Source organism: Cetorhinus maximus, chromosome 2, assembly GCF_964194155.1.
Source record: "Cetorhinus maximus chromosome 2, sCetMax3.hap1.1, whole genome shotgun sequence".
Classification (NCBI taxonomy): domain Eukaryota; kingdom Metazoa; phylum Chordata; class Chondrichthyes; order Lamniformes; family Cetorhinidae; genus Cetorhinus; species Cetorhinus maximus.
The window spans coordinates 60,370,322-60,442,410 of NC_135880.1; positions in this window are offsets into that span (position 1 = coordinate 60,370,322).

Consider the following 72,089-nt stretch of genomic DNA (forward strand, 5'->3'; position numbering starts at 1 on the left):
GATAGTATTTTTGAAATTTAAATACAGCTTTCTTATCATAATGTCTGAAACAGCACAGGAAAATATACAAAGCATAATGCCTTTATCTGTCTTCAGTTGTCTGCCTGAAAATCTCACACAGAATTTAATAAATCTTGTTTTGATATCGTGCCAGAATGCACCAAGCCTACCCTTGGTTTAGTTTAATAGGGTCAAAATATTTCCACATTGGGAACGTACACATTAATCATACGTCCAATGGATTTTCAAAATTGGAAGAGACAAGGCCAAGCAAAATTTTAAATTAATTGGGCCTACCCCAGCATTCAGGGTCACCTTGTGTCAGTTGTCCCACATTTTCCAGGTCATGGAGTTCCTATTTATCGTACAGCTGGCACGAAGAGAGATAGACGCTTTGGGCAAAGAAAGGTGAAAGAACTCCACTCCAAAAGTGTGAATTTTCCTACAGGCAATAACAACAATTGCTGCTGCAGATTGTCGCCAGACACCAACCACTTAAATAATGCATGCTCTGCTGAGGACTCAGTTTGGTGCATTTTCTAATAGAGTAGTCAGGCAATTTTGTAAACACCCTGTCGTTTACCATAAATTCACTGGGCTGGTTCTGACTTTTGAGTAATTAGTGCTGCTGCTGCTCACAATTATTAATGCTAGGTGAGAAACTGTCTCCAAAATAACCTCTATTTTAACGTGGAAAGTTGCCTGTAATTTAGCTGTCACTTTAATAAAGATCTAGAATTTACAGCAATGTGTTCAATGATCTCTGAAGAATTTGGTTCTTATATTTAAATTCTTTTGCCTTGAAGAGACTACTTTTTCATCAGAAAGACAGCTATTTGAAGAGAATGGATTTTGTCGAGGGCAAAAGGTTAATGTAAATACAAAGTTTGTCGTATAGCTCTCAAATGATTTCTTCAGTGTTTTGTGCAAGACTGAACACGCCCGTGTAGTAACTCAAATTTACCAATAGCCAAAAACCCAACAACATAAGATAATTTCTGTACCACCATGCCAAATAAAAAGAACATCTTTACCAATTGTTGAACTGCTTATTTGACAATTGACAAATGGTTTGAATTGACTAATATTATGACATACAAACACGAAAGAAACATTCATTTGATCTTGATTTGTTTTGCTCTTTTGTCTCTCAGATCGAAGATCTAGTGACAAATATTTCTATCAAATATGCACTTTTCATCAATGATAAGTGTCAGAACACAATATGACCAATCAGGCAGAAGAAACTATGGAACCCTGGGCTACAGGTTTACAGTTGTTAATACGTCTCACAGTGACTAAATTGTACTTTTCTCCTAACAGAAATAAATTGAAATGGAGAGTGAGGTGAAAAGAGCATTGTCTTAAGTTTGAAAAACACAGATAATTTTGAAATGTCAGTCAACATCTAAAAGAGAAAGGCAATTGATATTTCAGATAGAACCCTTCATCATGTGGCCAATAATGTAATGCCAGGCATCTTGCACAATCAAGAGCTGAGGCCCAATACTGCTGCCTGCCCACTTGGCTCAGTATAGTCTACTGTAAAGAGTGAAAATCACAAAGTTTATTACACTATCAATATATTTAAATTGAGAGCCAACCAATAATGTGACTGGAGTACCTGAATTCCCGTTTCCAACTGGTGCTGAAGAGGATGATCATTTTTGTGTGTTGACCTTTGTTCTTTACTAATATAAGGATTAAATGGCAAACTGGATTGATTGAGCTGAATGATTGTCAATACCATGCAACTTGCCTTTAACCAGCATCTCAGTTTCAAAAGGCAAAAGTACTCTGCCACTAGTGTTATCCACCCTTCCACCATTGAAAGAAAGACATTGGGCAGAATTTTCCATTCTGGGACTAAGTCCCGTGGCGAGGGTGGGAACCGGGAGTGTTTCCTGCATCAGAGGCCAGTGGGAATTCACACCACATTTTGCAATGCCCCCCTCATTAATTATGCAGTCAGGATGTTTTTCACTGCAGGGCGGGTTGGATGGCATGCACTCCGCTGTCATATCGGGTGCCATATTTAAAAGGCACCCAGACATCAAATTACCCACAGTCGAAGGAGGAGATGGCCTGCCGATCACGGACCTCCAGCCACCAGGTTCAGTGATGCATCCTTGGAAGTTCTCTTCAATGCAGTGGATGCCAGGAAGGGTGCCTTCTACCCAGAGGATGGAAGGAGGAGGCCAATTGAGCCATCACACCAATCCTGCATGGGAGCAAGTCACCAGGGAGGTCAGTGCCCAGGGGCTCCACCAAAGGACTGCCCTGTAATGCTGCAAATGTAGGAATGACCTAATTCGCTCCGCCAGGGTAAGCGAACCCTTGACTGTTCACACTCACCTCAGTGAGTGGTGCAGGGGACATGTGCCTCAGTGGCAAGGGCACCATCCATAGCTCAGATGCTGTCTTAGTGGGGGTTGGTGAGAGATTGGGCGATGTGCAAGAAGTATCTGGCGCACGCTGAGCCTCTGCCTTGTACACGCTCATCTGCCCCAATGCCCTATCATTGAAAGTACTACATGTTGGGGTTCCCCTTCAGTTGTCCAGTTGAGCTAACCTGCATCTCCGCCCGCCCCCAATGACCCAACTCTCATGCAGCATCTCAAGATCTCCACCACGAGGCTCTGCACAGTTTCGAGCAGCTATGATTGTTGTTATCTTCCATGTGCAGTCAAATACACCCCCACCCTCCCATAACCATTCCCCACCCAGGTGTAACTTTCGCCCTTTCCACCGTTACCCTTCAACCCTCCCCCATCATCTTTCAGGTAAATGTTGATGTCCCCTACCTTCCCGAGGAGCTCACTCCCATGACAGTAGCTCTGCCTGCCATTCTGCTGACCCCCAAAATCCCCCTCCAAAAACCCCCAGTGCCCCTTCACTCGCCATCGCCAAACTTTCACCCTCCTACCCTACCGGCTCCCACTGCCCCCTTTAGCCCTCACTGTCCCTTCCTATCACCAATTCCCTGTGTACGCCTCCCAGGACTCATCATTTGACACCCCTCCCTATGAAGCCCTTCCCTCCCTTCGCTCCCCCCCCCATGCCCCTTCACACTTGCACAACCCCCCATGCACGTTCGCACCTGCTCACTGATGCCCAGTTTTGGGTTCTGCCAGGGGCACTCAGCTCTTGACCTCATTACAGTCTTGCTTCAAACATGGACAAAAGAACTGAACTCCCAAGGTGAGGTGAGAGTGACAGCAAGGCAGCATTTAACTGAGTGTGGCATCAAGGAGCCCTAGCAAAAATGGAGTCAATGGGAATCAGGGGGAAAACTCTGCACTGGTTGGAGTCTTACCTAGCACAAAAGAAGATGGTTGTTGTTGTTGGAGGTCAGTCATTCAGCTCCAGGACATCACTGCAGGAGTTCCTCAGGGTAGTGTCCTAGGCCCAACCATCTTCAGCTGCATCATCAATGACCTTCCTTCCATCACAAAGTCAGAAGTGGGGATGTTCGCTGATGATTGCATAATGTTTGCGACCCCTCAGATACTAAAGCAGTCCATGTCCCAATGCAGCAAGACCTGGACAACACGTAGGCTTGGACTGACAAGTGGCAAGTAACATTAATGCCACACAAATGGCAGGCAATGACCATCTCCAACAAGAGAGAATCCAACCATCGCCCCTTGATGTTCAATGACATTACCATCACTGAACCCCCCACTATCAACATCCTGGGGGGTTACCATTGATCAGAAACTGAACTGGACCAGCCATATAAATACTGTGGCTACAAGAGCAGGTCAGAGGCTAGGAATTGTGCGACGAGTAACTCACTTCCTGACTCCCCAAAGCCTGTCCACCATCTACAAGGCACAAGTCAGAAGTGTGATGGAATATTCCCCACTTGCCTAGATGGGTGCAGCTCCCACAACACTCAAGAAGCTTGACACGGTCCAGGACAAAGAAGCCTGCTTGATTGGCACCACATCCAAAAACATTCACTCCCTCCACCACTGACGCAAGTAACAGCAGTGTGTACCATCTACAAGATGCACTGCAGGAATTCACCAAGGGTCCTTTGACAGCACCTTCCAAACCCACCACCACGACCATCTGGAAGGACAAGGGCAGCAGATACATGGGAACACCACCACCTGGAAGTTCCTCTCCAAAGCAGCCTGCAGACACTCCCATGCCCACTCATACCTGCACATCCCCCATGCCCGTTCACATCTACACACCCCTAATGCCCATTCACACCTGCACACACCCCATGCCTGTTCACTCCTGCACGCCCCCATACCCATTCATGCCTGCACACTCCCCATGCCTGTTCACACCTGCACAACCCCCATGCCCATTCACACCTGAACGCCCCTCTCCATCCTGATCTCCACAGGCTGCTCCATTCCTTCTTTAGGTAAGTCCTGACATGTGCATGCCACATTGGTCCAGACATGTTCATTAATGGGATGCAAAACAGTTTCATGCCGGCCTCTGGTGGGAATGGTGACTGAACATGATGGGTGGGAGCGCACGTTTTCGCCATCATTTACGCCAGCGGGAAACTGGTTTATCGGCTCCAGCCGTATCTCCCCAATTCCCATTAAACCCGCCACAGGGGAGGGAACTGAAAAATTCCACCCATTGACTGTACACTGGTTGTCAACTGCAATTCACCAGAAAATATGTTTATATTACTTAAACTTGCAAATTAAAATATTTATAATCCACCCCCATCTGTTTTGTGCCCCCAAACCCCCATTAAAGCATCACAAGGCCCTTTCACTTCATATCAATTTTTGTTTCATAGCATTTCTTAAATACTCCTTTATACCATATATAGTAAACTGCACATTCTTCATTCACTAATGATCACAAGTTAGAAAATGCAGTCATAATCAGTGCATTGCACACAGTGTGGTAAGGGATTCAACCATTGGCAGCTGTGCCTTCAGGTGGCAAGGCCCTATAAGCTCTGGATTTCCCTCTCTAAACCTCTCTACCTCTCTTCCTCTAACATAATCCTTAAAACCTACCTCTTTGAACAAAATTTGGCCATCTGCCCTAATAACTCAGTGTCAAATTTTGTTTGATAACACTCCTGTGAATCACTTTGAGAAGTTTTGAATGAATGAAATGAAAATCAGTTCATGAAGTCCCAGAGGATCATAGGCTGCTCTCTTATTCAAGAGAGACGACTGGTGGTGAGTTTAACCTGAGGGTCACCAAACCTCAGGCAAGGGGTGAGGTTGAGAAGGTGGGGCCTTTATGGATGACCTCAGCCAGTACAGGAACTGAACCCATGCTGTTGGCATCACTGCACCACAAACCAGCTGTCTAGCCAACTGAGCTAACGGACTGAAGTTTTACTGCCTTAGAGGCACTACAGACAAGTTGCTGTTAAATCTTGAACTTTAAACTGACTCCAATATGAAGCAGCATGAAACTCCCTCTGGCGTGGATTTTCACTCTTCTTTGCTCTGGTATCAGGTCAAACCTTGACTGCAGACTGAGGCTATATTGACAAAATTAATCTGCTTCAAACCAACATCAAAGTTAACAGATATTGAAAATATGCAGCCCTTTTGGTGCACTTTTGCCATTAGACCGATGGGAGTATGATGGATGATCAGTACAACAGAAGGCCAAATTTTGGTGCCCTGTTTTCACAGCCTCTTGTTTGCCTCCACTCATGCCAAACATGGCTTCTTCCACCTGTCTGGGCATTACAGTGGAGGGGACTTTAGGGCCCAGAATTTCCTCAGCTGGGAATCCACCAATTGTATGATGAGCAAAACAAGGCCTCCTGGGCTGCAAGCATTGAGAGCTGTGTGCGTGGCTGCAGTTAGATATGGCACCTGGAGTGAGGAAACGGTGAAGTAACGACATGACAGGTGATTCAAAGGCCGCCCACCAGCGATTTGGCGTGTTTCTTGTGGCTACATAATTAATGAGGCAGGAAGCGAACAATATGGCCCAATAACCCTCTTTTACGGTTGACGAGAAAAACATCTTTATTTCATGCCCGCTTTTTTTCACTCCCAAAATTCCAGCCATAGAATAGAAACTCTTTGCAGATGGATGAGAGTGAGTGGAGGTTATTTTTACTTAATATCTGATTTAGCAGTTTTCAACATAATTAGAAACAGTAAAGCAGCATACTGTGGATGCTGGAAATCTGAAATAAAAATAGAAAATGCTGGATACTCTCAACAGGTCAGGCAGCATCTGTGGAGAGAGAAACAGAATTAACTTTTTAGGTCAAGGACCTTTCATCAGGAGGCCAGATAATCTCATGTTGTGTGGTGTGAATAGGGGTTGGGGATGACATTGGGAGGGTGAGTGGAGCATCAATCAGTTATTGAAAGAGGGTCAATCAAAGGGGTCCCATCACATGGAAGGAAGCTTGTTCGGCCTCAGAGAAACTCTCTTGGTCTCCTGGTCTATATTCAGTGCATTAAACACACCTACATCATGTATCTGGCATTTCTCATTTCAGGACCAGAAATCCTGACCTCCACATTAAAAACAAAAATACAGTTAAAATCCAGCCAGCCTCCTTAAAAGGTTTCAGTCCCGCCCCTGAGAGCGGAATGGCTGCCTGCCTCACCACCCCGCATCACCTCTGTTAAAACCAGAAGTGGGTGAGTTGGAGGAGGGTTGGGGCCATTTTATTTTTTAATTTACAGAATGCGGGTATTGCTGGCAAGGACATTTAATGCCCATGACTAATTTCCCTTGAGAAGGTGTTATTGAGCTGCCATCTTGGATTGCTAGAGTTCATGTGATGCAGATACACACACAGAGCTGTCGGTTAGGGAGTTCCAGGATTTTAACCCAGTTATTGTGAAGGAACTGTGATATATTCCCAAGTCAGGATGTTGTGTAGCTTGGAGGGGAACTTGTGGGTGACGGGGCTCTCAGGCCAACTGCCTGTGCCAGAGGTGGCAGAGGTGAGTTGCTGCAATGCATCTTGTAGATGGTACACCTTGTAGCCACAGTGCACCAGTGGCGAAGGGAGTGACTGTTTAAGGTAGTATGTGAGGTGCCGATCAAGCGATCTGCTTTGTGCTAAATGTTGTTTAGTTTTTTAAGTGTTTTTGATCCTGCACTTATCCAGGTGACTGGAGAGTATTCCATCACGTGCCTGACTTGTACCTTGTAGATGGTGGACAGGCTTTGGGAAGTCAGGAGATGATCCACTCACCACAGAATACCCAGCCTCTGACCTGCTATTATAGCCACAATATCTACCAATATGTTGGTGTTCCAGTTAAGTTCCAGGTCAATGATGACCCCCAGGATATTGATGGTTTGGGATTCAGTGATGGTAATGGCATTGAAGTCAAAGGAAGGTAATTAGTCACTCTCTTTGTGGAGATAGTCATTGCCTGCCACTGTGGGGCATGATTATTATTTGCCATTTATTAGCCCAATCCTGAATCTCATCCAAGTCTTGCTACATGCAAACACAGGCTGCTTCAGTACCTGAAGAGTTGTGAATACACTGAACACCGTGCAACATCAGCAAACATCACCACTTCTGACCTTATGATGAAGTCAAAGTTATTGATGAACTAGCTGAAGATGGTTGGGCCTCTGACACTGTCCTGAGGAACTCCTGCAGCGATGTCCCAAGGCTGAGATCACAGAATCACAGAATCACACAGTGCAGAAGAGGCCCTTCGGCCCATCAAGTCTGCACCGACACATGAGAAACACCTGACCTACCTACCTAATCCCATTTACCAGCACTTGGCCCATAGCCTTGAATGTTATGACGTGCCAAGTGCTCATCCAGGTACTTTTTAAATGATGTGAGGCAACTCCCCTCCACCACCCTCCCAGGCAGTGCATTCCAGACCGTCACCACCCTCTGGGTAAGAAAGTTTTTCCACATGTCCCCCTAAATCTCCTACCCCTCACCTTGAACTTATGTCTCCTTGTAACTGACCCTTCAACAAAGGGGAACAGCTGCTCCCTATCCACCCTGTTCATGCCCCTCATAATCTTGTACACCTCGATCAGGTCGCCCCTCAGTCTTCTCTGCTCCAACGAAAACAACCCAAGTCTATCCAACCTTTCTTTATAACTTAAATCTTTCATCCCAGGCAACATCCTGGTGAATCTCCTCTGCACCCGCTCCAGTACAATCACATCCTTCCTATAATGTGGTGACCAGAGCTGCACACAGTACTCCAGCTGTGGCCTCACCAAGGCTCGATACAACTCCAACATTACCTCCCTACTTTTGTAACCTATGCCTCGAGTGTCCCATATGCCTTTTTCACCACCCCACTAACATGCCCCTCTGCCTTCAGAGATCTATGGACACACGCCAATGTCCCTTTGTTCCTCAGAACTTCCTAGTGTCATGCCATTCATTGAATACTTCCTTGTCAAATTACTCCTTTCAAAGTCTATCACCTCACACTTTTCAGGGTTAAATTCCATCTGCCACTTATCTGCCCATTTGACCATCCCGTCTATATCTTCCTGTAGCCCAAGACACTCAACCTCACTGTTAACCACCCGCCAATCTTTGTGTCATCCACAAACTTACTAATCCTACCCCCCACATCGTCATCTATGTTGTTTATATAAATGACAAATCATAGGGGACCCAGCACAGATCCCTGTGGTACGCCACTGGACACTGGCTTCCAGTCACTAATGCATCTTTCTGTCATCACCCTCTGTCTCCTACAACTAAGCCAATTTTGAATCCACCTTATCAAATCACCCTGTATCCCATGTGCATTTGCCTTCTTTATAAGTCTCCCATGTGGGACCTTGTCAAAGGCTTTGCTGAAATCCACATAAACCACATCAACTACACTACCCTCATCTACACACCTGGTCACCTCCTCAAAAAATGTAATCAAATTTGTTTGGCATGACCTCCCTCTGACAAAGCCATGCTGACTATCCCTGATCAAACCTTACCTCTCCAAGTGGAAATAGATTCAGAATTTTCTCCAATAGTTTCCCTACAACTGACATGAGATTCACTGGTCTGTAGTTCCCTGGCTTATCTCTACAACCCTTCTTAAATAGCGGAACCACATTAGCTGTTCTCCAGTCCTCTGGCACCTCCCCCGTGGCCAGAGAGGAATTAAAAATTCGGGTCAGAGCCCCTGCGATCTCCTCCCTTGCCTCCCTCAGCACTCTGGGACACAAATCATCCCGACCTGGAGATTTGTCCACTTTTAAGCCTGCCAACACCTCCAATACCTTGTAACTCCCTATATCAATTTGCTTAAGAACCTCGCAGTCTCTCTCCCCGAGTTCGATACCTTCATCCTCATTCTCTTGGGTGAAGATGGATGTGAAGTATTTGTTCAACACTCTGGCGATGTCCTCTGGCTCCACCCATAGATTTCCCCCTTGGTCCCTTATGGGCCCTACTCTTTCCCTGGTTATCCTCTTCCCATTGATATACTTGTAGAATATCTTGGGATTTTCCCTACTTTTATCAGCCAGAGCTTTCTTATATCCCCTCTTTGCTCTCCTAATTGCTTTCTTAAGCTCCACCCTGCACTTTCTGTACTCCACTAATGCCTCCGCTGATTTGCTTCCCTTGTACCTGCTAAAAGCCTCTCTTTTCCTTCTCATCGTATCCTGAATATCATTGGTCATCCATGATTCTCTGGGCTTGTTACTCCTTCCTATCACCCTAGAAGGAACATGTTGAGCCTGTACCATCCCCATTTCCTTTTTGAACGCCCCCCACTGCTCCTCTGTAGATTTCCCCACAAGTAGCTGTTCCCAGTCTACCTTGGCCAGATCCTACCTTATTTTAGTAAAATCCACTCTCCCCCAATCCAAAACATTTTTTTGCAACTTGTCTATTTCTTTGTCCATAACAAACTTAAAATGTACCATGTTATGGTCGCTATCACTAAAATGCTTCCCCACCACCATCTCAGCCACCTATCCGGCTTCATTTCCCAGAATTGGGTCCAGCACTGCACGGTCCCTTGTTGGACCCTCTACATATTGACCTAAAAAGTTCTCCTGCACACATTTCAAGAAATCCACTCCATCCAAGCCCTTAACACTACGTCTATCCCAATTAATGTTGGGAAGGTTGAAATCACCTAATATAATTGCCCTATTGTTCTTATTTTTACACACCTCCACAAATTGTGCACATATTTGCTCCTCAATTTCCCGCTGACTATCTGGGGGGGTTTATAATAAACACCTAACAATGTGGCTGCTCTTTTTTTTATTCCTAAGCTCTACCCACAAATCTTCATTCGATGACCCCTCCAAGATGATTGGCCTCAGACAACCATGACCCTCTTCCTTACTGCTAGGTATGATTCCAGCTAATGGAAAGTTTCTTTATTCCCTCCAGTTCCAGGTTCAGGTTTGAGAATTTTAATATTTTTACTTTCCTAATTGCTTCAACCTGCTTGTCTTTGAGGATTAGCATTTCCCCAAATTGTTTCGATTGATCTTATCCTAATCTTTCATAATTTAAAAAACTTTTACAAAATAATCCTTTAATCTTCTCTTCTAATGAAAACAGATTCAGCTTTTCCAGTGTTTTTTCATGTGTTTATTTCCTCACACCAGGCAAAATCCGAGTGAATCTATACCATATCCTCTCTGTTGCCTTAGCATCCTGTGGAACACAAAAATGAACACAATGCCAAATTTGTGTGATGGAGGTGGGGTTTACAGTTGGAAAAGTCCATTAGTGATCAAGGGGATCCAATAATGGTTGTGAGGTGGTGGGAGCTGAGATGCTTGTTGGGAGGAAGCATATGGTGTTCAGAACGGGTCTTCTATAGTAGGTGTGGGTGAGGGTGGAGACAGATAAATCTTGGGGTTTGGGTATTTACTGGATAGCTTTGTTGATCCTGTAAGAAACACTCCTGGCTCACAAGCAGTGCTGCAAAGGCATGTCCCTTAAGGATTTAGCCTTTTTCATCTTCTTTACGCTACCAAGTTTCCCAAAGCCGAAGAAACCTAGCTGCCTGGGGTAAAATATAGAATGTCTGTTAAAATGAAAGCAGGCAGCCTTCTTATAATATTGAAATGACCAATTGCTTCTTATGAGTGAATTGGTCACCTGCCCCTCATCCTGACTCTATTAAAATCAGAAGTAGGCCAGATTGTCCTGCCCCAAATCATTTCGCATTTTAACCTCGGACATGACGCAACCTCAGCTGTTTTTGGGGGTTCAGATTCAGCCTCCATTTTTTTACCTTAAAACCCAAATTCATTTGCATTTTTATGCTAATCTGCTTGATGTGCTAGCACCTGTTGTTATTACCGATTCCCAGGCAAGGTCCCCAATTTGTTATGATCCCGGATGAGATACCACAAATTGTTACCTCCCGAATGAGACCCCAATTTTGTTCTGCTCCCGGATGAGGAAGAATGAGCTGGCTCCCCTTCTTTATTCAACCCCTTTCAGTTGGTCGCGACAAGGTTTAATTAAAAAGGGATCCCTTCCCTCGTGGATACCTTTCCCCAGTCCAAATGTACTTATGTTTTAGAAGGTGCCAGTTTAACCAGGCTTTCTTGAGTTAAAAAAAGTGTAAGCCTATTAGTTACTAAAAACCCGAGAAAAAAATAATAAAAACATAACACACATGCACACACATCATAATTGAGAAGTTGAGTCCAAAAATAAAAGTTAAAAAATATATATGAATCAGCCTTTGGCTCATCTGTGAGAAGTAGATGACAAAACATTACAGTCTTTAAGCTGGGTGATTCTGGTAGAGCTGATTTTGGCAGTTGAGCAGTTGGTTTGGAGACACTTGGTTCTGCAGGTTAGCTGAAGGAGTTGTCCTGTTTCCTTTTTGACTGTGGCTTTGCTGACTTGCCTTCAGGCAGACAGGGAGGAGAGAGGGACTCTTCTTACCTGCAAGCTGCAGGGATGCCTAGTTGTTGTTCTTCTGCTGTGACCTTCATAGCACATACCAGCACACCAGAACTAAAACACACAAGTCGAGTTTGCAGCTGGCTTTTTTAACCCCTTTTTTGGTGTATTCCTGGAAGGGAAAAACAAACATGTCTTTCACCCAGAGTCTGCTTTCTTTCAACTCAGACCATTTCCACATTCTGAGAGATAACTCAACAGGAGATGGTTTCACCTGAGATGTCATAATTAGTCTCCAATATCTCCACAATCACAGGAGATTAAAGTTCAGTCTTTTGTATTGCATCTCTCCCTTTCAAATGTCTCTGTCAGAAGTAAACCTTGACAGTTTTTGAGGTGCGACATTCCAGGCTCTCTGTGGGCTAATCAGTCAAGTATAATCCACATAGGAATATTCCAGAAAATGGTTACTTTACATTCTCAGCCAGCTTTTGCTTCTAGGTCTTTTTAAAAAATACACATCTTACATAAAGAGTTCAATATGTCTGTAAGTAATTCTACGCTGTGATCTGCTGTCATAACACTGTGAACCTGAAACCCCAATTCCACAACTCTTCACCCATTCAAAGTATAATTGCTATATTTTGACCATTCTTGTACTTCCAGCAAGCAGATGGAAACAGGTAATTATTTCCTATAAAGAGAGGTCCTCATGCTGATGTTGTTCCTAGTTAATTCATAATTGATCGTAACCTGGCCATAAACTTAATCAGCGAAACTGATACTACAGTCCTCAGAATGTTACAAGATGCTTTATAATTAATGAATTGCTTTTAAGGTATAGTGACTTTCATTTTGTAGGCAAGCACAAGTAAGAAATTCAGCGCATAGCAAGATCCCACAAACAGAAAGTGAAGGAATACCAGATGGCATTGGCTAAAAGAAGAATGTTAACTGTGAAAATGGGACAACTCGCTGCTCTTCTTTAAATAGTGCTATAGGGGAGCCCAACAGGCAGAAGACATTTTAGGAACATGGGGCAGGATATTGAGGTCATGAGCAGAGGGCAGGACCCGCTTGCTGACACGTAAGATGATGTGGGATGACGTCGGACGGAACTCCCGACGTCATCCCATGTCATTTCAACTTTCAGGTCGGCGAGGGCGCAGTCGAATCGGCTGTGTACCCGCCGACCTGTCAACGGCCTATTGAGGCCATTTAAAAAGTAATTGAACTAGTTAAAGGACCTGCTCGTCCAACCTTAATGTTGGCGGGCAGGCTGGGAGCTCTGGCGGGCTTCAGAAAAAGCATGAAACCTTATCCATGGGCGGGGTGAGGTTTCATGTAGGTGTTTAAAAATTTAATAAAAGTTTAATTAAAAGTGACCGACATGTCCCAGCTCATGTGACAGTGTCACATGAGGGGACATGTCAGGGAACTTTTGTTTTTCTATATTCACCATTTTTGAATTTGGCGCCGATCTCCCTGAGGCAGCACTTAGCCTCAGGGAGATGAGTGTGCTCTTTTGCACGCATGCCCTCGTGAAATGGTGGCGCGGCGTCAATCAGATGCGCGCCCGCACGTGCCCATTCCTGAACTTCCCCCCCCCGACAGGGGGAAAATTCTGCCCATAGAAAATAGGAGCAGAAGTAGGTCTTTCGCCCCTTCAAGCCTTCTCCTCCATTCAGTATGATCATGGCTGATCCTCTATCTCAACACTGTACTTCCGGGCTCTCCCCATACCCCTTGACGCCTTTAGAGTCCAGAAATCTATTTCCTTCTTAAATATATTCAGTGACTTGGCCTCCACAGCCTTCTGTGGTGGAGAATTCCACAGGTTCAACACCCTCTGAGTGAAGAAGTTTCTCCTCATCTCAGTCCTAAATGGTCTACCCATACCCTGAGACTGTGGCCTCTTGTTTTAGACTCCCCCAGCCAGAGGAAATATCATCCCTGCATCCAGTCTGTCCATTCCTGTCACAATTTTATATGTTTCAACGAGATCTCCTCTCATTTTTCTAAACTCCAGTGAATACAGGCCGAGTCAGCCTAATCTCTCCTCGTACGACAATCTTGCCATCCCAGGAATCAGCCTGGTGAACCTTCACTGCACTGCCCAATGGCAAGTATATACTTTCTTAGGTAAGGAGACCAAAACTGCACACAATACTCCAGGTGTGGTGTCACCAAGACCCTGTACAGCTGCAGTAAGACATCCTGTACTCAAGTCCTCTCGCAATGAAGGTCAACATACCATTTGCCTCCTTAACTGCTTGCTGCACTTGCATGCTTGCTTTCAGTGATTGGTGTACAAGGACACCCAGGTCCCTTTGTACATCAACATTTCCCAATCTATTACCATTTAAATAATACTCTGCCATTCTGTTTTTCCAACCAAAGTGGATAACTTCACACTTATCCACGCTACACTGTATCTGCCATGTATTTGCCCACTCACTCAACCTGTCTAAATCGCCTTGAAGCCTCTTTTGTTTTAACATTTTAAGACACAGCACTTTTGACAGTCTGGCATTCCTTTAGTATTCCTGACACGGTAGTGTCAGCCTAGCTGATTAAATTTGTGGTCAGATTACTATCAATTATGCCTAACTGACACATAATTGATTCATTACTCTCCAAATGAATATTGTTTTGAAAGTTCTGAAATTTAATTTGATAGTTTGATCTTGATCCTCCATCCTGAATTCAAGCATAGTGAGGATATCAGGAATGCAATAATATATTGCAAAAGGAAGCGGTAAAAGGACAATTGTATAATCAGAGCCCCCAGCCAGTTTTATTATGCGTTAACAGCAGCTTTCAAAACATAGACATATTTGTTTTATTTAAAACAAGCATATTAATTGAAAAAAAATCCCTCTGTAAATCAGAATCATTTGGGGTTTTCCAGATGTTCATTAACACTACAAACAGGCATTTTTGAAGGGTAATATAATTCATCAAGTGGTTGATGTGTACAGTTAAAGCAACCTCATTCAAAGCTTCTCACAGTGCTTGGTGAGTAACGATACAAGTCTACTGTGTGTACCTTAGCAGCAGAGTTGTGGGGACCCTTTGGAATGTTGTGTGCATGTTTCATTCACAATGCAGTGTGGCAGCTACCTTCATTAAAAACTATGAATGAAAATGTATTCATAGAGCACTGCTGTAGTATGATTTATGATATTAGCAGAAGCACAGAATCACAGATTCACAGAATCACAAAATTGTTACGGTGCAGGAGGAGGCCATTCAGCCCATCACGTCTGCACTGGATCTCCAAATGAGCATTATGACAAAGTGCCATTCTCTTGCCTTTTCCCCGTACCATTGCACATTGTTTCGATTCAAATAATCATCCAATGCCCCCTTGAATGCTTTGATTGAACCTACCTCCACCACACCTCCAGACAGTGCATTCCAGACGTGAGCTACTCGCTGTGTGAAAAAGTTTTTCTCACATCACATTTGCTTCTTTTGCAAAACACTTTAAATCTCTGCTCTCTCATTCTTGATCCTTTTATGAGCGGGAACAGCTTCTCCCTATCTACTCTGTCCAGCCTCCTCACGATTTTGAACACTTCTTTCAAATTTCCTCTCATCCTTCTCCTCTCCAAGGAGAACAGTCCCAACCTCTTCAATCTATCTTCATAACTGAAGTTTCTCATCCCTGGAACCATTCTTGTTAGCCTCTTTTGCACTCTCTCCAATGCATTCACACCCTTCCTACAATGTGGCGCCCAGAACTGTACACAATACCCCAGCTGAGGTCTAATTAGTGTCTTATATAAGCTCAGCGTAACCTCCTTGCTCTTGTACTCTAAGCCCCTTTTAATAAAGCCCAGGATACTATATGTTTTGTTAACTGCTCTCTCCACCTGTCCTGCCGCCTTCAATGATTATGCACATATATACCCAGGTCCCTCTGCCCCTGCAGCCCCTTAAGAATTGTACTCCTTATTTTATATTCATGTTCTCCATGTTCTTCCTACCAAAATGCATCACCTCACACTTTTCTGCATTGAACTTCATCAACCACCAATCTGCCCACTCCACCAACTTGACTACGTCCTTTTGAAGTTCTATTCAGTCCTCCTCACAGTTTACAGTGCTTTAAAGTTTTGTATCATCCGCAAACTTTGAAATTGTCCCCTGCACACCAAGATCTAGATCATTAATATATATCAGGAAAAGCAAGGGTCCCAATACCAACCCCTGAGGAACTCCACTACAAACCTTCCTCCAGCCCGAAAAGTATCCATTGACCATTAGTCTCTGTTTCCTATTACTCAACCAATTCTGTATTGACGTTGCTACTGTCTCTTTTATTCCATGAGCTATAATTTTTCTTACAAACCTGTTGTGTGGCACTGTATTGAATGCTTTTTGAAAGTCCATGTACACCACATAAACAGCATTACCCTCATCAATCCCCTCTGTTACCTCTTCAAAAAACTCCAGCAAGTTAGTTAAACACAATTTACCCTTTAGAAATCCATGCTTGATCTTCCTAATCAACCCATGTTTTTCCATGTGACTACCAATTCTATCGCAAATAATTGTTTCTAGAAGCTTCCCCAACACTGAAGTTAAACTGACTGGCCTGTAATTGCTGGGCTTATCCTTACAACCTTTTTTGAACAAAGGCATAATGTTTACAATTCTCCAGGCTACTGGCACCTCCCCTGAGTCTAGGAAAGATTGAAAGATTATGGCCAGTGCCCCTACAATTTCCACTGTCACTTCTTTCAAAATCCTTGGATGCATCTCAGCTGGTTCCTTGTCAACTTTAAGTACTGACAGTTCATCCAACACTTCCTCCTTATCAATTTCAAACCCTTCTTCCTCTGTCACCATGGCCTGGGTAGCATCTGCTTCCTTGGTAAAGACAAATGCAAAGTATTCATTTAACACCTCAGCCATGCCCCTTGCCTCCAGGTGTAAATTCCCTTTTTGGCCCCTAATGAACCCTACTCCTCCTTTTGCCATCCTTTTACTGTTTATGTGCATGTAGGAGACTTTGGGACTGTCCCTTATGTTGGCTGCCAGTCTTTTCTAATAATGCCTCTTCGCTTCTCTAATATGCTTTTTCACCCCCCCTCTGAACCTTCTGTATTCCTCTTGGTTTTCAATTGTATTTTCTACCTAACACCTGTCATACATACACATTTTCTTCTTTGTCTTAATTTCTATCTCCTTTTTCATCCAGGGAGCTCTGGATTTGTTTGCTCTACCTTCCCCTTTTGAAGAAATATACCTTGGCTGTACCCAAACCATTTCTTTTTCAAAGGTAGCCCATAGTTCAGCTACAGTTTTACCCACCAACCTTTGGTTCTAGTCTATTCGGCCCATCTCTGTTCATGCCCCATTGAAGTCAGCTCTCCCGAGTTAATTATCCTTACTTTGGTTTGCCTATTGTCCTTTTCTACTGTCATCCTAAACCTTACGATATAATGATCGCTGTCTCCTAAACATTCCCCCACTGAGGTGAGAGTGACTGCCCTTGACATCAAGGATGCATTTGACTGAGTGTGGCATCAAGGAGCCCTAGCAAAACTGGAGTCAATGGGAATCAGGGGGAAAACTCTTTACTGTTTGGAGTCATACCTAGCACAAAGGAAGATGGTTGTGGTTGTTGGGGGTCAGTCATCTCAGCTCCAGGACATCACTGCAGGAGTTCCTCAGGATACTGTCCTAAGTCCAATCATCTTCAGCTGCTTCATCAATGACCTATCTTCCATCATAAATCAGAAGTGGGGAGGTTCATTGATGATTGCACAACATTCAGCACCAATCGTGACTCCTCAGATACGGGAGCAGTCCATGTCCAAATGCAGCATGACCTGGACAATATCCAGCCTTGGGCTGACAAGTGGCAAGTAACATTCATGCCACACAAGTGGCAGGCAATGACCATCTCCAACAAAAGAGAATCCAACCATCGCCCCTTGATGTTCAATGGCATTACCGTCACTGAATCCCCCACGATCAATATCCTGGGGGTTACCATTGATCAGAAACTGAACCAGACTAGCCATATAAATAATGTGGCTACAAGAGCAGGTCAGAGGCTAGGAATCGTGCAATGAGTAACTCACCTCCTGACTCCCCAAAGCCTGTCCACCATCTGCAAGGCATAAGTCAGGAGTATGATGGAATACTCTCAACTTGCTTGGATGAGTGCAGCTCCCACAACACTCAAGAAACTTAACACCATCCAGGACAAAGCATCCCACTTGACTGGCACCACACACACAAACATTCTCTCCCTCCACAACTGACGCACAGTAGCAACAGTGTGTGCCCTCTACGAGATGCACTGCAGGAATTCACCAAGGCTCGTTAGACACCACCTTCCAAACCTACGACCAGTACCACCTATAAGGACAAAGGCAGCAGATAGATGGGAACACCACCACCTCCAAGTTCCCCTCCAAGTTACTCACCACCCTGACTTGGAAATATATCACCGTTCCTTCACTGTCACTGGGTCAAAATCCTGGAACTCCCTTCCTAACAGCACTGTGGGTGTACCTACACCATGTGGACTACAGCGGTTCAAGAAGGCAGCTCACTACCACCTTCTCAAGGGCAACTAGGGATGGGTAATAAATGCTGGCCCAGCCTGCAACGCCGACCATCCCCTGAATGAATGAATAAAAGACACTTGATCTACTTGGCCCACCTCATTTCCAAGAATCAGGTCCAACAGTGCATTCTTTCTTGTAGGACTGGACACATACTGCTGTAGAAAATTCTCCTGAACACAATCTAGGAATGCTTGCCCCTCTCCGCCCTTTACACTTCCACTGTCCCAGGCTACATTCAGGTAATTAAAGTCCCCCATTATAACTACCCTATAATGTTTGCACCTATCTGTAATTTCTCTGGAGATTTGTTCCTCTACATCCTTCCCACTAGCTATGTGTAATTGCAACCTTTTTGTTCCTTAGTTCTGGCCAAATTGATTCTGTCCTTGAACCCTCTGGGGCATCCTCTTTCTCCAGCACTGCACAGAATCACAGAATTGTTACAGTGTAGAAGGATGCCATTCAGCCCATTGTGTCTGCACCGGCTCTCTGAGCATTTTAACTTAGTGCCAATCTCCTGCCTTTTCCCTGAAACATTGCACATTGTTTCTATTTAAATAATCATCCAATGCCCCCTTGAATTCCTCAACTGAACCTGCCTCCACCACACTTCCAGGCAGTGCATTCCAAACCCTAACTACTTGCTGTGTGAAAAAGCTTTTTCTCACCTCGCATTTGCTTCTTTTGCAAAACACTTTAAAACTGTAACCTCTGGTTCTCGCTCCGTTTACGAGTGGGAACAGTTTCTCCCTATCTACACTGTCCAGACCCCTCATGATTTTAAAAACTTCTATCAAGTCTTCTCTCAACCTTCTACTCTCCAAGGAAAACAGTCCCAACTTCTCCAATTTTTCCTCATAACTAAAGTGTCTCATCCCTGGAACCATTCTCATAAACCTCTTCTACACTCTCTCCAATGCATTCACATCCACCCTATAGTGTGGCACCCAGAACTGTACACAATACTCCAGCTGAGGTTTAACCAGTGTCCTATATAAGTTCATCATAACCTCCCTGCTCTTGTTCCCTATGCCACTTTTAATGAAGCCTAGAATACTGTATGCTTTAGAAACAGCTCTCTCTACTTGTCCTGCCACCTTAAATGACTTACGTACATATACACACAAGTCTCTCTGCTCCTGCACTGCCTTTAGAATAGTATCCTTTATTTTATACTCCATGTTCTTTGTACCAAAGTGTATCACCTCTCACTTCTCTACATTGAACTTCATCTGCTACCTATCTGCCGACTCCACCAATGTGCTGATGTCCTTTTGAAGTTCTACACTGTCCTCCTCACAGTTTACAATTTTCCCAAGTTTTGTGTCATCCACAAACTTTGAAATTGTCCCCTCCACACCAAGATCTAGATTATTTATATATATCAGGAAAAGCAAGGGTCCCAATACCAACCCCTGGGGAACTCCACTAAACCTTCTTCCAGCCCAAAAAATACCTATTAACATTATTCTCTGTTTTCTATCCCTCAGCTAATTTTGTATCCATGTTGTTACTATCCCTTTCATTCCATGACCTATAACTTTCCTCAAGTCTTGTGTAGCACTTTATTGAACGCCTTTTAGAAGTCCATGTGCACCACATCAATGGCCTTCCCCTCATCAACCATCTTTGTTACCTCTTCAAAAAATTCCAGCAGGTTAGTTGACAAATCCATGCTGACTCTTCTGAATCAATCCCCATTTTTCCATGTGACTATTAATTCTATCCAGAATCATTGTTTCTCGAAGTTTCCCTACCACCAAAGTTAAACTGATTAGTCTGTTATTGATGGGCAGATATTTACAACCATTTTTGAACCAGGGCATAATGTTTGCAATTCTCCAGTCCCTCGGCACCTCCAGACCCAGGGAACATTGAAAGATTGTTGCCAGTGCCTCTGCAATTTCCACTCTCACTTCCTTCAGCATTCTTAGATGCATCTCATCCGGTCCTGGTGCCTTCTCAACTTTGAGTACTGACAGCTTATCCAATACCCTCTCCTTGTCAATTTTAAACCCTCCTAGTGACTAAGTTTCCTCCTCTTTCACTATGGCCTGGGCAGCATCTGCCTCAAAGGTAAAGACAGATGATAAGTATTTATTTAATACCTCGTGCCTCTGTGTGTAAATCCCCTTTTTGGATCCTAATCGGCCCTACTCCTCCTTTTGCCACCCTGTTAATATTGATGTGCTTATAGAATACTTTGGGATTTCCTTTTATGTGAGCTTCCAGTCTTTTTCATAATCCCTCTTTGCTTCTCATATTTGCTTTTTCACATCCTTTCTGAACCTTCTGTATTCAGTTTGGTTCTCAATTGTATTTGCTATCTGCTACCTGTCATAAGCACACTTTTTCTTCTTTAACTTAATTTCTATCTTCTTTGTGATCCAGGGAGCTCTGGATTTGTTTGTCCGACCCTTCCATTTTGAGGGAACATACCTTGATTGTGCCCAGATCATCTCCTCTTTGAAGGTAGCCCATTGTTCAGTTACTGTTTTTCCAGCCAACCTACGGTTCCAGTCTATCCGGCCCAGCTCTGTTCTTGCCCCATTAAAGTCCGCTTTCTGCCAGTTGATTATTCTTACTCTGATTTGACCAATGTCATTTTCCACCGTCATCCTAAACCTGTTGGTACAATGATCACTGTCTCCTAAATGTTCCCCCATTGTCACTTGATCTACTTGGCCCACCTCATTCCCAAGAACCAGGCCTGGCAGTGCCTCCTTTCTTGTTGGACTGGATACATACTGCTGTAGGAAATTCTCCTGAACACTATCTAGGAATGCTTGCCCCTCACTGCCCCTCACACTACCACTACCCCCCCCAGTCTATATAGGGTAATTAAAGTCCCCATTATAACTACTCTATGATGTTTACATCTCTCTGTAATTTCCTTGCAGATTTGTTCCTTTATATCCTTCCCACTAGCTGGTGGTCTATATATTACTCCAAGCAATGTAACTACACCCTTCTTATATCTTAGCTCTAGCCAAAACGATTCTGCCTTTGAATCCTCTGACACATCCTCTTTCTCCAGTACTGCAATACACTCCTTAATCAAAAACACCACCCCTCCTCCACTTTTCCCTGTCCTATCTTTTCAGAACACCTTGTAACCAGGAATATTTAACACCCAGATCTGCTCTTCCTTAAACCAGGTCTCCGTTATCGACACATCATAATCCCACAAGGCAATCTGTGCCTGTACCTCCCCAATTTTATTAACTATACTCTGTGAATTCACATACATGCAGTATAACCCTGACTTAGACTTCATTACTTGCCCTCTTACTCCGACTCCATCTATTAACTTGCTATTCTCTATTTTATTCCTATCTGCCTCTCCCAGCTTCTCGTGCACCCTGGTATTACTTTCTAATATTCTCTCCTGGTTCCCACACCCCTGCTGAGTTAGTTTAAACCTTCCCCAACAGAACTGACGAAATGCCCCGCAAGGAACTCAGTCCCGGCTCTGTTCAGATGCAACCCTGGCTTGTACAGATGCCATCTCCCCGAGATCCAGTCCCAATGTCCCATGAATCTAAAGCCCTCCCTCATGCACCATTTTTCCAGCCACACATTCATCTGTCTTATCTTCCTATTTCTGTATTCACATGCACATGGCACTGGGACTAATCCAGAGGTTACTACTTTAGAGGTCCTGCTTGCTAATTTTCTACCTAGCTCCCTAAATTCCATTTACAGGACCACATCCCCATTCCTACTTATGTCGTTAGTACTATTGTGGACTACGAGCTCTGGCTGCAATGCTCTGCTTAACCAATACCACCACCCCTCCTCCTTTTCATCCTCTCCTATATTTTGTGAACACCTTGTCCCCAGGTATATTTAACACCCAGTCCTCCCATTCCTTGAGCCAGGTTTCTGTTAGCAACAAGCATCATGTTTTCACATGGCAATCTGCGCCTGTAACTCCCCAATCTTATTTACTATACTCTGTGCATTCATATACATGCACAGTAACCCTGATATATACTTCATTACTTTGTGATACTTTATTGTCCCCTCAACCTGGTTCAAGTGTTCCATGTTACATTGCTATGCAGAAGATGAAATAGGAAAAAGCTCCATAACTACATCACTTTAGTAGCAATAATAGTATTGTGACCAATGGAATGGTTCAAAGAGATGTTTAAGCGCTACTTTTATTCTACTAATCCCCCAGGTTCTTCAATTTTTTGGTACACACTTAGACTTGATTCTGGAAATCAATAATATCTTGTAAAATCTGTTCATTTGGAGAAATGGCCATTCAGCATGTTCTTTTCCCCAATTCTCACCAAAATATCCTGGCATATGTGCAAAAGCATATTAATATTTACTGGAAATTTAAGTCATTGAAAGAATGGGTTTTTGGCATCATGGTACTACAAATTAATTTTATAATCAGCTTTACTGCTGATATTTACTCAAGTAAAATCTAGCCCTTTATGTATTTTTATGGAAGCAGAGGCTGTTATTAGTTGATATAATTTGCAAATTGTTTGTGATTCTCAATCTTGTTACCACTATTTAGTTGGCAGTTAAACATTACCAAATTTAGTGGCATGATCTTAGATAAGTGATCCAGTATATTGAAAGTTCAGAACTGTGCAATGTTAAGGTTTGGATTTGCAGCTGGATTTTCCACACAATATACTTTGCTGCCAGCCATAATGCCAAAGTGAGGCACAAAGTAAAGGTAAGCTGTTTTCCATGGGGAGGGAATTTCAACGAGTCAGTCACCCTAAAATGACAGCTTACAACAACTTGGTATCTCGCATGCTTCTCTTGTACAGAGAAGCATCTCAGAGTGCTCAACAGGTTGGTGGTCAATGAGTGACAGTAAGCAGATGTGGGAGCGGGAAGAGTTTAGCAGAAATAAAAGTAATTGTGAGAAATGTCTTCAGGAGGCTTTTGAAGGCAGTAAATTAGGAGAGGTGGCAGAGATTTCCAGAGTGATATTGCCAGACGGTGTGGGGAAACTAGTTGAAAGGGGGAGTGGGCAACAAGAAGTGACTGGAGGTAGAGGGACTGTGTGGCTGAGCAACAAGTCTACAAAGGAATTTAGAGGTAAGGTTGGGAATCCGTCAATAAATTCTCTTGGGTACGGTTTCAGAAATGGGGATGATAAGGATCAGTGTGAGTGAGACATGCTGAGGAGTTGTGGATGAAGGGCAAAAGTGGGATGACTGGCAAGAGCTTTGGAGAAGCCCAGCCTTGAGTAATAAAAGAATGGATTAACATTTTAATGATGAAAGTAAATAGTCTTTGTGATGCATTGAATATTGGTGCGAAAGCGCACCAATTCACCAATTTTCTGCACCCCTGCATTGAGGAGGTAGCTGGGGAGGTTGATGAAGTCAAGAGAGATTATTTATAGATGTGCTAAAGGGACATATAAAGAGACATAACATAGGTGGTAAGATTTGCATTTTTCTCATTCAGTCAAATTCTTACCAGAATACACTAAATATCTGGCTTTATTGAAAGAAATCACTCAGCCTGCAACATTCTTTGAATTGAGTGATAGAAGTTTGCAGCTAAGAAGGAAACCTTTTACTATGTGTGCCGACTTCCCATTAAAGCAATCCAAAACGAATCACAGTTCCCTGCCCTCTCCCCTTAGCCCTGCACTTTCCATTGCTTCAAATATTTATTGCTTTTTCTTTAAAGGATCCAATATTTCTTGCCTCAACTACTTTGACTGGACATAATAAGAACATATTAAGAATTTTTGAAGCCCAGAAACAAATTAAATGTTCAAAAATAAAGATTAAAAAAAAAAACAGTTCTTCAGAGGTTAATACGCTCTTGTGCCGGTCTGCTTTCCATGAATACAACCCACAGAAAAGTTAGAGACTGAAACAAGCAGAGACACTCATTTTGTTTAGCTTCCCGTGGCTTATCTCAGCAACTTTTGTCATCTTCTTATTTTGGCTGGTTCTGAAATGACCTGTAGGTGGTTAACTGTCTTGAGTTATTTTTGAAGCAATCGTATGCTTCCCTGTCACTGAAAAGTGTACTATATTTTGACAGTAAACTGAATTCCTGATCTGCAGTATGCGGTTTGTTTAGCTCCAAGCATCTGTGTTTGGATTTGAGAATACTGATTGGGTCCCTGCCGGGGGCATGGAAAGGTCAAGTCGTTCTTTTACAAGAATTTTTTTCCCTGAGAGTTCAGGTCATTAATCAGGGTGAAAAAGAGTGGCTTGTAATCATTTGGTTCCTTTTGAGGGATCTTTTTAAGCAAGGATTGTGGCTTAGTGTTAGAGGTTGAGTAAGCGTTTGTTAGGATCACACTGTCACGGTAATGACAGGTGACTTGATACTCCTTAAACTGACATTAGTTATTATGGAGATGGATAGATTAGTAGCCGTGGCGAGTGTTTTGATGACATTTTAATTTTTCATCATTCTAGAGGAAAATAAGGCAAACATGGTGAAAAATTCCTGCCGTATGCTTAAAATGAAATCAGGGTTGCAGCTGCTGACTGGTTTACCTTTGATGCAACCCTGATTTAATTTTAGGTCACAAATAGCATTGAAAAGATATTATACTTTTGGCAGTTTGATGAAAGAGTTTTTCAACACTAAGTGGTTTGTGTGTGTAAAGTAAAATATGACATCTTTGGTGGCTAAAGGCATGCCTATAGATGTGCGATACATAGCAGGAAAATTCCAGACTCACCCTCTAAATTAGCTTTTCTCCACCAGGCGAATACATTCAGGTCGGACTTTCAGTGCAGGGTTGGGAACCCAACACTTGGATGAATTCCAGATCCCGATCTCTTGCAACATGATTTTTAAATGTAAATGGTCTAATTGGCCAGGAGGCAAGTTCAGTGCCCAATTAGAAGAGACGAGTGCCTACAGAGGCGGGAACTGCCTGCTTGGCACAATTGAAAAGGCAGACGGTAGCCATGTTGAGAGCTGCTGCTACCTTGCCGATTAGAGCAGGCAGCTCCTTGAAAGGCCATGGAAGTGGAATGAGGTGGGCAGCGGCCTTGCATGATGAGGTAAGGGGTGGTGCTTGTGTCAGTCCTAGTTGACCCCACTGATTTATTTTCAAGACAACTGCAGAGAAATTTATTTAGGCCCCATAGTGAGCCCAATTGCTGTCCACGGACATATACAAGACAAGCTTGCCATAAAAAAGTTGAAAATGGCATTTGGGAACAGACAGGCCTCTTAACAAGCTCTTAAAGGAGCTTAAGGAGCCATTAATTGACAGCAAGTGCTTTCCCAGCACCCTCTCCCCTTCCGCCCTTTCAAAATTTGAAACTAGCCCAGTGGGGTCGGGTGCTGAACTGACCTCCAGGATCATAATTTTAAAAGCCCACCTGCAGCAAGTCCTGACCCTGCAACCCTTTGAAAATCCCCAGCCTTGGTATCTGTGTCCCACGCTAAGGATAGGGACAAAAATCAACCAGCATTGCTGCTATCAAACTTGCATACACATGGCTATCAATTGAGGGCAGGATTAGGTTGGTCTGTAATACCCCCATGGTCAAATAGCCTATCAAAACTCATTTTCTAAGATCACTATACAAGAAATGGCCAAATGGGTAAGACACTGAAGAGTAATGAGATAATAAGGAAATGTGACTCAGCGTGCATCAGTTCCTTCAGGGAATGGTGGGGGTTGGGTGTTGGGGTTGGGGGTGGTGAATCTCATCATTTACTGATATGTAAGCTATTTCTGATGACCTAGTGGCAATGTGATTGGCAGTCATAGAGGAATCCACAAGTCAACTCACTTAGAGGGGAGAATGTCGGGCCTTGAAATGAGTTTCAAGAAGGCAAATAAAACATAACTAAATATACAGGGCCTTCTCTCTGGATAAGTAAAGACTGAGAGATGATTTGATAGAGGTTGTTAAGTTTATGATTTGATAGGATAGACCTGGAGAAGATGTTCGCACATGCAGGTGAGATCAGAGCTTAGGTCATAAATATTAGATAGTTACTAATAAATCTAATAGAGAATTTAGGGGTAACTTCTTTACCCAGAGTGGTGAGAATGTGTGGAACTCACTACCCAGAGAAGTAGTTGAGGCAAAAAGCTTAGATACATTTATGGGGCAGTTAGATAAGCGCACGAGGGAGAAATTAATAGAAGGACATGTTGATGAAGGAGGGTGGGAGGTGGCTCATATGGAGTATGAACACTGACATGGGCCAAACTTCCTCTAAAGCTCCCCCTGTCCTAGCCCTGAACTTATATCTTTCTCTAGTTTCTCTCCTGTCTCCCCTTTATGCACTCTCTGAGCTCATCTTGTCCAGGAGACCACCTCCTGCTCCCTCAACTCTATTCCTATTAAACTGTTGACCACCCAACTTTCCCTCCTAGTTTCCATGTTAATTGATATTGTAAATGGCTCTCTTTCTTCAGGTGTTGTTCCTCTCTCCTTTAAATGAGCTGTACCATTCCCCTCACAAAAAACCATTGGCCCTATCATCATTAACTGCCCTTCTCCAAGTGTCTTTTCCTCTCCAAATCCTTGTTGTTACCTCCCAAATCCAGGCCCTTCTTTTCTGGAACTCAATGTTTGGATCCCTCCAGGCAGGCTCCACCACTGTCACAGTACTGAAACGGTTCTTATCAAAGTTGCAAATGACATCCAATGTGATAACCAGTATCCCTCCTCATCCTTCTCGACCTGTCTGCAGCCTTTGACATGGTTGACCACACCATCCTTCTCCAACGCCTATCCACTGTCATACAGCTGGGTGGGATTGCTCTCACCTGGTTCCATTCTTATCTATCTGATTGCAGTCAAAGAATCACTTACAATAGATCCTCTCCCTGCTCCTGCACCATTACCCGTGCTGTCCCCCAAGGATCTATCTTTGGCATTCTCCTATTTCTCATCTACATGCTGCTCCTCAGTGACATCATCCAAAAGCACAGCTTTTGTTTTCGCATGTATACTGACAACTCCCAACTCTACCTGTCACCACCTTTCTTGACTGACTTAAATTATTAGACTGTTCATCTGACATCAAGTACTGGATGAGCAGAAATATCCTCCAATTAAATATTGTGAAGATTGAACTCCCGGGAGTTTCAGAGTCCCAGCTCCAAACTCTATTCTCTAGCTACCGACTCCAATCCTCTCCCTCACAATAGTCTAAGACTAAACCAATCTGTTTGCAACATTGGTGTCATATTTTACCCCAAGATGAGCTTTCAACTATACATTCATGCCTTCACTAAGGCTGCCTATTTCCAGCTCCTTACTACTGCTCAAGAATGTTGCTGATTCAGCTCATCTGCTGCCCACTTCCTCATTAATGCATTTGATAGCTCTAGACTTGACATTTCCAATGCACACCTGGCTGGTCTCTCACATTCTAAGAGCTGTGAACTTGAGGTCATCTGAAACTCTGCTGCCCATGCCTCTGATCCATTACCTTACACCCAACCTCCAATCCACACTGCCCCATCCTGCCCTGCGATCATTACCACCTCCCTGTGGCCTCTCATTCACACTAGCCCCACCTCCGCCCCACTCTCTGATCCTCCTCCTCACCCTCAGACTCCAATCCACACCATCCACAAGCCCGGCCTCCAAACCATATGACCCCCACCCTCCGATCCCCTAAACCCTGCCTCCAATCTACACCCACCTCCCTAATTCTGACCCTCTCCCTTAAGACAAAGACTCTCCTTCTGCTTCTGCTTCAGTTGTGTTGGCATCACAGATTAATATCCAAATTCTGCCAGCACTTATATAGTTAGTGCTAGCTTATCCAGGCCTGACCTGAAATGGTATCCCTGATAATGAAAACTTATAAATGGAAATAATCTAGGGATGGGTCTTGAAGTTTTCAAGTGATGGGGCTGTGACTATTTCCTTTGGCAGCTTATTCCATTGTGGGATGGTCCTTGGGAAGAAAGATTGTTGATACATTGGGCTGGATTTTACCTGCCCCCACTGGGCGTGTTTTTAGTGCAGGCGGCATGTAAAATAGGGCAGGTGCCCAGTCCACCATCCTCTCCCCCACCCCCGAGCTCACCCCCATAACACGTGGTTAACAAGTGGGCAGGTGCCAAATCAGCAGACTGGCCGCCATATTTAAATAAATACTTTGGGATCAGTTGAGCTTGTTAACAAGCCAATTGACCCCAATAATATGCCCATGGCATCATACGGTTCATGTGGGCAGTCGGCCAGGAGTGGGCAGGACGTTTTTGTTCAAAAGTTTTGAAAAGGGTGGTAGGAAGTAGGGGGTATTAGCTTTGGGGGGTGTCCTTTGCGCATTGAGGGTAGCCTTCCTAAGATAGTACCCTGACTTTATTCCTACCCACCTGCTCTCCAACTCCACATCCCTGCCCCCACCTCCGACAGCTCGCCAAGCCCTGCCCCCTGCAAAATCCTTACTCTAGCATCCATTGGGCCTTCTTCTTGGGACTGTTTGCAGTCCCGATGGCACTCATTATGAGATCTTGACAATACCGGGGCTGCTGGAGCAGCCAGCCAATTGACAGCTCCCGAAGGCAGGAGTTCCTCCAGTGAGGAGTGGAAGTCCCACCCTCCAACAATATAGCCCTCCTGCAGCGTATAATGGCTGCAGACCGACTGATGTGGAGTGAGTCAGCTTCTGTCTGACTTTCTTTCTAGGGGCTGGAGGGGAGCCGTCTGCCACCCGCCCCCCCCCCCCCCCCCAATAATATGCAGCCCACTGTCTTGGAAACAAATAGTCTCCGTAGTTTGTGTGGGTGACTACCTCATGTTTTGTCACTGCCAGAGAGCACCAGGGACTTGTTTCTGTCAATTCTCACCAGTCCATTCCATATTTTATCAAAATATTTTGTTCCCTCCTCTTCTGTCTTGATTCCCATTCCAAATCTTTGATCAAAGATCTGATCACCATCCACTTTCCCATCCCAGCTCCAAACCTCCCACAGCCACAGGGCATCAGATGTCTCCCATCAGCACCCACACACTCCCTAAACCCCAGGCCCCTGACCTCTCTCCTCCTTATTTTAGGATTGGCAGCCCACCAGATCAATTCCTTTACCCCACCACTACACTGACTCCCCCCCTTCCTATCCCCGATTGACCCCACCTCCTCTCTTTCCCCACAATTGAAACCCCACCATAAAACCAATTGCCAACCCCATCTTCAGCAAAGACTTACTGGCTCCCCACTCAACTGGAGGACAAGCCAGTCAATCAGGCTGCAGGTAGGGAATCAATTGGTGATATAACGGACACCCAATGGAGCTAAAACACCACAGCATGTGGGGGTATGCCAAATTTTGGGTTTCACCCTCGACTTTTTGACCAACCCACTCCCTGCGCGTCAGGCAAATAAAAATTTAGTCCTTTGTGTTGCTTGTTTATTTTATTAACAACTTTATCAGTATAAACAATGACATCTAGCCATTATACTTAAGCAAAGTATTTATTGCAGGAGTAACAATTTTTCAGCAAGCATGACTAAGTTTGAATCAATTGCGGTGCAAGTGTTCCTCACTGTCTAAATTGAAAGCCCAACCTGTTATCTGCATACTGGGTTTCTAATGGTATATCTCCTTCACTTTGGGAATCCTGCAGGGCTCACTGTTTACACCCAGGAATAATAGCACATATTAATGACTGGTGTGGTGATTATTCATGGCTGTTAGCACCAGATATTCATGAGAAGTATAGCAAACGGAATGAGAGATAAAACTAATTGCAAGAACAAGGAGTTGGCTAATTTGGCTGAATTTTGCAGTAGGCTTCAAGATCCCAACTTTGGGACCAAACAGGTGTCCCAAGCTGGCAAATGCCGGCAACAAGACTGGCTCAGTAATCTTCTGGAATGTGGCCTCCCAATTGGCCACTTCTGAGCTCACCACCCAAGTAGGGACGGCAGGCATGCTTTCAGTGCTGCAGGCCCAGCCAGGGGCCCGGCAACCCTGGAGGCTCAGCAGCCTCAATAGGGAGGGGTGAGCACAGCTGAGGCAGGTCAGGGAGCATGAGGGTGCCTCAACGTGGAGACGCCCTCGCTGGCCTACCAGCAGTGCAGAAATAAAGGAAATCTAGATCAGCAGGTTCAGAGGAATGGAGGGCAGACCCCTCCACCGGATCAGGTTCGACCACGATTGCAGGCTTTCATGCTCTGTCAGTGAAGCATGGAGCCTATGGCCGGGACCCGCCACAGGCAAGACGGTGCCCCAGCCAGAAGATCCCAGCAGCGGGCAGGTCCAGAAAATCCCGACCTATGGCTCTGATGATCCCCAGCCTGCCTCAATTTTCTTGGCCCCACCCCTGCCCCACCTCACCACCTCCAAACCTACCAGGGCAGAGAATATTCAGCCCATTAAGCATTAGCTTTGAAGAAAAATACATACATATACTTTTGTACTGTGTAAAAAAGTGTCATTAACACGTAATCCAATCTTACACTAACAGGCCATACACTGTCCTCTCTGAGGTGATAATGGAGGAGCTAGCTGCAGGTCACCCTTAAAACTAATTAGGACTATGAAACAAATTAGTTCCTGATTAGAAGAACAGTATTGGGGTTCCGACAGCTTTACTTCCAATCCAGCTAGGAGAAATTTAAATGAGCTAATTCCATTTTCAGTGGACTGCCTGGAAATTTCTAAAATGCAAACCTGATTCCAAAAATCTTGTTTTTTCAATAGAATTTGATTTTTCCAATTACTTCTTATGGTGTGGAGGCATTAATACTGAAGAATTTGAATTCACTTTAATCAACAGTAAAGTTAACATCAAACCATGATTCCACAGCCTGCAATCCACATACACGGTCACATGTTTGGTTTTGGATTGTCAAAAAGCAGCAACAATGGGTTCCAATATTTAAATGGACTCTAAAATGATGTCCACGCTCTTTAAAATAAATGTATTGGATGCACTGTATCCTTGTTATTTTTTTAGCATAATGGTGACTGAATTACTCGATTAAAAATGAAAGCATTTATGATATAGGGACTGTATCATAAACTTTTATTCTCCAACCATGTTGGAAAATCAGTCGTGACAGTCTAAATGGACCCAGTGGCAGTAACAGCATTGAATGTTTTATGTAAGGAGTCAAGCATGCTTCCTCATTTTGGTAAGTATGAAATCAAAGGTTAACTTTAATCTACACTTAGTAAAGCTCACACCACTTCTAAATCATCATAAATTAAAAGTGAAAATAAATATTAAAAATAGTACACGGATCGTTTATGACAACTGCGCTAATGTGATGATAAGTGATGGTAGACATGTTTTCTTTTGGCAAGGAATTTTAGTGATTTTTTTTTCTACAAGGATGTAAGGCAGTTAAATGTCCCTGAAATAACATACCCAGCATCTGGCTCATTTCCCTTTCAGTGTGTGAATAGTACATTTCTACTTAAAGCAATCCTGTAACAAGAAGGAGAATAAATAAGAAGTAAAGCCCCAGAGAACATTTTGACCAACATCCAAAACATGGAAGTCTTAGAGCTTGCCCCAAATTTATAAATAACTGCTAGCCCTATTCAGGGCCAAAAGGATGGGCAGGGGGGTGGGGGTGGAGGGGTGGTGCAAGGTAGGGTGGTGGGTAGGGGTTATTGTGGGGGATACAGCATTTGTGCAGTGAACATGATCATATTGAATAACACAGGAACACCCCAAGATTAAAAAGGGAGGGCAAAGAGCTGGATATTTTTCTTCACCACCTAAGTGTAAAGTGTCGCCTGGCAGACTATCAAAAGGAACATGAGGAGCGATGGGCAGTGGAGGGGACAGGAGAATATTTCATGCCCATAACAGGGATTGCCTGACTTTCCTTTTGTTTACATTAACGGAAGGAAAGAAACAAATGGGCTCCATTATGACAGTATAATCCTCCTGCCTTTTTTCCTCTGTGCTGTCTGCCCCCTGCCAAAGTCATGCTTTGTGTCTATAGACAGTTGAAAATCAGTTGCAATAAAACTGTAGCAGGCTTTCTACAGACACCATTAAGGTCATCAGTTCATGATTTCCTATTGTAAACTGAAGAGAATGCAATCTCTTAAAACCAGTAAAATGCACAAAATCCAATACACCAAAGGTGGAATTTGACCTATTCAGTTATGATAAACCGGTGTCCCTGTGTGGCAACGATACACTGTATCATCATGGGGATATGAGTTTATGCCTCCTTGACCTTTCCCCCTCCTATCTATCCAACCTGCTCCAGCATTACTATCTCTTGCCTCTGAACTATCCATCCTTCTGAATCTGCTCACTTGTCCAGCAGCATAGTGAATATACTGGCCAAGTAATCCAGATTAATGACCCAAAGACATAATTTCAAATCCCACCAGGGCTCCTGCAGAATTTAAATTCAGTTACATAAATCTGAAATAAAAAGCTGGTATCAGTAATGATGTCCATAAAACTACCAAAAACTCATCTGGTTCACTCATGTTCTTTCAGGAAGGAAATACAGGGGTAGCTGTCCTTTGCAGATCTGTCCTATATGTGACTCCAGGCCCACAGCAATGTGGTTGCCTCTTAACTCAGCAAGCAACTCAGTTGCATTCAAGAAGGTAGCCATCATTACTTTCTCAAGGGCATTTAGGAATTGGTAATAAATGCTGGTCTTGCCAGTAATGTCAACATCCCATGAATATAAAAAGAACCCTCTTGTCCTTTACCACCCAGGCCCCTGTTTTGGTATTCACTTCCTAAACCTCTTCACACTTTGATATCTACTTTCCTCCTTTATGAGCTTTCCCTAAAACCTACCTCTTCAACCAAGTTTTTGGTCACCCTTCCAGATACCTACTTCTTTGGTTCAACATTCATTTATTCTCCTTACATCTTTGTGAAGTGCCTTAAGGTTTTGAAGATGTTATGCAAATGCAAGTCTTTGTTACTGCTGTTGATGTGGTCTTCCCCCACTGAGATAAATAGTCATTTGCTCAGCACAAGGTTTATAATATATCTTTTCTTCCAGTGTTCCTTTCTCACCACTCGTTATGCACTTCCACCAGCAGCAGTGGTGCTTTGGTAATTTAATAAAGTGGTTGGTCAGCCGGGATAGTGATGTCCCTAGGTGAATTGATGGCTCAGCCCAGTTCAGTTCATATCCCGAATCTATACAAAAATACTTCTAGCAAAGCTCATTGAATAGTGATTGCCGGGGGAGAGGCCCAATCTATTGATCATTTCCTTAGTCCAATTCTATCCCTTCATTTTTGATTTAGACTCAGGATTGAATATGGGGAATTCCTGGTTTGTATGGTTCAGAACCACAGTAATAATTTAGCTCATCTACCTCGCCTATTGCGAACAGCAGCTGGGACATGCTGTTTGATAAGATCTGTCAGTCCCTGGGACATACGGCCTACATACCTAGCATCACACTGGCACCAAAATTCATATACCACATTACTCATTTGTGTGATAGGCAGAACATCTTTTTGGCTTGATGGCAGCATCCTGTTAGTGGCGAACACCACTTGTGTTGTTACTGCATAGTAGCAGCATGAAACAGCTAGCTTCAAATTATTGAGCTACCTTGCCCTTCCAGGATAATTTGAGGTAGACCGGGCACTTTTCAGGACCGAATGTGGCGGCCTTAGGCTTGCGTTTGCGCGATATACAGTGAGCAATGATCTGATCAGAGTAGCCATTATCTCTCAGGATGTCTTTGATGCGCCTTTATTCAGCATCAAGCTTGCACAGTGAGCAAATGGCTCAGGCTTGTTTACGAGGTTGTCGATAAGGCCAATCTGATAGCGCGTGGATATGTAAAAATCCCAACGCGTATATTGACCAGTGAAGGTAGGTTTGTGGTAGACAGCAGTAGATAATACCCTGGAAGATTTCTCAACTAGCATATCAAGGAAAGGGAGCTCACTTAACTACTCCATTTCAAACATAAGTTAACTGGTGCATTCTCCATGGCAACGCCTCTAACAATGAGAGTCCACTTGCAAAAACAACTTCTCATGCAGTATAAATTGTTGTTCCCTTCACATTTGGTATTCTTGTGAGTTGTCCTGATGAGTGAAAGACATAAAGCTTTGACAATGTGTGTCTTTTTTCAGCAATACTCAAGTTCTGTACTACTAAATGACTAAATAGTGAATGCATTGTTTGTAATCTTCCAAAATTCCCTGGATTCTGGAAAGGTCCCAACAGATTGGAAACTTCAAATGTAACACCTCTGTTCAAGAAAGGAGAGAGACAGAAAGCAGGAAACGATAAACCAGTTAGCCTAACATCTGTCATTGGGAAAATCCATTGATAAATTGGTAGTAGCAGGACATTTAGAAAATCATAATACAGTCAAGTAGAGGTTTTGTAAAAGGGAAATCATGGCCTGTAACTTCCACTGGAGTGGCAATTGAGTCAGATTGCCACTCTGCTTGTAATTAATTACCTTGAAATCCAACCACTCCTGTCTTGCCCAATCTTCCAACTCAGGCCGGGCGAGTTCTGTGTAGAGCAGCAGATTCCCGAGGCCCACTGTTGAGGGCTGCTCAGTCAAAGGTAAGTAAGCCATACTACCTTTTTTATGGCACTAGTTGTCATAAACCAGGTAAGTTTAAAGTTGCAAGCACTTTGATAAGCCAGGGAGACGGTAAGTGTATAAGGTAAGTGGATAGGATTGGGGGGGTGGGGGGGGGTGTGGCGTTGGGTTGGGCCTGGGGTGGCATGGTTTAGGTCTGGTTGGGTCGGGTCGGGCCTGGGGGTGGGGGAGTGTGATCAGATTGGGCCAGGAGATGGAAGGCAGTGTCAGTTCGGGTCGGGTCGGGCCTGGGGAAGGTTGGTCAGGTTGGGTCAGGTCGGGTCTGGGAGAGTGGGGGGTCAGGTCATGTTAGTCAGGCCTGGGTTGGAGGGCGGGTCAAGTTTGGCCTGGGGGGGTGCGGTGGGGTCAGGTCAGGCTTGGTGGGGGCCGGGTTGGGTCAGGCCTTGGGGGGCGGGAGTGGGGTCGAGTCAGGCCTTGGCAGGCAGGTCGGTCCGAGCCTGGGGGATTCAGGTTGGGTCAGGCCTAGGGGGGGTTAGGGGGGTCGGGGTGGCTTGGGTCGGTTTGGGGTGGGGGAGATTGGTTGGGCTGGGTCCGGTTTGGGAGAGGTCAGGGGGAGGGTATTCGGGGGACTGTGGGGGTGTGGGGTGCCCCATTGAGGGTCAGGGCGGTAGTGAGGGCTGGGTGATGGGGTAGCCCAGTGGGGGTCGGGGAAGGATAGTAGGGGCTGGGGGGAGTCCCATGGGGGGTCAGGGTGGGTCAGTGCTATATTACCCAGAAGTTAGAAATGGTTTTAATTCTTCTAACTTTTTCTGGGTTACTATTGCTGTAATACAGTTGGAACCATCCGATTTCTGCAATTTAAATCGCATTTTCGGATGGTTCCCAGTGCAGGGCAATTTTCCAAAGGAAGTTTGAACTTTCCGGGCAATTTCCGTGAAATTCTCACCTGGAAACCTTCATGGTGGGGTTCCCCAGCGCATCTTTGGGTTACGCCCACCACATACACTGCCCTGGATCTCGCAAGTTACGGCCCCATGTTTGACGAATTTATTAGAGTCCTTTAAGAACACAAGTAGGATGGATAAAGGGAAACCAGTAGAGGTAGTGTATTTGGATTTCCAGAAGGCACTCAATAACATGCCACATGAAAGGTTACTGCGCAAGGTAAGAGCTTTTGCTGTTGGGGTGATATATTAGCATGGATAGAAGACAGGTTAACTAACAGGAACAGAAAGTCAGGTCAAAAGGGCATTTTCAGGATGGCAAACTGTAACTAGTGGAGTGCCACAGGGATCAGTGCTGGGATTTCAACTATTTGCAATATATATCAATTACTTGGATGAAGGGAGCAACTGTATTGTACCCAGATTTGCTGACGATACAAAGATAGGTAGGAAAACAAGTTGTGAGGAGGATACAAAGAGTTTGCAAAGGGATATAGATAGGTTAAGTGAACAGGTAAAAAATTGGCAGATGTATTATAATGTGAGAAAATGTGAGGTTGTTCACTGTAGCAGGAAGAATAGAAAAGCAGAATATTATTTAAATGGAGAGAAATTGCTGAATGCTGTGATATAAAGGGAGCTGGGTGTCCTTGTACCTGATTGATAAAAAGTTAATATACAGATACAGCAAGTAATTAGGAAGGCAAATGGAATGTTGTCCTTTATTGCAAGGACGATGGAATATAAAAGTCGGGCGCTTTGCTACAACTATACAGGCAGTCCACAGACTTATGACACAATTAGTTCCTGAAAACCGCGTCTTAAGTCGAAACATTGTAACTCGGAACTGATTTTCTCGTAAGAACAATGTTATAAATGGAAGATTGGTTCCTGAACCAAGGATTGATAACCTATTTTCACCAAAATAACCCAGAGTTTTGCACTCAGTCAAAAGAGTGACTCAGGAAACGATGGTGTAGTGGTATGGTTGCTGGACCAGAGATCCAGGGTAGTGCTCTAGGAACCTGGGTTCGAATCCTACCACAGCAGATGGTGGAATTTGAATCCAATAAAAATTTGGAATTAAAAGTCTAATGATAACCACAAAACCATTGTTGTAAAAACCCATCTGGTTCACTAATACCCTTTAGGGAAGGAAATCTGTCATCCTTACCTGGTCTGGCCTACATGTGACTCCTGGCCCATAACAATGTGGTTGACTCTTAAATGCCCCCAGAAATGGCCTAGCAAGCCACTCAGTTGTAACAAACCACTACAAAGTCACAAAAAAGGAATGAAACTTGTCAGACCACCTGGCATTGACCTAGGCATCAGAAACAACAACGGCAATCACCTTCTCAAGGGCAACTAGGGATGGGCAATAAATGCTGGCCCAGCCAGCAAATCCCACATCCAATGAATAAAATAAAGATGAATAATATTGCAAATTTAATGTATTTATGCTGTAAATGGCAATAATATTGACATAAAAAATCACATAAGAAGTCAAAAATACATATGTATGAACGTTTGAACTTGTTCGCTGGTGTGGCATCGTAAAGTCAAAAACGACGTGGGAAAATGAAAAAAGGATGCCAATTTATAACTTTTGTAAGTGCTGTTTGTCGTAACTGAAATGTTGTAAAGTCAAGGGCTGCCTGTACAGGGCACTGGTGAGACCACACCTAGACCAGGATTTTGCTGTCGTTGGGCAGGCTCGGTGGGGGCAGGCGGGTGTGGTCGGGAAGCCGGCCGCCACTGCTATCAGGGCCCGACCGCGACATCACACTGGCGGGCTGATTAAGGCCTGCCAAGTGTGAAACGCATGCAGCAGCGCTCAGTGCTGTCTGTGTCGGGGGGGTGGGGGTGGTGGTGGGAGGAGGGCAAAAAAGCGCAAAGGCCGTTTGGCCTTTCCGCCTGCCTGCCAACCGTGAGGTTGGACAGGCAGCGAAAAATTACATTTAATTGGGACTTGAGTGGCCTTAATAGGCCTGTTAATTGTCGGCAGGCACGCTGCCGACTCCCGCGTGTGCCTGCCAACCAAACTATCGTGCGAGTGCATGATGACATCAGGATGCTTGCCTGATGTCATCGTGCATCATTTTACGCTCATTCAGGTCGGGCACAAGCCTGTCCAAGGAGGTGAAAATTCTGGCCATAGAGTCGCATGTACAGTTCTCGCCACCTTACACAAGGAGAGAGATACTTCCATTGGAAGCAGTTCAGAGAAGGTTCACAAGGCTGGTTCCTGCGATGAGGGGTTTGTCTTATCAGATTAGGTTTAACATGTTGGGTCTATATTCATTAACGTTCAGAAGAATGAGAGGTGATCTTATTGAAACATATAAGACTCTGAACGGGCTTGACAGGGGAGATGCTGAGAGGATGTTTCCCCTCGTGGGGGAATCCAGAATGAGGGGGCACAGTTTCAAAATAAGGGAAATCCCATTTAAAATGGAGATGAGGAGGAATTTCTCCTCTCAGAGAGTCGTTTAGTCTTTGGAATTCTCTTTTCTAGTTCGCAGGGGAGGTTGGGTCAGTGAATATGTTCAAGGCTTAGTTAGACAGATTTTTGACGGACAAGGGAGTCAAGAAGGGGGGTGGCGGGACAGACCAGTCATGATCTTATTGAATGATGGAGCAGGCTCAAGGGGCCAGATGGCCAACTCCTGTTCCTAATTCATATATTCTTATGTAACTTACAAATTTCCCTTGGGCAATCAATCCCAGATTCAATTGTGGAATTGAAAAAGCACCTACAGAGAAAAAAAATTGCAGGACTACAGGGAAAGGGCAGGGGAGTGGGACTAGCTCAGCTGCTCTTGGAGAGAGCCATCATGGATGCAGTGGGCCAAATGGCTTCCTTCTGTGCAGTAATCATTCTATGATTCTAAATCAACTTACATCAGGAGAGCGGAAAATTCAAAAATTTAAAGGTTTGAAAGAAACTGATAAAATCTTCAATTGGCACAGTTGACCTTTTTATGCTCTGACAAAGTGTTCAACTGATGAACCTTCCTTACCAGCAGAAGCAAATCCTCATTTTGACTAAAAATAGCACAGGCACCAGCCCTAAATATGTTCATAAACCTGATCCTAGGACTTGGGCTGGTCCACCACATGCTAGATATGCCGCCAAAAGCCCTTTATAGAATCTCAGAACTACAGCGTTCAAATGTTTTACTTCAAAATAAGATGACTTACACAGTACATTTACCCACTGAGCCATTACAGGGAATCCTTTGTGATTCTTTTCTCCCCATGTTTTGGCATGTCTGTGATTGCCAGGACTGTTTTGGGCCATGAGTTTCTTACATGCTATAACTGAATAGTTGTAAGTATTCATAAAGTTCAGTGTGATGTATAGATGAAGCCAAAGCAGCTGTTTTTAGTTTAAAAGTCCATTAGGTTATGTAAAGTCTGCAGGATGGGGGCATGGTGTTACCTCAAGGTCTGATACAAAAGTACTTACCTGCTTAAGTATCTCACTGTAATTAGCTTCAACAAATCGACAACTTCAAAGAATCATTATTAGTCGAAAGGCTGCTCTACAGAGCCTGTCAGAGCAATGGAACCGAACACATGCCCTTGAAGTCAGGAAGGGGATGCTCGTGATTAAAGATGAAAAGAAAAACTTTGAATGTTGAAAACCTGAAATAAGACAGAAATACTGGAAGTGCACAGCAGGTTAATCAACATCTAAAAGATGAATCTAGGTTAGTGTTTTGACTATCATCCTTCATTAGAAATCTAGCTCCTGCCAGATTTCCCTGGTTGGACCTGCTGTGCACTTTCAGAATTTTTGTTTTCAGGTGCCAACGAGTGTCAGATAGTTAGTTTAAAAGCCACTCATGAATTGTGTTTCACACTTTAAAAGAGTCAGGCAAAGCTTTGCCCTATTTTGCCATAATGCTCCTTTTTAATGGAATGGAAGGGAAAGAGTAGCACAATGATAATGTTACTTGACCTATAAACTAGAGGCCCTAACTAATGATCCAGAGACATGAGTTCAAATCCAACCATGGCAGCAGTTTGCCCCAGGGAATGGACATTGCCTGCTCAGCACTGCTGCAAAGAAGTGCTATTGCAAACAAATTTTGAGCCCCATATCTTTTGTCCATGTTTAGACAAAGGCTCTAATAAGGTCTGAAGCTGACTAGTCCTGGTGGAACCCAAAGTGAACATCAGTGAGCAGGTTGTTGCTTAGTAAGTGCCTTTTGATAGCACTGTTGACAACACCCTACATCACTTTGCTGATTAATGAGGGTAGACTGATGGGGCTGTAATTGGCCGGATTTAGCTTGTACTGCTTTTTGTGGACAGAGCATACCTGGACCATTTTCCACTTTGTTGGATAGATACCAGTGTTGTAACTCTCCTGGAGCTGCTTGGCTAGAGACACAGCTAATTCTGGGGCACAAGACCTCAGCCAAGATATTGTCAAGGCTCATGGCCTTTGCTGTATCCAGTGCACTAAGCTATTTCTTGACACCAAGTGGAATGAATTGCATTGGTTGAACACTATACCTGTGATGTTGGGGGCCCCAGGAGGAGGCTGAGATGGATCATTCACTCAGCATATCAGGCTGAAGATAGTTGCAAATGCTTCAGCCTTCTATTTTGCACTGATGTGCTGGGTTCTGCAATCAATGGGCATAGGGCTGTTCATGCAACCTGCTTCTCACGTCAGTTATTTGTCCATTATCATTCACGACTGGACGTGGCAGGACTGCAGAGCTTTGATCTGATCTGTTGACTGTGGAACCGCTTAGCTCTGTCTATAGCATGCTGCATCCATTTTTTTTAGCATGCATGTAGACCTGTTTTGTAGCTGCTTCAGGTTAGCTCCGCATTTCAGGTATGCATGATGTGGCTCCTGGCGTGCTCGCCTTCATTGTTCATTGAACCAGGGTTGGTGCACTGGCTTGATATTAATGATGGATTGAACTTTACATTCTCCTGCTGGGAGGTTGGTTTGAAGGTGGAGGGCCCTGTAAAATCCAGTGGGTGGCCTTCCCACTGCCTACTTTCCTGCCCCCAACCCTTCTGAATTTTTTGTGGGAAGCATTGGGCAGCCCGCCTGCCCTTGGGCCTATTGAGGCCCTTGAGTAGCCAATTAATTGCCACTTAAGGGGTGCATCCACCACTACATGTATTTTACCCATGGCAGGGTGGGGCCCAACATATTTAGCTACCCAGGGTAAGGGGGAAACCTCCTTTGCCGGCCCCCTTGGCTTATCAGAGGCACCCTCCCAAAGATCTTTTCCTCAAAGATTCCCCAAAGATCAAACATCTCATGGGGAAGAATTTTCCCCCCATCAGGGGGGGAAGTTCAGGAGCGGGCGTGCCTCCGATTGGTGCCCCCAATCAGGGGCGCTCCGCCATTTTACGTGGGCGGGCCGATTAAGCTATGCGCTCCCTGTGTGGGCGGGGATGGGGATTCCCTCAGCTGAGAGTGCACTCTTTCGTGTATGCGCGCGAAAGAACGCATTCATCTTCCTGAGGCTAAGTGCTGCCTCAGGGAGATCGGCGCCAAAATTAAAAATGGTCAATGCACAAATATAAAATTTCCCTGACATGTCCCCTCATGTGACACTGTAACATGAGTTGGGACATGTCCATCACTTTTATTCAAACTTTTATTAAATTTTTAAAAACCTTCATGAAACCTCACCCGCCTGTGGATGAAGTTTCATGCTTTTTCTGAAGCCTGCTTGGGCTCCTGGCCTGCCCACCAGCCTTAAGGTTGGACGGGCAGGTCCATTAACTACTTGAATTACTTTTTAAATGGCCTCAATTGGCCGTTGACAGGTCGGCGGGCACACAGCTGATTCGGCTGCGCCCCTGCCTACCTGAAAATTGAAATGACACGGGGTGACGTCAGGAGTTCCGCCCGACATCATTTTACGTGTCAGCGAGCGGGCCCCAGCTCGCCGACCTCAATATCCTGACCATGGATTCCTAGCTTTGAGTTGTTAGATCCATCTGTCTGTCTGTCTATCTATCTATTTTTTATTCATTCACGGGATGTGGGCTTCACTGGCTGGGCCAGAATTTATTGTCCTTGAGAAGGCAGTGGTGAGCTGCAGGTACACCCATAGTGCTGTTAGGAAGGGAGTTTCAGGATTTTGACTCAGTGACGGTGAAGGAACTGCGATATATTTCCAAGTCAGGATGGTGAGTGACTTGGAGGGGAACTTCCAGGTAGCGTTGTTCCCATCTATCTACTGCCCTCGTCCTTCTGGATAGTAGTGGTCGTGGGTTTGGAAGGTGCTGTCTAAGGAGCCTTGGTGAATTCTTGCAGGGCACCTTGTAGACAGTACACACTGCTGCTACTGTGCATCAGTGGTGGAGGAAGTGAATGTTTGTGGATGTGGTGCCAATCAAGTGGGCTGCTTTGTCCTGGATGGTGTCAAGCTTCTTGAGTGTTGTGGGAGCTGCACTCATCCAGGCAAGTGGGGAGCATTCCATCACACTCTTGACTTGTGCCTTGTAGATGGAGGACAGGCTTTGGGGAGTCAGGAAGTGAGTTATCTGTCACAGAGTTCCTAGCCTCTGACCTGCTCTTGTAGCCACAGTATTTATATGGCTAGTCCAGTTCACTTTCTGGTCAATGGTAATCCCCAGGATGTTGATAGTGGGGGATTCCGTGATGGTAATGCCTTTGAACATCAAGGAGCGATAGTTGCATTGGCTCTTGTTGGAGATGGTCACTGCCTGGCACTTGTGTGGTGCATATGTTACTTTCTACTGGTCAACCCAAGGCTGGATATTGTCCAGGTCTTGTTGCATTGGACATGGACTGCTTCAGTATCTGAGGAGTTGCGAATGGTGCTGAACATTATGCAATCATCAGCGAATATCCCCACTTCTGACCTTATGATGGAATGAAGATCATTGGGCTGAGGACACTACCCTGAGGAAGTCCTGCAGTGATGTCCTTGGGCTGAGATGACTGACCTCCAACAACCACAGCTATCTTCCTTTCTGCTAGGTATGACTCCAACCAGCAGAGAGTTTCCCCCGATACAATTTACAGCAACAAGTTCAAATCCCTGCATGGCCGACGGACCGATCGATCGACACACCGACGGACGGATGGACCGACCTATTGGTCTGTCTGTCTGTCTGTCTGTCTGTTCTTTCTCATATGACAAAGTGGTAGTGCTACACAGCACAATGGAGCATGTGGTCACTGTGAGGATGCACCTTCAACTCCACAAGGACTGTGTGGGGGTCACTCCTACCAATACTGTCACGGATAGAGGTTTCTGTGACATGTAGATTGGTGAAAATAAGGTCAAGTAGGTTTTTCACTCATGTTGGTTCTCTCACCACCTGCTGTATGCCCAGTATGGCAGAAATGTAATTCAGGAATCAGCAGCTCGGTCAGTAGTGGTGCTACTGAGTCACTCTTCATGATGGACAAGGAAATCACCCAGCCAGAGTACATCCTGTGCCCTTGTGGCCCTCAGTGCTTCTTCCAAGTGGCGTTTAACATAAAGGAGCACTGATTCATCAACTTAGGGAGGTTTCCTTGCCCATGTTTGACCTGATGCCCTGCGAATTCACTGGTTCTGGAGTCAATGTTGAGGGCTCCTAGGTCCACTCCCTTTCGACTGTATACCACTGTTCTGCCACCACTTTTGGGTTTGTCTTGCTGATGGGACAAGAAATGCCCAGAGATGGTGATGGAAGAGTCTGGGATGTTGGCTGAAAAGTATGATTATGTGAGTATGACTATGTCAAGCTATTGCTTGATTAGTCTGTGGGACAGCTCTCCCAATTTTGGCACAAGTCCCCAGATATTAGTGAAGTGGACTTTGCCTGGTCGACTGAACTGGGTGGGCCTTTGTTGCGTTCAGTGCCTAGGTCGGTTCTGATCCATTGGTTTATTCTTATTAGAGCTTTCTCGCAGTGGCTTTATACAACTGAACGACTTGCTAGAGCATTTCAGAGACCAGTTAAGAATCAACCACATTGCCGTAGGTCTGGAATCACGTATAGATTACACTAGGTAGAGCGACAGATTTCCTACCCTAAAGAGTATTAATGAGCTAGATGGGTTTTTACAACATTCAGTAGTTTTGCGATCAACATTACTCATACTAGCTTTTTATTCTAGATTTACGTATGTAACTGAATTTAAATTCCTCAGCTGCCATGAAGGGATTTGAGCTCATGTCTCTCGATCATTGACCTCATGACTCCAGGCCTCTGGATAGTTTAGAAAGATAATCACCCCAATCCCCGGCAGTACAATACCAGGCCATAAATCTATTTTCCATGTGATGTGGTTAGGCTAATGGAGATGTCCAAATTTATTGGTCATAGAAGCAAAATACTGCGGGTGCTGGAAATCTGAAATATAAACAGAAAATGCTGGAAAAACTCAGCAGGTTTGGCCGCATCTGTGGAGAGAGAAGCCAAGTTAACGTTTCGAGCCCAATATGACACTTCTTCAGAGCTCAGACTCGAAACGTTAACTTTGTTTCTCTCTCCACAGATGCTGCCAGACCTGCTGAGCTTTTCTAGCATTTCCTGTTTTCATTTATTTGCAATAAAGTGTACCTTCACTTCCCACATTTCACTTTCTGACCCTATAAAATTTGGCTATTTCCAATATAAAAACGTTTAATCCTAATCTAACCAACGGTTAATCATGCTGCAGAAGACAAACAGATTTTCTACATAGCTCCATTAGCCTACCAACACTACATGGAAAATAAATTTATACCCTTGCATTGCACTGCCGGGGATTGGATCCCTCATTAGACCAGCAGCTAATTAAAAGAAGTTAATTGAATTAAATTTAAAAAAATAGAGTTCAGAAAACACCTTTGTTGCTGTGGTTCCATAGTAGACAGTAACTGATTGGTCACAATCCACCACGACAGTAAAGAATTTTTAGTGTATGGAGGCCTTTATTTCATTAAAAGTGACAGGTCAATCTGAAGAGACCAGAATTGGGAAAAATGGTTAGCACATTGTGTTTTAACTATCCTCCTGGAACTTGGGTTTGAATCCAGTGGACACTGAAGGCAGATTCTCTCTGCTGATGTGTGTATTCTATGTAATATAAGTTGGGTAGATGACTCTATTCCTCATGGACATGGTCACCAACACAAAAGTGCCCATGGTTCAGTGCAAATTGGCAGTAAGTAAGCCAGAGGAATGAATAGTGCAGTTCTTGAAGAAAAGTAAGAATAGCACAAGTGCAGATGCTCTTCTCAGGCTGGGGTTACAGTAATCTGCTGCAGCAGAATCACGCAACTTTCATTCTGCGTGATGCAGTGCCTGGCCTAGCTGTGCTTGATCTAACCGTCAGCACTGGAAACAAAGCACTGTTTAATTCCCCAAAATAAATATATGCTAATTTGATGAGTTGTAAAAATTAATAAGAGTTATTAAAAAAAAATTTTAGACAAAAAGCTTTTGTCAAATTATCCAGACTGGACTAACTAAATATACTGTTAACATTTGCTGTTCTTTAATTTTTCTAAGAAGAGATAAGTGTAACAAAAGTGCTTTCAAATTAGCATACATTGCGCTGCCTAAATAGAAAAAAACAGTATAATTGAACAGTTTCCTTTCATTTAGGTAAAAGCAGTTGTTCAATATTATTGGTGCAACCTTACACAGGAAGCAAACTTATCAGAGCTGTTCACTGACATCAGCGAAATCAGTTACCAACAAAGGCTTTCATACAACTGTAGGTCAGTGGCCTTGTTGGTTCTGAATGCTGATTTAGAAGCATATGGGTCAGGAAACTTCAGTGCATGTCAGGTACTTCTGTGATATTACTGATGCATGATTTCAGTCATGACCTAACACAATGTTCCAGGGAAAGAAGCAATAAAGTAATACCTGTTTTGCTGTTGAGTCAGACATTCTGTCCTTTCCCTTAGGTGGTGTGTCACCATGTTGCTGGTCCAAGCATCAGGAGAACACCAGTGAGTTATCATTTCCATATTTGAATATGATTACTCGTGGAAAATATTGCTTAGTATCAATAGGAAGATTTACTTTTGGCAACCATCTATTATCAGAGGAAAAACCAAGCATCATGTATGAATTTCAATGCCTATTATTTCCTCTTTTCTGGGAGGAGTGTGAAGCAAGTCAGGATCACTGTGAAGCAGACTGAGAGGAGTATGTAGCTAGTCAGGATCACTATGAAGCAGACTGGGAAGAGAGCACAGCAGGTTGGGTTCACTGTGAAGCAGACCAGGAGGAAAGTGAAGCAGGCTGGAAGGAGAGTGAAGCAGGTCAGGGTCACTTGTGGCATCACAAGAAGCCCGCTCGCTGACGTGCAAAATGATGTGGAATGATGTCAGGGGAAACCCCTGACATCATCCTGCCCCATTTAAATCTTCAGGAAGGTGGGCCTGCAGCAAAATCAGCTGCGTGCTTGCTGACTTGTCAATGGCCAATTGAGGCCATTGACAGGATCATTAAAACAATTAAAGGACCTGCCCATCCAACCTTAAGGTTGGCGGGCAGGCCAGGAGCCCCAGCGGGGAATAGAAAAAACATGAAACCTCATCCACCAGCGGGATGAGATTTCATGTAGGGTTTAACAAAGTTTAATAAAGTTTTAGTGAAATTTATTAACGTGTCCCATCTCGTGTGACATTGTCACATGAGGGGGACACGTTAAGGATTTTTTTTTTCTATTTTTAATGTTTATACAACTTTCAGCGATCTCCATGAGGCAGCACTTAGCCTCAGGGAGTCGTGTGCTCTTTTGTGCGCATGCGCGAAAGAGCACACTCTCGCATTTGGGGAATCCCCCCCCACCCGCGCAAGGAGCGCATAGCACTTCCCGCCGGGCCTTAATTGGCCCGCCCACGTAAAATGGCGGTGGGGCCCGCTTCTCTGGTGGGGATCAGCTCCCCGCCCGGCGGAGATTGGGTCGGGCCTGCCCACCTGGCAGGCAGAAAATTCTGCCCCATGATTTGATGGACTGGTGAGTATTTTATCTTTATTTCTCTTTCTGCAAAGTTCTGGGAAATTAAAAATTTCAATTTTGTTTTTGATAATAAGAGTTAGGCCATTTCAATTAACCTCCCTAAAATGATGACAGGAGAAAAGAAATAAGTAGCTGGTGAGTCTTTTTTTTAAAAGTAATACATTTTATTATTTAATAGCTAGGAGAATGGCAGGTAGCTTCAACCCCTGGGGCAGGATCTTCCGGTTGGTAAGCGGGGGCGGGGCCTGTTCGCTGGCATGTAAAATGACACGGGATGACATTGATTGGAACTCCTGATGCCACCCCACATCATTTCCATTTTCAGGTTGGCAGGGGCGCAGCCAAGTCAGCTGTGCGCCCGCCAACCTGTCAACGGCCTATTGAGGCCATTGAAAAACTAATTAAAGTCATTAATGGACCTGCCCGTCCAACCTTAAGGGCGGGATGAGGTTTCATGAGAGTATTTAAATTCTTATTAAAGGTTTCAGTAAAAGTTGTGGACATGTCCCAACTCAGTGTCACGTGAGGGGACATGTCAGGGGAATTTTTTTATCATTTGTAATGCAAATTTTAATTCCGATCCAATCTCTCTGAGGCAGCACTTTGCCTCAAGGAGATCTGTGTGCTCTTTCGCACGCATGTGTGAAAGAGCGCAATCCCTGCTGAGAGAATCGCCCCCGCCCGCACAGGGAGCACACAGCGCTTCCTGGCGTATGTCATGCTAGGCGGGCCTTAATTGGCCTGCCCACGTAAAATGGCAGCGCGCCCTCCCATCGGGAGCACCGATCGGAGGCGCGCCCGCTCCCACACTCCCCCCACAACAGGGGGAAAATTTTTCCCCTGGTATGCACATTTTGTTCCATGTAGGGACTCCAGGACATTCCCTGTGTCCTGGACAAATATATGGGCAGGAAATTGTCAGCTGCAGCAGCTCAAGCTCTGTATTTCTGAGCTTGGACAACAACTGGTGTCACTGGCACATCCATGAAGGTTGAGAACTCCATGGATAGCATGTTTATAGATGTAGTCACCCTGCAGTTTGAGTATGTAGGGAGACAAGGAATGGGTGACTACCAGGCAGCCAAGAAGAAATAGGCAGGTGGTCCATCACACTCCAACCAGTATTCAGTTCTGAATTCTGATGAGAGTGATGGTTCATCTGGGGCGTGCAGACAGAGCCAAGTCTATGGGTTCACTGCTGGCTCAGCAGTACAGTGGACACATAGACTGGAAGAACAATAGTGATCAGAGTTTCAGTAGTTAGGGGAACAGACAGGTGTTTCTGCAACTGCAGACATGAATCCAGCGTGGTGTGTTGCCTCCCTGACGCCAGGGTCAAGGATGTCACTGGATGGCTGTAGAGCACCCTGAGGGGGGAGGGTGAACAGCCAGCAATTGCGGTCCACATTGGTACCAATGACATAGGTAGGAAGAAGGATGTGGTCCTATAGTCAGAATTTAGGGAGCTAGGTAGGATATCAACTAGCCGAACCTCAAAAGTAGTCACCTCTGGATTACTCTTGATACCACTTGCAAATGAGTATAGAAATAGGAGGATTGAGCAGATGAACGCATGGCTGGAGACATGGTGCAAGAGGGAAGGCTTAAGATTCTTGGGATGTTGGGATCAATTCTGGGGGGAGAGGGGGACCTGTACAGGCTCCACCTAAACAGCCGGAACCAATTTCCTTGTGGGGTGATTTGCTTGTGCTATTGGGGAGGATTTAAACTAACCTGGCAGGGGTGTGGGAACCAGAGGTAATACTAGAGGGATACCAAGGTACAAAGAATATTGGGAGAGACAGATAGTGCTAGAATAGGAAATAATAAGGTATTAGGTGGGTTCAGTGTAAGAAGGAAAGTAATAAAGTCTAAATTAGAGTTACAGAGCATGTATGTGAATGCGCAGAGTATGGTAATTAACTTTGCTGAGTTGCAGAAGCAGATGGAGATGTGGAAATATGGGGCAGAATTTTACAGTTCCCCACCAGTAGGTTTGCAGATGTGGGGGGTCTTTAAAATTCCTCAGATGGCCTTCTGCCTGCCCTGACCCTTTTGCAATTTTAGGCCTAGTCTTGCCCACCTGTCCTTGCCCTAATTGAAGCCCTTAAGTGAGAAATTAATGACCACTTGAGGGCCATTTCCTGCCCAGCCTCAATTTTGAGGCTGGTGGGAGATCAGGAACAGGGGGAAGCCCAGAAAGTCACCCTATTTAGGCCTCAAGTGGGAAGGGTTGGGGGGGACTCCTCAAACAGCCTCCTTAAACAGCCTCCTTTCCACATCGGGCATCTGTCCCAAGGTCTGACCCTGGGAATGCTCCCTTCCCCCCCCACCACCCCTCTCTCCCCCAATCTCTCCGGACCTTACCTCCCCGCCCAGCTGTGAGACCACCTGCGCTTACCTGGTCTGGGACTTTGAATCTGCTTTTAGTCCCAGTCCTGGTCACCAGGACTATAGAGCTTCCAGCCAATCAGATTGGCCATCAGAGCTCTGAGGTGGGATTTCCACCTGAATGAGGGGTGGAAGTCCTGTCCCCATCCAATTAACACTACTTGGAGCATTATATGGATATGGAGCAGCCAGTGTTAGCTGGTCGCATTCCCCACTGACTCTTCATGTCATGGGGCAGGAAACCCTGCCTTCTGAAAAATCCTACCCATGATGTTGTAACAGAGACCTGGCTCAATGTAGGACAGGACTGGGTGTTAAATATTCCTGGATACAAAGTTGTTCAGAAAAGATAGGAAAGGAGGAGGGGTGGCAATATTGATTATGGAGAACATTGCAATGCTGGAGAGAGAGAATGTCCCAAAGGGGTCGAGGACAGAACCTGTTTAGCTAGAGCTAAGGAACAATAAGGTGCAGTTACATCACTCGGTGTAGCCTATAGGACACTAACTAGTGGGAAAGATGTAGAGGAACAAATTTGCAAGGAAATTACAGCGAATTATAAAGTAGTTATAATAGAGGACTTTAATTGTCCAAATATAGATTGGGATAGTAGTAGTGGAAAGGGCAGAGAGGGGCAGGAGTTCCTAAAGTGTGTACATAGGAACAGGAACAGGCCATTCAGCATATCGAGCCTGCTCTGCCATTCAATTAGATCATGGCTGATCATTGACCTCAACACCACTTTCCCACACTATCCCCACATCCCTTCATGTCATTAGTCTCCAGGAATCTATCAATTTCTGTTTTGAACATGTTCAATGATTCAGCTTCTGCAGTCCTCTGAGGTAAAGAATTCCAAAGATTCACCACCCTCTGAGTGAAGAAATTCCTCCTCATCTAGTCTTAAATGGCCTACCCCTCATCCTGAGATAATGTCCCCCTGGTTTTAGACACACCAGCCAGTGGAAATATCTTATCTACATCTAGCCTGTAAGAATTTTGTAAGTTTCAATGAGGTCACCCCTCATTCTTCGAAACTCTAGGGAAGACAGACCCAGTCTCCCCAATCTCTCCTCATAAGACAATCCCGTCATCCCAGGGATTAATCTGGTGAACCTCCATCGCACTTCCCCTATGACGAGTACATCCTTCCTTAGGTAAAGGGAGCAAAACTGTACACAATATTCCAGGTGAGGTCTCACCAAGGCTCTATGTAACTGCAGCAAGACATCTTTACTCCTGTAGTCAAATCCCCTTGTGATGAAGGCCAACATACCATTAGCCTTCTTAGTTTCTTGCTGGACCTGCATGCTAGCTTTTAGTTTTTTAAAAATTCATTCATGGGAAGTGGGTGTCACTCGCTGGGTCAATATTTATTGCCCATCCCTAATTGCCCTTGTTCAGAGGGCATTTGAGAGTCAAACACATTGCTGTGGGTCTGGAGTCACATGTAGGCCAGATCAGGTAAGGACGGCAGATTTCCTCCCCTAAAGGACATTTCCTAAAGGACTCATGAACAAAGCCACCCAGGTCCCTTTGGACACCCAACTTCACACCATTTAAGAAATATTCTGCCTTTCTGTATTTTTCCAGCAAAGTGAATAACTTCACATTTTATTTGTATTATGTTCCATTTACCATGTTCGAGCCCATTCATTTATCTTGTCGAAGTCCTGTTTAAGCCTCCTTGCATCCTCCTCACAATTTACATTCCCATTCAGCTTGGTGTCATCAGCAAATTTGGAAATAGTGCAACTGGTCCCCACATCCATATCATTTATTTAGACTGTGAACAGCTGTGGACCTAGCACTGATCCTTGTGGGAAAGGAGAATTTTCTACAGTGCTACGGTTCTAGAAAGGAGGTATTGCTGGACTTGGTTCTTGGGAATGAGGCGGGCTATGTGGATCAAGTAGCAGTAGGAGAATGTTTAGAGGACAGTGATCATTGTATCATAAGGTTTAGGTTGGCTATGGTAAAGACAAACAACAATCTAGAGTAAGAATAATTAACTGGGGGAAAGTCAACTTCAATGGGCGAATCTGGATCTCGCCCAGATAAATTGGAGACAAATGTTGGCAGGCAAAACTATAACTGAACACTGGGTTGCCTTTAAAGAAGAGAGAGTTCAAATAGAGTCGAGGTATATTCCTACAAAGGGGAAAGATAACACAATCAAATCCAGGGCTCCCTGGATGATGATAGAGATTAGGGCCAGATTTTCTGGCCCTGTCGTGGTGGGAGATTTGGCGGCCCAGCCAAAAGTCCATTAACTTTCAGTGGGACTGGATGATCCCAGCAGTGGGCGGGGGCCAGAAAATCCCAGCCTAAGATAAAGCAGAAAAAGTGTGGTAACACAATTGAGAACCAGGCTAAATCTAGAAGCTCTAGAGGGGAATTGGGAAAAGCAAATAAGAGAAACAAAGAGTATGAGAAGAGATTAACATAAAAGAGAAACCAAAAGTTTTCTATCGGTATATAAGTAGTAAAAGGGTGGTAAAAGGGAAATGGAGCCAATGAGGGACCAAAAAAGGGATTTATGAATGGAGGCCAGGGGCACGTCTGGGCATTGAATGAATTATTTGCTTCTGTCTTTACCAAGGAAGAAGATGCCAACTAAGTCATGGTAAAAGAGGAAGTAGTTCAGGCAATTGAAAGGTTTAACATTGATAAGGATGATGTATTGGATAAGCCATCAGGACTTAAAGCTCACAAGGCACCAGGGCCGGATGAGATTCATCCAAGAATATTGAGGGAAGTGAGAGTGGGAATTGTGGGGGCACTGGCTATACTTTTCCAATCTTCCTTACTCTTGAGGACTGGAGGATTGCAAATATTACACTCTTGTTCAAAAAAGAGTGTAAAGGTAAGCCTAGTAACTACAGGCCAATCAATTTCTGGACTTCCAGAAGGCCTTTGATAAGATGCCGCACAAAAGATTAATACACAAGATAAGATCACACGGAGTTAGGGGTAATATATTAGCTTGGATAGAGGATTGGCTAACCAACAGAAAGCAGAGAGTCGGGATAAATGAATCTTTTTCTGGATGGCAAGCTGTAACCAGTGGAGTGCCACAGGGTTTGGTGCTTGGGCCCCAACTATTTACAATCCATATTAATGACTTGGATTCAGGGATAGAAGGTACTATAGCTAAATTTGCAGATGATACCAAAATAGGTGGGAAAGTAAGTTGCAATGAAGAAATAAGAAATTTACAATTGGATATGGACAGGTTAGGTAAATGGGCCAAAATTTGGCAGGTGGAGCTTAATGTGGATAAGTGTGAGGTTATCCATTTTGGTCATAAGAATAAAAAGGCGATTTATTATTTAAGTGGAGAGAAACTTCAGAATGCTTCAGTGCAGAGGGATCTGGGTGTCCTCATGCTTGAATCGCTGAAAGTTAGTATGCAGGTACAGCAGGTAATAAGGAAGGCAAATGGAATTTTGGCATTTATTGCTAAAGGAATAGAGTATAAAAATAGGGAACTGTTGTTGCAACTGTACAAGGCATTGGTGAGACTGCACCTGGAGTACTGTGCACAGTTTTGTTCCTCTTACTTGATGAAGGATGTAGTTGCATTGGAGGCGGTTCAGAGGAGGTTCACTAGATTGATTCCAGAGATGCGGGGCTTGTCTTATGAGGGGAGATTGAGCAGTTTAGGCTGATACTCGCTAGAGGTTAGAAGGATGAGAGGAGATCTAGTTGAAGTATATAAGATGCTAAAGAGGATAGACAAAGTAGACGTGGAGTGGATGTTTCCCCTTGTGGGGCATTCTAGAATGAGAGGCCATAGTTTTAGGCTAAGGAATGGTAGACTTAAATCAGAGATGAGGAGGAATTACTTTTCTCAAAGGCTCATGAATCTGTGGAATTCACTACCTCAGAGTGCAGTGGATGCCGGGACACTGAATAAATTTAAGGAGGGGATAGACAGTTTTTTAAATGGTAATGGGTTGAAAGGTTATGGGGAGAGGGTGGGAAGTTGGAGTTGAGGCTGAAATGAGATCAGCTATGATCATATTGAATGACGGGGCAGGCTTGAGGGGCTGAATTGCCTACTCCTGCTCCTAGTTCTTATGTTCTTAATTTAATCTCTTTTGGTAGTACAGAACTTGAGTATTGCTGAAAAAAGAGACATGTCGAAGATTTTTGTCATGCACTCATCAGAACACATTGGAACAATACCAATATAAGAGAAAAACAACAATTTATACTGTATGTGAAGAGAATGCTGATTGGTTGGTAAGTGGACTCTCATTGGAAGAGGCGTTGCCATGGAGAATGCACCAGTGATGGTGACTGACAGTTAACTGCCAAGCATTGTTTGAAATTTAAACCAGGCAGCTTGACCCTGATTGGTCAAGGCATTGCTCTGAGGAATGAGTCAGCAAACGGTTGTCACTTATTTTGTTTAGCTGAAACAGGCACAATGTGTGTACATGGTCTTTCTGCCTGCAAAGAACAGAACCCTGTCTATTAATATATGTAGTTTCCAGTACACAGAAATATACCACATTGTGAGCCTGACTGACAATGTTAAATTGGTTGTCAGCATAATTCTTAGCACACTGCAGATTATTTACAGCAAACAGTGGCTGGGACATGGGGGAGAATTCTCCGCCCTGCATGCTGACGCGTAAAATGACCCGTGGTCACGATGTCACTGCGCGTCATTCCAATCTTCCATTTGGCGGGCATGTGCCAGAGGCAGCTGTGTGCCCAACGAACTGTCAAAGGCCTGTTAAGGCCATTAATAAACTAATTAGACTGATTATCAACGCTGCCCATCCAACCTTAAGGTTGGCGGGCAGGTGAAGAGCCCAAGCGGCCTTCACATTTTTCATGAAAGCTCATCCATGGGCAGGATGAGGTTTCATGAAGGTTTCATTAAATAGCTTTTTAAAATTCTGACAATTCATAAACATGTCCCAGGGGACATGTCTGAATAATTTTAACCTTTTTTCCAAAGTTTAAATACGAACTTACTCTCCCTGAGGCAGCTCCGTGTCTCAGGGAGATTTCTGCGCTCTTTCTTGCGCATGCGCTAAAGAGCACAGGCCCGACTCTCCCTCCTCCCTCTGCCCGCACAAGTAGCGCTGAGCGCTAGCGGGCGCACGTCATGCTGGGTGGGCCTTAATTGGCCCGCCCACGTAAAATAGCGGCGCGCAGCCGATCGTGGGTGGCAGTCGGCTCCGCACCCACCCGTGCCTGCTCCTGACTGGCCCGCCAACAGGCAGAAGCTTCTGCCCATGCTGTTTGATACAATCCACCAGTCTTTGGGACGTGCAGCCTATATACCTAGAATTGCACTGGGACTGAAATTTGTATACCACATTACTCGTTTGTGTTATAGGCAGAACGTCTTTTGTGCTTGACAGCAGCATCCTGTTAGTGGCGAATACCACTTGGTGTTGCTCCAGACTGTACCCAACTAGCCCACGCTTGCAAATTTCAAAACTATGTCCAACATTAGATGTGATCCTGCGATTGGACAACATTTGTTTAATAATCCTCAGTGTGCTAAAAATTGCATTGACAACACAGACATGATGGGCCAAATGGCCTCCTTCTGTGCTGTAACCATTCTGATTCTATGAAATTTTTTAGTCTTTTAAGTCCTACCAGCTTCCCATATCCTTCTGCCATCTGCCTCTCTATCATTTCCTTCTTGCAGGTGTTTGAGTTTTTCTACTTTAATGGAAATCTGCAATTTATAGGGTGGAGAAATGATGAGAATTCTCACAAGATAACACACAGGAAGAAATGCGACTGGAACTAACTGTTTCCACATTCAGAACCATACAGTTTAAGTTTCAGTCACATTGCAATCTGATGCAGTTTTAAAATTACAGTAAAAGTTGCAATAAAATTGAAGAAAACTGAACACAGTTGTAATTCTTCATAAAATTGGCCCATGTTTATCATCATAAGCCTAGCTTGTAATGTAGAAAATGCTCCTAGTAACCTCATCATCTGATAGCATAAGACATTTAGATGACCCTAGAGTCCATTCTGGAAAAAACAATAAGAATATTGTTTCTGATTATTTTGTAACCTGAAGCAAAGTCAGAGCTTCAGCTCACCCAGCACAAATAATGTGAGCAACAATTGTATAATTATTCTTTCACTTAAAAAAAAAGATCCTTTTCTATTGTACTGCATTTTTCCTGTTTAAGTTCACCTCCACCATGTCATGAACCCCTCTCACCAACAAGGCTGGCAGATAATTTGCTTCAAGTGTAACTTGGACACCAATGGGGGAGACACAACTGTACTTCTCCATCACTTTGTTCTGCCCCACATTTATTCCAAGTGGATCGGGAACCTGTGTATTAAGAAAAAATGTCACAGCAATTCTATGTAAAACTACATAATTAGTTTATGATTATTCCACACAAAATTTGTTCCAATGGAGTACATGGTTTGTGAGCTGTAGGGTTGTAGATAATAGTGCAGCTCATAGCATTGTAAATTACAAAATAAATGCAATGCCTCCTTGGCCTTGTTTAGTCAATTGATTTTTAGTTTTCTTATGCTCCCAGCTGTCCTATATCCTAAACATGTTAGTTTTACATTCCCTGGTCAAAGATGACCAGGATAAGTTGGATGAATTGTTGTAGCAAAGTACTTTTGGGAAATGTTTCAATTATTTCGATTAATTATTCAATTATTGTTTATGAATAGCAAATGAAATTACTCTTTTGAAGTTCTAATGTTTCTCTTTATCTAGAAAGTATTTGCACTCATTAGTGTTCACAATAAAACTAAGAGCATTCAGTATGCACACAACATAATTATATTGTTGAATTTTCGAGCATGATAGACTAATTAAAAGCTATGCTTCTTGTCCTACCTCTACCTTCCTCTTGAATGCCACTTCAACAGATTATCTCAAATCGTCTGGCTTTAACCAATCAGCTCCTGAAATGCTAACCAGAACATCTTGCTGTATTTTTCCAGCAATTTCCAATAATACCATGATCTATGTTCAAAACCTTGGAGCATGAACATAAATGCTTTTCAGGTGCAATTGAACAAATTGAGAAGTGTAGGTGAAAGGTATAGTTCCGGACCCAATCAAGACTGAAAGGAGTTGTAGAGAAGACTATGTAAACTACTTGGTCAAAAAATTGCTTTTTTAACTTTTATGTAGTAGGAGAAGGGAAAACTGGGGGAAGTAAAGAGTTGCACAGTTTTAAGAAAAAATGACCTAGAGTAGATTATGGAACAATGAACAGTCATGGCAACACAGTGAGGATACAGTGAGTGAGAAGCCCATGTAAAATGATGGTTTTGGGATTAAGTACAGATTGCACTGCGTACATTATCTAGGGTTTACTTTTAAATGTACCGACCTGAACTCGTCAATTGCAGTAGTCCTTTATAGTCTATTAAAATTGACTTGTCACTGCTGACCAATCAAAATCAAGTTAAATTGCTGTCAACGTACACAGTTTGTGTCATAAGTCGCCAGAAATGTACATTTTCCAAATCCCAGTGACACACATTTGCCATTCTAGTAGAGTGCTCCCAAAATGTATATTTACTCCAAAAGTGATATTCCAAATGAATTGCAAAACAAAATGCTCAGCAAAAAGTAAATATTTTCTGAGATGTTACTTGTTTATTATTACTTTGGCTATGTGGCGGGGAAGAAAATGGAAAAATGATACCATCACTATCATTAACATTAGTAAAAACATTTCTACTTGAGTTAATAGCTCAACAAATGTCTCTCCTATCTTTATGAAACTTGGGTGGTATATTCATTGTGCTAATAGGGATAATATAGGAAGCAAATTAGGACAATTAGATCTAATTTACGTATGTAAAGTAGGTTAATCCGTGAATAGCTTTTCCCCTGAAGTCACAAACCCATGTCTTTTATATTTATGAAATATAGAAGCTATATTTATTCAGCTAAAAGGAAGAAGAATAAATCAAATATTCCAAATTGAATCCTGTATACAATTGATGCCTGTAAATTGGGACATCCCATTGGGAATTTATATATGCTGATTAGTTCATTACCAAATAGACTTTCCTCTGTTCTTGAAATGCAGCAAAAATTGTTATATGGCTATGTTTACTGTTTCCTTGTATAAACTGAATACAAATGATATTCCTCACCCGCAATCCTCAACAGTGGTATGGCCTAGGTTGAAAATATCCTTTCTTATGTTCAGGTCTGTTCTCATAAATATACACCATTGACAGTTTTGCTTCAAGTAAAAGTGTTCCTACTTCAAGCATTTTACACAATTTGTTATCTTCAATGCAGCATAATGTAACCAGTGCAAGCAGCTGTACTCTATTCCGCATCTGCCCTCTATCACTATTTTACTCTATCTTGCAACCCATCCCCTCCTGAATTGTACTTTTCACAAACCGCAAACACAGTACATTACAAGCAAAGGAATGTACAAATTTATTTTATACCAAAAGAAGACACCAAAACCTATTGGGATGGGGTGAATCTTTCAAAATTAGGTTCTAAATCTTCATCAGCATCAAATGTATATTGCACATGACAAGTCCACAACAAAATCTGAATTAATATCACAGCTGTGAATACATTAAGCTTTAATTAATGCTACATTAAATTACACTGGCAATTAAGAGCCAATGATCTTAATGTTCATTGCAGTAACCACTAAAATAATTGATAGGTTAGGATAAGTTACTAACCCACAGAGAGATGAGTATCTACTGAGACTGTAAAGCACTGTCAAGCTCAGCTGCCTAGGCCGTAAGCTCTGGAATTCCCTCCCTAAACCTCTTCACTCTTTACCTTTCTTTCCTTCTTTAAGAAGCCCCTTTAAAACCTACCTCTTTGACTAAATTTTTGTCATCTGCCCCAATATATCCTCATGTGGCTCGATGTCAAACTTTGCTTTATAACACCCCTGTGAAGTGCCTTGGGATGTTTTAGTAAATTAAAGGTGCTATATAAATACAAGTTGTTGTTAAACAGAAGCAAAATACTATGGATGCTGCAAATCTGAAATGAAAGCAAAAAATGTTGGAAATATTCAGCACATTAGACAGCATCTGTGAAGAGAGAAACAGTTAACATTTCAGGTTGATGACCTTCCATCATAAAGCACATGTCTTGTGTCAACCTTGGGAAATAATTATTGATAATAACACACACGAGTTTGTATTGGCAGCAATATTTGACAGATGTTGGTTCTCATATTTCTCCTGTAAAACACTACCTAAATTTACAAATGGGATTTGGTTTTCAAGAGTAACATGGTTCGGTGACCTTCTTTGTACATTGGTTTCATATTAAGGTCACCACGTCTGATTTTCTCTTTTGGTTCTCTGTAATATTCTCTAACCTTGTTGCCCCATAGCCATTAGGTAAAAGGCAAAATTCATAAAATAACTAATGCACAGCAAGTACACCTGAAGAGAAAGATGAGTTAATGATGTAGGCAGAACCTACATCAGAATGTTAACCTACCTTTCTCTTTAAGATGCTGACTGTTAATGATTTTCCTTTTTTTAATCTCACATAAAAGAGAACACATTCCAGAGTGTGTCACTAAACAATTGCATATAAAGGGGTTACGCTGATGTCACAAACTGGGTGAAGGAAGCTTGAATAGTTTGTCACTGTCATTTTATCTTAGTAAGCATAGCTGCTCCCAAGTTTGTTAAATCTCCAAAATATATTTGAAAACAGAAAGGCAGCAAAAGTCAGCTTTGTAGCAGTACTGGGAACTCAGATGGGGGGGAAAAAACAGGTGGAACTGCTCCTACCAATTTCTTGTGCAGCCAACACCGATTGTCGTGTTAGGAAAGACAATAGCACAGGTGTTCTGTGATGTCAGCCAGCATGTAAAGTTGATTTGGCCTCCGGCCAGGTGTTCTGGACCTCTGTCCAGTAGGTCCTGTTAATATCCTCTCTTAAACGCAAGCTAAAATACACCGTCAGCTGCATGATAGACTCCTCGCCCACCCCCCACATAAACACTGGTTAAAGGGATTGCCAGGCAACTTTCAGTGAGGTGCTCTTGCCTTTCTCTTGCTGCTGCAGTGTTCGGAGACTTATTATGTACTGTGTTGTTGCAGGAGCTCACACAAATTCTTTCGGTCAGAATGAGGAAGTGATGTTAGAATTTTGAAAGTGTTAATGACCGATGCAATTGGTAAAGTGGAGTTATTTAAAATTCCCAGAGGGAAAGTTTAAACCACTGTCATAACCTATAACTTTAAGTGTTATGTTTGAAATGTGACTCTAAATTCAGGAATCAGACCACAAGTTCTCAAGGCTTTACATTAAACTAATTGAAACATTTTACTAAATTTACACAGGTTAAAATATATACACATAGCTACAAATTATTACTATCATAACTTTTAACAAATTCCCAAACTAATCTACATTAAGGCAACAGCATCCCATAGACTTAACCAAACACCAGGCAAAGCATTTTCACCTTACGAATTCAAAATGAGGTCCTTTTCACTGTGGAACCAGTTGGAGGCTTGCAGCTGCCTTTTTGATTTTGCATTGCCTCTGCTCTGCATACCCGAAAACTACTGAAATTATACCTACCACCACTGATTGAATTCAAATTCTCATTGTCTCACCAGCCTCCTTGAACTTCACCTTTTGACAATGAAACCCCTTTCATAGTACAACTTTATTAGTAATATAAACATATGGCTTGTATCTGCTAGATAGGAGTCAAGTTTTCACCCCGCTTCTTGAATGATCTATTCAAAAAATGCAAATGCACACTATCTCTCTTACATATCAAAACTAGCACCCATCAAAGCACCCAGGCTAGCTGGCTTTAATCTAATTAAGACACACCCGCAGGCTAAATCTTTATTTTAAAAGAAAAATATTTTCCAAAATATTATATATATTAATAACTTCATGACAAAAGTAGCAGTGTGGATTTGAAAGGCCTCTAAACAGAAAATTTGCTGTCAGGCATAGGGGCTATATTTGCAGTTCCTCTTGGGCTGCAGCATGACATAGAAATGGGTCATAGGTAGCAGAGAGAAAAAGCTGTTCACAAAGTAAGAAGGAGGGCTCTCAAAAAGAAAGGCCATATCCAAGGTTTTCAGAAACCATTCCTCCTACCTTCACCTTAGCCGTGAGCTGTGTCTGTGACAGTTGCCCTTCTCTAACGAAGTTTTCACTGAAGTGTGAACTTTCAGTGGAGGTGACTGCAGATGCCCTTGCAGGCGCCTTTGAGCAGCTCTGAGATTTGAGGGTCCAGCTTCAGACTATACTAGCTTGGCATGGGTGGCAGCAGTCTGGGCTGGCTGACTAACAGACACAGCATTGCACTCTGGATTGGCAGTGCTTGGAGCATGAACACCATCATCCTGTTGGAGCACATATTGCTGGACTGCAATCCCCTTTGAGAACTGGTATCCCCATGATGGCAGCAGCCTAAGCCTGCATGGCACCAAGCTGGGCTTTCACTGCAGCACTCGGAGGTAGTGTGGTTTCTCCCAATGATGCAACGGAAACTGAGACTTCAGCAACCAGATACTGCATCCACAAGTGCTGTTGTGGTATTGGCCACCACTTTCACATTGGAAAGGACGGGCTCCAAGCCCTGCATGAAGCTCTTTACCAAGTTGGAGCTGGCTTCTCTATGTTCCTTGTCAGTGACAATGGGCTTTCGGGCAAACCTGCAAATGCACCAATCATTTTGGTGTGCATGCCTTAACTGAATCCTCTGCAACAGACCTCTTCTACAATCTTGCTTCCCAGGGAGTTAGCACATGGGCTTTCCCCTAGAAGAATGTCAGTGAATGTATTGCAGTGTCTTTGGGTTATATGTCTACCATAGCTGAATAGTTGCAAGTATGTGGAAGCCATAAGATTTGGGTGGGAGGATTGCAGCAGTGGTAAGTCTGTTACGGCCAAGAGGAGTGTATGAATATTGAGCTTGAGTCCTGAGTGCTAGAGATTGCTGATGTGATGGTGATGTGGTGCATTGAATAGTGTGCGATGTTGGTGGTGTGATATGTATTAGATGGCATTGTAGATGCACCCATTGACCTTGAGCATTCATGTGAGGTCCTCACAGCCAGACTCTTGGCATTGACTTCTGTAGCTATCTGCTCCAATTCCTTTCTTTGTATATGTCCGGAAATCCTCCTGGCCCCCTGTGGAAATATTTCCACCTCCTGCACTAAGGCCTCCAGTATATGTATCTGAAAATTTGGGAGCCCTCTCTCTAGCTTTCTGCTCCATTGTTCTTGTTCTTCCTTCTGAGAAACTCCTTCAGACTCTTCTAGCCCCTGCTGCAAAAATGTACCATCCCTTTAAGAAGTGCAGTCTAGCTTTAACTCGTGCGACTCTCTAATGAACCTGGGCCCCCTGCTGAGCTTGCCTCCATTCAGCAGCACATGTGGTGCTGGCTGAAAGCCACGATGAAACTGAGCAGGTAGCACAAAGTTTGCACGCTGCCTGCATCAATTCCGGCAGGTGGAGGGTAATTGCTCATCACGATCCTCAAGTCTGTTAATGGGCTCTATTCAATTTATAGCCCAAGAAATGTCTGCTGGATCCTGTTCCTTGGTTTACACTGGAATGTGTCATAGGAGAAAGTGGCAAATTGCAGGCTCCTTAGCGTCATCACATAGATTGATGAGCAATAATGCTGAGATCTATTTAACTAAATGGTATAGGAAAATTTCATAGTTTCTGAATATATACCATAAGGATACTTTGCATGATAGACTCAGTTTGTTTTAATCTATGGCTTCTAAGAAATAAAACTCCATTTGTTTCTACGGAAGCCTGCTTTATGAAGTCAATGGCAACAAAGCTAACATCCTTTTAAAAGTAGCTCTGAAATCTGCGCAGGAAATTTAGAAATTTCAGCTGTCTGGTATAAATGTTGATCTATTCATTATTTTGCTGAAGAGGCCCACTTAAACACTATATTTCATAGACTTATTGCTTGAATTTCATTGATATAATCATGGGGCTGGATTTTACACACCCAAGTCAGGCACACTGCTGCCCCGCACTGATGCAAAATTAAGCATGATGACATCGGCTCGGCAACGCACTGTCATCACACCAGCCTCTGATAATCCGGAAGACGTCCGGGCGCTATAATCAGCAGTCCATCTGCCATTTTGAAATCATTCATTAACAAGCTATTAAGCTTGTTAACAAACCAATCATCCACAATTTTTGATTTGCCGCTGCATTTTTCAGGTGTTGAACATAACGTTTTACGCCAGCTAAAATGAGGAGGCACAAGAGCAATAGAAAAGTGAAAGAAAAACACTGCAAATGCTTGAAATCTGAAATAAAAACAAAGTGCTGGAAAAACTCTGCAGGTCTGGCAGCATCTGCGGAGAGGGAAACAGAGTAAACTTTTAGAGTTCAGTATGACCCTTCTTCGAAACAGGGGCAGTAGAAAAGGCCTGCCACTGGGACCATGGTTAAATGTACCAGCAGATTCTACTGGGGAAGGTGGCATTGTCTGTATAATTTTTAATGCCTTTTTTTTGTAACTTTTTGGCACCTTCAATAAAAAATAAAGCTTAATTCTGTGAACAGGATGGCCTTTACAATTCCAGCTGTGACCACAGCATTACCCCTCTGCCTCATGACATACCAGCCTAGAGTGGCAATTTTCAGAACCCACAAGTTATGTACTCACCAAGGTGTGACTCATATTACAATATGAGTGTAGCTGCAACAAAAATTCAGCACAATATTATTTATTATGTTACCTCAGTCACAAGAGCTGACTATATTGTGGCATCTAAAAACAGGCCAAACAGCCCTGTGAAAAGCTGCAAGGTTGGAAGGGAGCAATGGGAGGGCTTTGTTGTCAGGAAGCAAGCTTCCTATGCACCTATGATTGACCTCCTTCCGGATGGCTACTAATTGGCCATCCGATTCTTGACTGGATGTGCACAGATGGCGGGGGAGACCTGGACAATATTCAGGCTTGGGCTGACAAGTGGCAAGCAACATTTGTGCCACACAAGTGTCAGACAATGACCATCTCCAACAAGAGAGAATCCAACCATCGCCCCTTGATGTTCAATGGCATTACCATCACTGAATCCCCCCACTATCAATATCCTGGGGGTTACCATTGACCAGAAACTGAACTGAACTAGCCATTTAAATACTGTGGATACAAGAGCAGGTCAGTGGCTAGGAATCATGCGATGAGTAACTCACCTCCTGACTCCCCAAAGCCTGTCCACCATCTACAAGGAACAGGTCAGAAGTGTGATGGAATACTCTGCACTTGCCTGGATGAGTGCAGCTCCCACAACACTCAAGAAGCTTGACACCATCCAGGACAAAGTATCTATGAGATGCATTGCAGCAACTCACCAAGCTAGGCAGCACCTTCCAAACCCACAACCACTACCATCTAGAAGGACAAGAACGGTAGACACATGGGAACACCACCACCTAGAAGTTCCCCTCCAAGCCACTCACCATTCTGACTTGGAAATATATCACCATTCCTTCACTGCCGCTGGGTCAAAATTCTGGAACAACCTCCCTAACGGCATTGTGGGTGTACCAATACCACATGGACTGCAGTGGTTCAAGAAGGCAACTCACCATCATCTTCTCAAGGGCAACTAGGGATGGGCAATAAATGCTGGCCTAGCCAGTGATGCCCATATCCGATAAATGAATTTTTAAAAAGGTTTGCTCACTCACCTGGCCAAGAAACATAAAATTCAGCCCATGTCTACTAATCGTTCTTATAATTGAAAATAAATGCTAGATTTAAGATAAACATAATCATTTTATTTTGCATTCAAGTGTCGGGCAATATCATGGGCAGGTTCCTCTCCTGAATACCTGGTGCCTTCTGGGAGGCACTGCTTGCCAAGGGTCTTGAAGTTGCATCTGCCCCTGTTCCTTAAACTGCCTCTACACCCAGAGAAGATGGCAATAATAGCTTCCATGATGATTGGAGGAAGATTTATGAGGTAAAGTATGACAACCATATGGGAGAAGCCTTCAGAAGGCTGAAGACTCTTCTGGCCAGCCAAGCAATGATGATCCAATGACCCACGTTGCTGCAGCTACACCCTCCTTTGATATAATCTCAATGGGTCTGTAAGGCACTAATGCCACCAAATTTTAGCAATAGGTTTCAAACAGTGTAGGCCTCTTGTTTCAATAGGTTAAAACATGTTGTAGCACGAGTGGCATCACCATCTTTTACTTGACAAGTAGACGTGAGACCATTCAAGAGGGGAGAGAGCGGCAACAGCCCATTAAAGACCCCAAGATAGAAGAGAGCACAGAGAGCAGCTGGTTGAGTAGGATTGGTAAGTATTTCTAGTCTTTAAAGAAAAAGCAAAGGTATTTAGTTTGTGTTTCGGTTGCTCATCTTTTTTTCCCCCTTTTTTTAAAAAATAGTTTGTTAAGTATAAGACTGATACTGTAATTTTTTTTACACCAGTAAAGTGTAACGAGCAGGGGATTCTTCAAGAGTGAAGAGCAGGGATACTAAAGTAATTACTTAATAAATTAAGTAAAATAGGATAGCGATGGCAGAATGGATGATGTGTTGCTGCTGCAGCATGTGGGTAATGCTGGGCACCAAGGTGATCCAGAGCAAACACATCTGTAGTTTGTGTTTGCAGCTCGAGGGACTGCAGATCTGAGTTGAGGAGCTGGAGTCTGAGCTGCAGACATTGCACCACATCAGGGAAGGGGGAAAGTTACCTAGACACTTTGCTCCAGGAGGCGGTCACACCCCACAGATTAGGTAATTCAAATTTGGTCTGTGATCAGGGACAGGAGGGTGTGACTGCAGGTGAGGCAGCTTTGGGGACCCAGGGGGTAGCGTTCAAAGAGTCTCGGTCCCTGCAATTGTCCAACAGTTACGAAGTTCTTGCAAGCTCTGTGGATGACAGCAGGGACTGCAGGGAAGATGAGTGAACTGATCACGGCACAGGGAGCCATTCAAGTGGGGGGAGGAAATGGGAATGTTGTAGTGGTAGGGGACAGTATAATTAGGAGGATAAATACTGTTCCCTGCAGCCATGAGCTGAATCCCGGAGGCTGTGTTGCCTGTCCAGTGCCAGGGTTAAAGACATCTCCTTGGGGCTGGAGAGGAACTTGGAGTTCGAGGGGAGGGATCCAGCTGTTGTCATCCACATTGGTACCAACGACATTGATAGGACTAGAAAGGAGGTTCTGCTGAAAGAATTTGAACAGTTGGGAGCTAAATTAAAAAGCAGAACCTCCAAGGTAACAGTCTTGGGATGATGACCTGAGCCATGGGCAAACTGGCATATGGTAAATAAAGTCAAGGAGTTAAATGCATGGCTCAAAGATTGGTGTGGGAGGAATGTGTTTTAGTTCATGGGGCATTGGTACCTGTACTGGGGTAGAAAGGAGCTGTTCCAGTGGGACAGGCTTCGCTTGAACTCTGCTGGGACCAGTGTCCTGATGAATCGAAAAACTAGGGCGGTAGAGAGGGCTTTAAACTAACGGGGTTGGTGGCTCTGGAGAGGGGATATGTAGGCTAACAAAGCAAAAGGATTTGGCAGCATTGCAGGGTAGCTATTTAGCTTTTGATACATAGAGTATGACAGGAAGGGACAGAGTGTATAAACATTAAAAAAAAGGCGGCAAATAGGGTCAAAGGGGGAAAAAATGGTAAAGAGGCAAAATTATTGGCTCTTTACCTAAATGCACGTAGTATTCGGAACAAAATAAATGAATTAATGGCACAAATAGAGGTTAATGGGTATGATCTTGTAACCACGTCTCTGTAATGGCTATAAGGAGATCAAAGCTGGGAACTAAATATTGAGGGGTATTTGACTTTTCGAAAGGACAGGCAGGAAGGAAAGGGTTGTGGGCTAGCTTTGTTAGTACGGGGTGGAATAAGCACAATAGCAAGAAAGGATCTTGGATCGGAAGATGTAGAATCTGTATGGGTGGATGAAAGAAATAACAAGGGGAAGAAGGCACCGGTGGGAGTGGTCTATAGGCCCCCTAACAGTAGCCATACTGTAGGACAGAGAATAAAGCAGGAGATAATGAGGGCATGTAAAAAAGGCAGTACACTAATCATGGGTGAGTTTAATATTCATGAAGATTGGGAAAATCAAATTAGCAGAAGTAGCCACGAGCAAGAATTCAAAGTGTAGTCGGGACAGTTTCCTAGAACAATGTGTTGTGGATCCAACCAGGGAACAGGCTATTTTGGATCTGGTAATGTGTAATGAGGCAGGTTTAATAAATGATCTGAGTAAAAGATCCCCTAGGAAACAGTGACCATAGCATGGTAGAATTTAGCATTCAGTTTGAGAGTGAGAAGCTTGGGCCAGAATTTTGACGTTGGCGTGCGGGGGTGGGCCCAACACGCCGATGTGTAAAATAATGCGCAGTATTGTCGGGCGTGTGTCCCAACGTCATAGCGCGTCATTTAGATCTTTTGTTCAGCAGGCACTCACCGGAGGCAGCTGTGCGCCCGCTGAACTGTCAAGGGCCTGTTAAGGCCATTAAAAAACCAATTAAAGCACTTATCAATGCTGCCCATCCAACCTTAAGGTTGGCAGGCAGGCGAAGAGCCCAAGCGGCCTTCATGTTTTCACGAAACCTCATCCATGGGTGGGATGAGGTTTCCTGAAGATTTTATTAAATAAATAAATAATTTTTGCGCAATTCATAAACATGACACTGCCACATGAGGGGACATGTGTAAATAATTTTTATGTTTCTTTACTTAAAAATCTCAATATATACTTAATCTCCCTGAGGCAGCTCCTTGCCTCAGGGAGATTTCTGCACTCTTTCGTGTGCATGCGCGAAAGAGTGCAGGCTCCGACTCGCCATCTTCCCCCTCACCTCCCCCCGGCCCGTACACGTAGTGCTGAGTGCTACCGGCTCTATGTCACGCTGGGTGGGCGTTAAATGGCCCGCCCACATAAAATGGCGGCATAGAGCCGATCGGGGACAGCGATCAACTCAGCGCCCGCTCCCGACCGACCTGCCCTACAGGCAGAAAATTCTGCCCTTGGATCAGAAGCAACTGTGCTGAACTTAAATAAAGGTATTTACAAAGGAATGAGGGCAGAGTTGGCTGGAGTGGACTGGGAAAGGAGTTTATCAGAAAAGACAGTTGATAAACAATGGCAGACATTTAAGAAAATAGTTCAAGACTCACAACAAAGGTATATCCCAGTGAGGAAGAAGGATTGTAGGAAGGGGATAAACCAACCATGGTTAACCAAGGAAGTTAAGGATAATACCAAATTGAAAGAAAAAACATATAGGGCAGAATTTTGCCCTTGATGGGCGGGCGGGCGGGCGCGCCCCACCGGCTCGGCAGTGGGCGGGCAGCCGAAATGGGCACCACCGCCATTTTGAGTGGGCAGGCCAATTAAAGCCCACCCAGCGGGCCGCCCGACAGGAAGTGCTATGTGCTTCCTGTGCGGGCGGGGGGGGGGGAGAGATTCCTCAACTGTCAAAGTGCGCACATCTCCCTGAGACTAAGTGCTGTCTCAGGGAGATCGCTGAAAGTTTTATAAACTTAAAAAATAGAAAAATAAAAAAATTATTCACATGTCGCCCTCATGTGATAATGTCACACGAGATGGGACATGTTAATAAATATCACATAAAGTTTATTAAAGTTTTTTAAAACAGATATGAAACCTCATCCCGCCGGTGAATGAGGTTTCATGTTTTTCAGAAGCCAGCTGGGGCTCCTGGCCTGCCCGCCAACCTTAAGGTTGGACGGGCAGGGCCTTTAATTGGCTTAATTTTATCCTGTCAATGGCCTCAATTGGCCATTGACAGGTCAGCGGGCGGACAGCTGATCGTGCTGTCCTCCCGCCTTCCTGAATGTTTAAATGGGGCAGGATGACGTCGGGGATTCCCGCCGATGTCATCCTGCATCATTTTCGTGTCGGCGAGCGGGCCCCGCCCCCAACTCGCCGATGGAAAAATCCTGGCCATAATGTGGCAAAGATTAGTGGTAAACCAGAGGATTGGGAAAGTTTTAAAAACCAACAAAAGATTACCCAGAAATAGTAAAGAGGGGATGATCTTGATGAGGAGTTTGCCTCCAATGAGCCCAGGTGATCTACAAAGGAGGACCCCCCTTCATAACACCAGCCCATTCAGCTACAGCTACTGGGCTTCCCACATGGCATGGACCTTGCAGGTAAAATACTGGCGGGGCGGGATGAGGCCCTTAACTGGCCACTAATTGGCTATTTAAGGGCCTCAATAGGCCCAAGGGTGGGTGCTCGCCCAGGTAAAATTTCAGATAGGCCGGGGGCAGAAGGGCGGGCAGCTGGAAGGCCACCAGCTGGATTTTACATGCCCCCCCCCCCCCCCCCCCCCCAACCTTAAAACTTGCCAGCGGAGAGTGTAAAATCCAGCCCTAAATTACAACAGTGGATATGTTTGATTTGCTTCCAAATGTTCCTTTCACACTTGGCATTTAAGTTGCTACTAAACTGGTATAAATAGTGACTATTATGTCCACAAACTAATCTAGCTGGCTAAGAAGTAAATATGGTGGGGGTATTTTATGGAGCTTACAGGAGCGGGAAATGTGGCATGCAGGGTGACTTAATTAGGCGGGATGGGAAATCAAGATTTTCCAATGAGGGCTTGAAATGCAGAGATACAATCAACGGTGTGTTTACGGCGTGTCGAGCCTCACACCAGCCTGTGATGGATTCCTACTTGTAATACATTTGCATGCCATAAATATCCATTAGCGTAACGCCTTTTAAAATTATGTTCTACCTTCAAGATAAATTCAGCAGCAAACAAGAATCTCATGGCACCCGGTTCACATTTGTTTAAAGGTGGCGTGCAATAGCCAACTTTGTGCAGTTATGTCTGAGGTCAGCGGTTTCCTTATTTAATTCTGCAGCACAAGAAAGTGGGGCAGGAGAATGATAGTTTGCATGGAGCCTTTGGACCAGCAAGGGTGAGTCAGGGATGAGAGGTGGGAGAGTGGAGTTGGAGTGGAGTTGGGAGCATGGAGGAGTGAAATGGGAAGGGCCTGGCTTCCTGGGTGTGGTGGGAACAGACAGTCAAGGTAAGAAAATGAGAGGCCTAAAGGGCAGTGTCAGTACTGTCCAAATGTGTGTCCATCTCGCTGTTGGCTGGCAGAGTCCTTACAGGGCATTTCAATTATCCCCACTGAGAGTGATCTCAGACAATCTCCTTTACAATGCGCTGAAGGGAGGGCCTGCTGAGGCTGCAAGTACAGCCATGTCCCAGAGAGTGGCGAACATAACACTGGGCATTAACATTTTATAAAGAGTGAACAAAAACATACAACATTGTTTCTTCCACAATAAAGGAAATGTTCCTAACTCCCCTGTAACCACCAATGGATGCCAACCATGAGGTGTGCCAGTACGTTTAGCTCTCTGACTAAGCTAGTCTCAACAAATAATGTTGCATACATGAATAAAGTGTAATGTGAAATTTTTACAAGTGGAATTTAATTTTGAAAAAAATCCCATGCCACCTTTGTGCTCTCAAGTCTTAAGTTAATGGCAATGGATTTGGGCAGGAAAGTTGTGGCTATGATGCAGAGCCTTCCTGTTTGATCAGGAGGCTCTTTTATAGTCCACCCATTGCTGCAGTATTATCAGCTAAGAGTGAGCTTTACTACTGAAAAGCTTCCCCCTTCATGTGATCGCATGTGTCTCCTGTGCATGCCGCCAGAACTCTAAATTTTAATTGTAATTGGGTGGGAAATGGGAAAAAGAGAGCAGAAGTAGCACACACTTCTGGTTACACTGTCGGTAATGGAATTCTGTTGACAAAATCGCCCCCCCCCCACCACCCCCAGAGTAGCAGAGATGTGGTAAAATCTGTTATAGACCAGGCCTTTGAGTTCCTGATTGACGGCATCTTTACAAAATGCAATAAAGTATTCAGTTCCTTATTGGAGATGTATCACAAAACCGCAAAGACCCTGGCAGCACAATACGTCACTGATCACATGTCAGTTCATTACAAAGACTTGGGATGAAATGTGCACCAGAATTTATGACTTGAAAAAGATCACCAAAGTAAGACAAGAATATTACTTTAATAAGAGGCTTAAAGATGTTTCATCTGTACCCTACACTGGTTTTAGAGATGTTTAAAAGGAAAATTTTAATTTAAGTGCAGTTGATGACTCTATCAGCAGTCCAGATAGTCACACTTCATAACCATTATTTAGTGAAATGAAAGAGGTAATCCATGGGGATCCATGGGTCATTGGTGATGGAGAAGTTGAGGAGATGGTTATTAGGAGGCTGACACAAAATGGAAATCCCATGTTTCAAATCTACTACTGTAGTGAATTGCTTTGGAATACACTTGGTTGGCTTTTTAGAACACACTTGGCTCCATATTCATAACAATGCAAGGGATGGGCAAATATTTGGCTGCACTGCAATTTACCATTGAGCAGGGAGAAATATAAGCAGAAGCTGCAGTTCTGGAAAAAATAGACTCAACAGTTGAAGCATTTCTCATCATACTCCCACCACTACTTTCGATGCTTTGAGGTTGTCCAAGAAGTAACTAAGACCAGCTTTGACTTACCCAGACAATTTTTTTACAATCAAGAAAGGATCAAAAGCTTCATAGAGGCCCATGTATTCCATGTTAAAACAGATCATCAAGCCTTTAAAACAGACAGCCTCTAGATGTACTCAGCAGCTGCTGAGTTTTTCCAGGTATTTCTGTTTCTGTTTTTGTTTTGGATTTCCAGCATCCGCAGTTTTTTGCTTTTAGCCTCTAGATGTGTTATATGTGAAGAAGTAAAGGAACAGTCAAGTGTCAATAATGTCAGCACCTAGTCCTAAATAAGAGCTTGCAAGCAGAGTTTCAGAAAGCAATGAGCGTTAAATTACTACTTTACAGGGCACTGTTGGCATTGTTGCGGATAGATCAGTGTTTATCCCAGATGCAGGTAACTGGTCTTTTTAAACTGAGGCAACTTGCCAGTTGGCTGAGCATTCAACCACAACTGTTGGGCAGATGAAAAGCAATACATTGAAGTTACTAATCACAAATAAAACCCCGAAAACTCCCAAAGAACGCATGCTAACACATTTCCACTTTAACACCACATACACTCAACTGCTAAATAAAATTGTCATTCATAATATATATTAAAATCTGTCATTCTTTTATTCTACATTCTACAAAAGATGTGGTTCAATTTTACAAAAACATAGAAATGCGTATGTTTAATTAGATCTGAGGTAGAACTGAACAGTTAAAATATATAGACATTTCAAATTGTAAATATGTCCAATACTAATTTCCAGTGCTGCTGAGCTCTCTTTAAAAAGTCTAGCCAGGACAAAAGTTGATTCCCACAACTATTTCTCTTTGCTCTATTCTGGCGCAACATAATTCTCATGCATCGCTCTTCATTCTAGCCTGTGGTGAGTTTCTGTTCATGCCAATATTATGAATCCTGCAGTATATGCTTGCAATAAAAAACAGAAAATGCTGAAAATGCTCAACAAGTCTGGCAGCGACTGTGGAGAGAGAAACAAAGTTAACATTTCAGGTCAATGACCTTTCATCAGAACTGGAAGCAGTTAGAGATGTAGCAAGTTTTAAGAAAGTACAGAAGCAGGGTGGGAATGAGGTGCGGGGGGAGAAGAGGAAAGAACAAAAGGGACAGTCGGATGGAAGACAGAAGAGATTAAGGCCTGGGTTTTCACCAAGTCAGGTTGACTCAGGAGCCCTGAAAAAATGGTGGGCAAGTCCCGATTCTGGGATTCCTGACCCTGCTCTAGGGCTGTCTAACTTTTGGGAGTGTCTTTAAATGGTGCGGGCTGGTTCATCTCAAAAGACCAAATCCAGCACTGTCGACCTGGCCAACTCCAGAGATAGGCATGTCCTACTCCTCTGCAATTATCATGGAGTAGGGTCAGGT